General features: G+C 42.4%; 1 protein-coding gene across 1 annotated transcript; it reads right to left on the reverse strand.

Annotated features, from left to right (window-relative positions):
- Positions 1–11,136: 11,136 nt before the first annotated feature.
- Positions 11,137–37,714, reverse strand: LY86 (lymphocyte antigen 86). The gene is made up of 5 exons (XM_038126796.1): positions 37,340–37,714; positions 23,532–23,618; positions 22,003–22,131; positions 14,864–14,916; positions 11,137–11,880 (listed from the first exon to the last, which is right to left on the reverse strand). The coding sequence occupies exons 1-5, from the start codon at positions 37,458–37,460 to the stop codon at positions 11,785–11,787; spliced, it is 486 nt and encodes a 161-aa protein (XP_037982724.1). The 5' UTR covers positions 37,461–37,714; the 3' UTR covers positions 11,137–11,784.
- Positions 37,715–70,909: the final 33,195 nt, after the last annotated feature.

Genomic DNA, 70,909 nt, shown 5'->3' on the forward strand with positions numbered 1-70,909 from the left:
CCCTTCTTTGTTATTTTTTTCCCCAGTAGCATCATCTTGCTGGGGGATGGCAGGGATGGTCGTGCTGGCCTGAAGGAGAAGCTCAGCTGCAGACAGGCGTTGTGAGGATGTACGAGCCAGTGATCTGAGTGTGATTCTCAGAGAAACAAAATCTGGTGACTCTTGTGTTGGCAGCTGAAGCTGTTAACGAAGGGGCTGTGTATCTGCTGCAGGAGCTGAGCAGGTCTATTAATGCCTGATATTATCAGGCTTGCTAGCACACCAGCCTGTTACTGGAGGTGGCTTGGGAGCAGTATATGCTGTGCTCAGTTATCCCCTCTGCAGGGCAGTAATTTCTGGCACAGAAAGGGTCAATGGCCCACAACTGTCAGTGTCCTTGAGTCCTGCAGCAGGAATAGCCAGGGCCACTGTCAAAGTCTGAAGAGGCTTTTAAACAGAGTTTAAATGAATTTCAAAAGGTGACATGAGAATGTGAGCAAATACATTGCTTGTTTGATCTCTCCTGTGTCCATCATTGTGGGGGTGAGAAAAAAAGGAATTCGTGCATTCTTTGCAAGGAATGGAGGAAACACCCCATTCAGCTACCAAATCTGCTTGTAATGGAAACTTACCACTCCCTGCATTTTTGGCTGGCTGCAGAGGTCAGAAGGGGTAACAGTAGTACTGTTAGTGTTGCTCTAGTTCTGAGACAACTTTGTCTTGTCAATGTAGGCTGAAATCATCTCTTACTATGGACACAAATGATACTTAAGCCACTAACACTTTAGTGATAAATATCTCCGCATGTGGTAAAGTCCTAGAAAAGTGGCTTTGATAAAAATCAAGATGACTGTCTAACTGGAAACTTCCTATTTGCAAGGCACTTGGACTGTGTTGGTGTATGACACTAGATTTGCTCTGACAAGTTAGGTCCCAGTGGGGCAATTTCTAAGGCTTCTGGCTTGGTCCTTGTCGCCTGTTTAGAGACCCCTTCAAAGCAGGCAGTGGGCTACTCTTAAATGGCATCCTGGCAGTGCTCTTGCAGCTGAGGCACTACAGCCCCACCTGTGTTTCATGATAGTCTTTTCTGTATCAGGAGGCCAGGTGTGAGCTCTCTCAGTAGGAGAGGAGAGGCTGCCAGGCCCTCAGGAAAGCTGGCAATTGGCTTACTTTCCAGAAAAATCAGTGCTTGTGGGTAGTTTCCATAATGAATCCCAGGAGCTCCTGGAAAATTATTTTCTCTGGTACCACTAGCTCAGCATCATCCTTCTGATGGCCTTAGTGGAAAGCAGGGTAGACACAGGATTGTCTGAGTGCCTACAAAAAAGGCAGTGTTTCTGGGAAGTGTTGAGCTGTCTGCACTTACACAGGTTGGCCCTTCCATCTGTGTGTGACGTTTGATGTTCAGGAAAGGTGACGTGTGTGGTACTCATGTGGTGAGAAGAACCTGTGGCCTGTCTAGCCAGCAACTGGGGCACTGCTGTCCCGGAGTACCTGGCTCACAAAGCCCTATTTGCTGGTAGTTTCTGCAGTTGTGGTAGAAAAGGGCCAAGTTTCAGGGAAGAAAAAAGTGGCCATGAGAACTTTTAACTCACTAAAAAAAGACACAGACACTGCAATCTTTGCTATGACTCATCTGGGCTGTTGAAAAGGCAGGCTGAACAGTTGAGGACCTCCTTACTCAAGGGAGCAGCACTCATTTGTGAACTCTCTGAAGCCCTGAAAGTAGAAATGGTGTAGGTGAGCAGTTCCCATGCTGAGCCTCCGACCACTGATTTCCCTCCAACCACGGCCAGATGCAGCTTAGGGAGAGCCAGCAGGTCACGGCTGGCTAGTTACTTCCCACCTGTTGCTTCCACGGCTGCTAAACAAGTTTGAGAAGTAAAAATCCAGCATATATGTTCTCATTCTCATCTTTCTCTTAAAAACACATGATGAAATAGTTGCAGAAATAATAATAATTCCTGGATGATGGGGCTTTGCACTGTAGTGAGTGTTGCTGATGGGGAGGGGTGTCTATGAAGAAAGCTGGTGTCTGCTTCATCAAAGTGTGAGGAGATAATTTCATGAAGTTTTGACAAAGTTTTGCCCGTTTGGAGCTTTATTACAGATTCACAGAGAGTCAAAGCACTTCTGTGAACTGCAGCAGCTTGTTCAGTCACCTCCCTTCAGTGAACAAGCCATGCTCCCGCGGGGCCTTGCTGGGACATGAAAGTGCCGACGTGCATTCTGGAAAACCTCGCTGCCTCCTCCCTGGGGATTAGGGACTTGTTGAGTCCTATGAGGAAAGACTGTCCCCCGAGCTCAGCAAATCGCGGTACGAACTGCTGAGGCGGGTAGGTCAGCGCTGTTTCAGCGTCCAGCAGCCCGGGCACTGGGCAGAGGAGCCTGGCTGTCCCCGGCCAGCGCTGCTGTTTGCTCAGGGAGCGGGAGCGGAGCGATAACGCGTCCCTCGAGATAAAGCGCTTTTGTTGTTTGCCTGCTGGGTCAGGGCTCGGTAGGTGTTCTGCATTGCTGGGCGTTAAGGGTGTAGGCCGCTTAAAAGAAATTTAAAAAGGGACTTTGAATGGGCTGGGTCAAGGTGTCAGAGGGTTAAACCAGAACAGTTCCGGCACTTGCTAGAGGGAGAAAGTTGTATAACATCACCTTACACCGAGTAAACCTCTTCCTCTCAGCCGGCCAGAACTTAATGCGAGAGGGAAACAATCGTGAAATCACAAAAATCACAAAGCCATCGTCTGGTTTTTTGTTTTTGGTTTTTTTTTTTTCCCCCAGCCGAGTTTTCGCTGTGGTGTATCGCCATCCTCGAGGCAGGAAAATAGATTACTGGGGTGGGGGGAGGTAGGAGCGGAGGAAAAAACCCGACAGAGATCCAGTGTAGTGGGAAAGCTCAGCAGTTTAACAGTGCCACCTCCTGGCTGGCCCTGGCAGAGAGGGGTGTCCCAGCTGCTCACTGACGTGTCCCACACCTACTCGCTACCAGCAGCAGCCCTGGAGCCCCACACACGGATTTCTCGCCAAGCTCTCTGCGGGGCTGCAGAGGAGAAAAACAGCTGCAGCTTTAGGCCTGGTCAGTGCAGCAGCCCAGAACGGTCTTTGGTGTGCAGAGGCTGGCCCAAACAGGATTTTTCCACTTCATGCAAGCACTTACATTTTTTTGTTTGTTTGGGGTTTTTTTTTTGTTGCATTGGATAAAAAGAAGCCCCGATCTCGCCTCCTTCCCCAGGGATGAGGGGGCTCAGAACATAAAATGTTTTGACTCACCGTGGGGTGGAGACAACAGGAGAGATCCTCTTTGGTAAGGTCACATCAATTGTCCAGATGCTGATGTTTAAGTTTCATATTATTAAAGGAAAAAAAAAAAAAGGTACTTTGAAATGAAATCATCTTTTCTATAGCACTCTTGTAAAGATTTCTCCAGAGAACAGAACCAGATTTTCCTGGTTTTCTTGGAACCAGATTTTCCTGGTTTAAGGGGGTAGCCACTGTCCCATCCTCTTGGCGTCTGGTCTATTAGCACCAATTAGCACAGGACCTGGGCTGCTGCACAAGGCAGCATGGACAGGGCAGGCAGCCCTTTTGGGACTGCACTGGGTCCTGCTACAAATACCTCCTGAGCCAGGATGATGTCAGGATGGCATCTCAGTTCCTCCTTGAGATGGGGAGGGCATGAGCTGGAGAGCTAGGACTTGCCTGGGACCGAGGAACTGTAGCTTGGGGTACCCCTAAGCTGCCCTTAGGCATGCCAGTAGAACTGGGTCTCAGCTTTTTCCCTAGAGGACTGGATTCACAAAATTATTTTTGCTGTTGCACTTGAGTTTCTATGAAGCTGAGCAGGATTCAGGACTGCCCCGCATGTGAGCAGCAGTCCCACAGCAGTTTAGCCATCTCTTAACCTTCCACTTTGTTTCCCCACTCATGTCTTCTATGGCCCTTGCAGAGCCAGCACAAGAAGAAAGCCCAAGGCAGAGGTGAGCAGCTTTCTGCTGGTGTATTTTGTGAGCAGGTGTGCAGCAGAGCAGAATGAACCTCGTGTGGGTGCAAGGGAGGGAAAGGGCGTGCACAGCTGAGGAGGCATGGGCATGAGCACAGCTCCAGGGGCCTCAGTGCTCTGCTCAGCTGTGGATGCTGTTTGTGATCGCTCCCAGTGCAGCTGGGGCAGGCCTTCATCAACAGTGTGGACTTCCTGAGGCACATCAGCTGCTTCAGCATGGTCTCAAGAGCACCTTGAGATGTACAGGACCTTATAAGTATAGGCAGCTTTTCCCACTCTAAAGAAACAATTTAGCTTTGCAGACATTCCAGTAACAGCATGGGTGTAGGGTTTTTTTTTCTCTACATGGTACAAAATGTAATCACTTATGCAATACGGCAGACTGGCTTTCTAATCTTCCCTCTGATGTATCACTTTGGAAAGTTCTCTGGATTTATATCTGAATTTCACAGTGTTCCCCATCCTCCTCTCTTTCATCTCATCCTATGGTGTTTCCTGTCAGTGTAGTAACTATTGAAGAAGGAGAGGAGGCAGGAACATCTTGAAATTGCTGTGGTGGAAAAAATTGGTAGTGTGGTAGTGCCTCCTGAGCAGCACTGCAGTGAGGCGCTGCAGAAGCCTTAGCAGTGATTTTGATGTGAGCAATGCTGTGCTCTGGCACCTCGATCCTTCAGCCCAGCTGAAGGTTTTGCGGTATGAACCAGGCCAGAGAATTTTCTGAGCCTAAAATAAGTAAATAAGACTACAGCACAAGTCCAGTATTCTTGACATAACGAGGAGTTCCTTCAGCCAATTTTGTTGCTGAAGTCCCCATATTGTAAAGGTACAACTTTATAATTTTGGACTTTCTGTCAAATAGCTTGTGGTGAGTTTTTGTTGTGCCAGTCCTCTCTGCTGTGTGGTCCCAGTCTGTGTCTGGAAGGTTCCTCCATTTAATCCATTCTTTAGCCACTGCTCTTTCCAGACAAAAGTGCTTTGCTTGATCTGGCTGCACCCCAAATTCAAGCAGAAAGTCTTCAAAATTTAATACTTATCTGTTAGCTCTGTCTCACCTGTGTCATCCTAAAGGGATGGTAAACCCCAGAAAACTAGCAGAGAAACTAGCTCTCAATACTGAGGCTGATATCGGTTATATGAAGGTTTGCACAGAGAGTTTATTTCAGTCAAGCCAACACAGAAAAATTTCCCTGAATTGTTATCACAGTTGGACTAAGACTGATCTTTTAAAATTTCTTTTTCCCCTGTAGAATACTCTGATGTGGTTAAATCCAGAGATACCCAAGAGTCTACTTGAGTATTTTTTTTTAGCTTGGCTGTACTTGGGGTTTTTGTTCATATTGTTGTTGTTTTGTTGTTGTTTTTTTTTTTTTCTCATTGGCCAGTGGGAGCAGTTTGTTATTGTAGACAATACTATGGAAGAGGACTGTGTGAGCAAGCAGCAGTGACTTGGAGGTGAAAGAATCCTGCAGTATTATTTGCTTCCCACCTTCTGCAATTGCAGTACCAAAGCTCATTGCAGTAGTGGCTCTAGGCCTGTTTGCTTGTACTCATCATCCACAATGTACCAATGCTCTTCTGAACTCTAATGCTTCTTGTTATGTGTTTACCCTTGGAGATGCTGACAAAAGAGTTAGGAATGGAAAAATATTGTGTGTTCCTGATCTGGGTCTGTAGCTCCCTAGGAATCCAGGGAGGCCTTGAATTTGATGTTGCTTTCCTGTTTTTAGGGAGCAGACCAAGCTATGAATAATAAATACAAGCTCTGGGGCAAAACCATTTTCCATTCATAAAATTCAACATTAAAGGGTGAACAGTAATTTCTAAGTCTGCTGCAAAGCAATAGGAATTCCATGTTGGGACTAGAGAGCTGCTGACAGCTTCTTCAGCTTTTGTTGTGCCACAGTTCATAAATTGGTTCATCTTTGATTTTTATATAGGTAGAACAAAGGTGTCTCCAGCTAAGTGATGCAGGTTAGTGTAGTTTTCAATCTGAGGAGTTTAAATTTGGAAAAATAAAGACAAAGCAAGTCCCTTTCTTCTGCTGGCTTCTCTCTTGGCTTTCAGAATGAGAAATAGCTGGGGCATAACTTGAATAAATCAAGAATGAGGAGATGAAAGTTATGGTATTCTGTTTGGGGCCAAAACTTACTGCATAGACACTGAAGCTTCTGCTTCAGTGATGACGGTGTGAGAAATCAAATCATAGGATGCCAATAAGTTTCTGTGGTCTGGATCCTGCATTTATTTGTACTTCAGCATCTGAGGGGTCTTGTTAGAGCCCAGGCAGAACATTGTGGGGAGGGAGGGGTAAATCACTGTCAGTGGTGCAGTGATTGAGGAGGATTTGAGTGCTCTTATAAAAAGCATTCAGTAGGGAAATTTGATTGTGACTTGCTCTCCTCCCAGCCTGGAGCAGGCTGTTGTTCTCTGAACTGATGACTGTCAGGTAGTAGAAGGAGGTGAAGGTTTGCAAGGGGCAAGAGAGCATCCTGGATCAAAGTGTTTGTTTTTTCAAGGTAAAGCTGTATTAAATTGGGGAGAAGCAGACCAGCAACAGTGAAGAATATAATCTGTGCATTTTATCACTCTGCTAACCCCAGCTGTAAAATTTACCATAGGAAGGCTAATAAAATGGGAGCCACACAAGCAAACAGGGCACGGGATTATCAGCAAACATTTATTTTGGCTCTGGTGAAGCCACTCCCCTGATCAAAGTGGTTGGAATTTGAACCTCTTTTAAGTTGTTCCCTGCTTGGACTGGGAGTGCCCTGATCTTGCATTGATGGCGTCAGTATCGTCTGCACAGCTGTATAGAAAAAAAGTATCAGGAGGGAGAGGGAAATTGTGTGAGGCTGCTTTACTGCAGTGTGAGACAACAGTAGCTTATATTTTAGCTTTGCCAGCAACTGCCTAGTTTAGGAAAACAACCCGAGGCTTATTGTATAACTAGATCGTATAGGTATTCTCACAGGGCCAACAGGGAATGCTTTACCATTTGCAGGCTCATGTCTGGCAGACTGAGTAGCTGTGTAATCCTTATCAACAAAATAGCCCGCTGGCAGAAATCACCTTGAGCCCCAGGCTCTTCCCTTCCGGAGCCTCTTCTCTGACTGATCTCTTTGGTCAGGGTTCCCCCTTTCTCCTCCAACAAGAGCTGCTTGAATCCCTCTTGGCAATGAGTCTCTTGGCTGAAACAAACATCTCCTCTCTGATCCTTTCAGGATCCATGGTTGATGTCTGGTGGGGGGGGGGGGGCTCACTTGCTGAACGTGGTGTTCGTGTTCAGTCTTGCTGGCTGGGGAAATACATGAAGAATTTCTGGGAGGAGGTACATGGGTGAGAAACAGAGTAGTCTCATGAGAAGAACAGAGGGAGGAGAAGGTTTGTAAGTCCTCAGGGATGGGATCTTTCTATGCAAACATCTTGCATCTCACTTTGTGCTAAGGGCAGAACAAAGGCGGCTTTACTTCTGACATTCTTTCCATGTTTTTTTTTTTTTTCCGTCCTTACTTGTTTTGTCCATTCTGTATTTCTTTTATTTATTTTATACTCTGTTGGGGAGATTGTTGTAGACATCTGTGTGCTAGAGTTCAGATTAATTGTAAGGGCAACTCATAATGTGTTTGCACTAGAGAGGCAAGAGTGAAGCTGGGCTTGAATGTAGTTCTTACGATACAAGCAGCTCTCCTTCCTGGGTCAGGGCAGTGCTGAAGCACCAGAGAGAGTTCCTGCCTCCAAGGGGAGATTGGGCGGAGCAGCAAGGGAAGAAAGCAGGCAGCAGGAAGTTAACGCTGTGGGTGTTAGACTGCAAAGGATTGCTTCATAATATATTTTTTACAATTGTTATTTTTAAATAACTCCACTTTATCCAGCTAATGCTAGGCTAGAGTACTTGTTTTTGAGGCCTCCTGGTAGTGTGGGTGTTGAGGGGAAACAGAAGTAATCTGTAAGGCTGACAGAGCAATTCAAGCAAGACTTCCCCCTTGCCCTCCCAGGTAAAATGTGTGACTTTCTGCCCTCATATCTGCCACAGTCTGCATTCTTGCACTGCATGAATGTGAGCTCTGGGAAGGCTTTCCTGTTCTCGACTGCTTGATCCCTGTAGCATATGCTCCATTCTACCTCTGCACAGAAATGAGGGTCTCAGCAGTTAGAGCCCTGTAAGGGGTCTGGGTGAGAGCTGGCTTTGTGGGTGGACCTTCACGCTGAGCTAGGGATGTGCTGGTATGAGGAAGTGGCAGGAGATCTGTTCGTGTCTGGCAGTTTGGGACTTTGCCTGCTGGGACACAGAAGTCCCTGTGACTGGGGTGCGCATGACTTGGTGGAAACATTGTAGTGGCTGTTTTATCTCAGCTTTAGCTGATCAGTGAGTATATTTGTAGCACACTGATCACTGTGTTTGCCTGAACCCGGTGGGAGCTCCTGGGGAGCAGACTCCCATCCCATCTGTCTCACTGCAGCATTTATCAGTCCTGGGAAGGTTACTTCAGAATGATCCATGAAAGAGATTGGAGTTTGTGCTCTAGGTGGATTCTTCATCATGGTCCATTACATAAGAGCTGAGGGTAAAGATAAGATGCTTTACCTTCCCTAGTGTCTTTTGGGACAAAAACTTGATTTCAGTTGGAAAAACATCATTTAGATGTTCCTGCTCCCCCTATTCTCTTTTTTTTCATGCTGCAGAACACCATCAAAATAACAAAATGCAGCCACACTGAGATTATTTTAGGGCAGCACTGGAGAGCGTAGGAGATCATATATGAGAAATTTAAGCAATGGATTTTTATGAAAAGAGTAGCATCTTTCAATGTAACAGAACTAACAGCATAAAGACACTTCCAATTCAGGCAGTCTTGTCAGCAAGGGCTGAGATTCTGACCCAGAATCTGACCAAGGGGTTCACTTGTGTGTCATACCCCTCACTTCAAGGAGATCCGTGTGGAAATGTGCAGATCTTTGTTTTAGCAAAACCCCACACCTTCTTGCTCAGGCTGCACATCCCTGGAGGATATTGCTCTCACCTGTGCACAGCTGAGCTGTATTCAGAGCCTGGTTCTTGCTACAGAGCCCTTACTAAGCTTTTTGAGGCTCCTTCAGAAAGATAACTGCAGTAGCTGCCAGATGTACTGGAATTCAGGTGTGAGAGCGTGAATACACCACAGATCTTCTGGGACAGCAAGGGATTATTTTGCTGTGCTGGATCAGTGAAGATGAATTACGGTTTTGTTGCTTGACCATGCCAAAATGGTGTCTGATTAGAAACAGGAATTCAAGGAAGAAATCAAGGCAATTCTTAGGCTGAAGGAGTAAAGGCCTTTTTAAATTTAGAGGACAGCAGAGATCTTGAACTTCCAACCCCTGAAAGATCTTTAGACAACAAATCTCCCTGTCTCTGTGGTATGACAAACATACCTTTCTCCTGCTATGGAGAAAGCTCCAGGTTAAGTGGTGGAATGTGAGTTTAAGATGTAGTGTTGGTTTTTCAGTTTAATTCCCATAGAAAAAAGGCAGGCAGTTCTTGTGATAGGAAGCTAAATGCTGTTCAGCTGGTGCTGGGAGTGAGCCTCTGCAATGTTCATGTGTGAGGTGGGCAGTAAAGGATCAGAAGATCTCAAGGGCCAGAAGTTAGAGGCTTTAGAGATTGAATTCCTACTTTTTAGGAATTCCTATCTTTTAGTCAGCTGAGACCTCTTACAGCAGATTCTTCTACAGGTGCTCTGGGGGAGCCTCTGTACTGTGTGGAGGCAAAAGCTCACTTGTTTGCTGTTGCGGGCCTGGGGGCTCCTTCAGATGTGCCCAAGGCTATAAGGAGCCCATTGAATTTGGCTAAGAGGATCTTGGCTATTATAGGATCAGTTTCAAATACAAATGCTTGAACTAGCACTGTGTCTGTTTTTAATCTGCTGAGTCTTACATCAGATAACAGACCAAGAAGCTGGGTGGCAGGAATTTGGGTTTTAGTCATGGTTTTGTTGTGTGATTGCAGTGAAACCAAGCTGAGCAAGTGGACTCTTTCATGGATGCTGCTGCTGAATGGAATTTTGTTAACTTCTCCTCAAGGTATGGCTCTTCTGATATCTCATGGGAATCAAGGGGATCGGATGAAGTTGAAGATCTGCTGGCATGAGGAGAATAAAAAAGTTCCTGTGTCTGTATAGTGATACTATTTTATTGTTTACGTGGACCTAAAATGCAGCAATGATGGTGTCTTGGATGAATTGTTTCCAAAACAGCATAATTTGAAACTTGATTTGCGTTGTGGCAGTCAAAGCTTTGATGAACACCTTGGCCTTCTCTCTTTCCTCTTTTCTTTTTTCGCCTCTCCAAACCCAGGGTGTAATAGAAATGGGCTGAAAGAGCAGTGTATTTAATGTGCTCTATCCCATCTTGTATGCTTGCTGGTTTACGTTCAGCTGTGGTAAGCCTCCCTGTGTGAGCAGGTCTCAGACTTGCTCTCTGCTGCTGGGATAGCAGGTGAGAGTTTTGCTGCACAAGAAGAAAACAAGAGACTCTCCCTTGCTGCTAGCTCTTGGCTGCTCTGAGGTGTTGGTCATCTGTGCACCAGATTGGATTCTTTGGCTGCTCAGGAATTTGTTTGAGCTGCAGAATGTGGGTGTGCAGGATGGAGGCCATAGTCAGAGCTCCTGGGTGGCCAGATGTGAGCCACAGCTGCCCTAGCTGTACATGCTGAACCTCTCCAACATGAATCATGCAGCCCAATGCTTGTGACCAGCCTTTGTAAACTTGTGCTCCGCTCCAGGAGCCTCCTGTGTCTCTGATTCCTGCCTATACCTTTTCAAATCACAAGTGAAGCCTACTCCATAGCAGGATCCCAAACAGGTCTCTACACTCTCCAAGCCAAGATCCTAATCCCATGTGCTGCCCTGTGCTTGGTTATCTATCTACCCATCATCTATGTCAGCTACAAAAGCTCCTGGAATGAAATGGTTTGGGAATGTACTGCACTTGGAATATAATTTGTGTTACTTCTCCTGGGGCTTTTCAAAGCAAGGAACAGTTTTTCCCTCTGTGAATATAAAGTATGTGTAAACATGACTGATACTTCATATTTATAATGTACTCTTTGAATTTGTTTCCCTCATCCTTTTCCCCCCTTAAACTTTGGAGAGATCTGAGAATCACGACAAAAAATGAGAAAAACAGTCTTTCATTATGAATTTATTGAGAAGCAAGAAGAGCACATAGCCTAAGTACAGAATGATTCACACAACACTTAAAAGACAGTACAGAACAAAAAAATCCAGGTAGACTCCAGAAGACTAGAATATGAATCCAATGGCATGACATAGATCACTGGAAAAAAGGCATATTCATCCTATTTCCTTTTGTTCTGTGGCTATAACAAAGCTGTGCTAGTGGAATCTCCAGACAGGCTCCAGAGAAGATTTAAGATGTTGAGTTCTGTAACTGCATAATATGTGGTATATGTGAAAGTCATCTTCTAGCCTGTGTTAGAAATGGATACCTCCATAACTTATTGCAAAAAGTGTTTAGGCTCTCGCCTGTTCTGCCTCATGCTATTTTCATCCTAAGATGATAGTGTTGGTATTGGATACTTTCTTTTTACAGCTGTATATATTAGAAGAAAAAAGTAGGCTACAGTGTGCATTTAGAGATAAAATTACCACTAGAGGATCTAGTAACTTCTTGAAAATAGCAAATTATAAAGAGGAACAGCATGAGAATCACCATGTGAGGATTATTTTCTTCAGAATCATTGTAGCATGCAAGCAGCCTACTTCACTTGAATAGTTTTGGTAGTCTGTAGCTTTCATGAAATCGGTTTGTTGCTAATAATAGTCTAAATAATTTTTCACAGTAAAATCGGCACAAGCGACGATGACGTGATCTTGATTAGTCAGCTTTGCTGAAAGAGTGTAATCTCCCTGTATGAGAAAAATGCAAAGCAAGAGATTAGCCCATCAGTAATATATAACTGCTTAAGTTTCTGACTCCTCTTTTTAGAAACAGAACAATTCTTTTCCCATCAAGTTCCTCCAAAACCTTCCTGCTCCAAATGTTTCAGAGGTAGTAAAGGATGTGCCCATATTTTCTGCCAAAATACTCTCCTCAGGGATATCAATGCTGACAGCACAAATTGAAAATTAAACAGTGCAAGGGGAATGTAATGTTTTGCTGCATTAAAAATTCCCTTCAAATCTGCAAATTCTGTAAATCTGTAAATTCTCATGGTTCTTATAAGCAAGCACAGTATGGCCTGTGCTGTTTAGTAACTGGAAAAAGAGGTGCTCAGTTCTCTGGCGCTTCTCTTGCATAGGTCTTGTTGTTCAGTCTTAGTGATATGAATTTTTATAACAGAGCGCACTGGGGGAAGTGTGTTTATAGATGACTCAATCTATAATGAATTCCTATATAATAAAACAAGAAGTAGTCTTATTTCCAATTGGGTAGTTGAAAATATGAATTCAGGCCTTGGGGAGAACTTATATCATTACAGTGCAAAACAAATCTGAACCCTAAAGAAGGCATGGCTATCTTGTATAGGTCAAAATGGCTCTCTCCAGACACTTGGAGAAGCACTGTGTGGGGAGGTGACCAAGGTGGCTTTAACAGATTCGGAAGAAGAGCTGAACTAGATTTGTTCATTGTGTATTGCTGGCACTGCAGTAATTATTTCTATTTTCTTTTTCTTTTTATTTTTTTTCTGGAGCATGGAGGGGAGCAAAACATGGGGTAGGAGAGGTTGGCAGCAGTGACCTCCTTGCTTTGAACAACAGAATGCTCTTGCCCTGTTTAGAGCCTTTCTGGTTGTGGAGTAGAAGGAGGCACGGCTAAAATGAGTCAAGCTTCTCGGCACTGGCCTTTCACAATGGGATTTTTAAAGCAATACCTGGCCTGTGTCCTCACAGAGAGGTTCAAGTTAAGAGTAAAATGTAAATTTAGAGAGAGGCCCAATGGCAACATGCTCTTGAGAATAGAGCCTAGCTGTAATTCCTGTGCAGAGTGTGCAAACATCCCTCAGGCTTCTCGGATGAGGCTGTTCTTTGCAATGAGCAGAAGATGATTGCTGTATGGAATCATTCCTTTTTGTCAGCATGGGAGGATGGTATTATTTGCCTGATTGATTAATTAATAAAAGAGGCTTCCTATTCCTTTTCTCACAAGCACGTTAACTCTCTAAAAGCTTATAGTTTAATTCATGGAAGAGACTTCATAATAACTCATTTCCATTGCTTATTAGTGATTAGATTTCTTTTTTCTCCTTTTGAATAATTTTTTGCTTGTGATGAATAATGTTACTAAAAGAGGCTTGTGATCAGTCTTGGAGTTTCTGGCTCCAGAAACTAGCTGAAAATTCAGCTAATTTAACCAGAATTGGAGTTTTACTGGTCTGTGTGCATGTTTCTATGGCTTCTTCTTGGTTTAAAGACCTATTCATCTGTTTGTCTTGAGGCTTTACTATGTAAGTATGTTAGTAGAGCTGCTCCTGGAGCAGGATGATGATTGATGTGAGCTCAGGCACTCCTGTGTGAGACATGAAAAGGCAGTGCTCAACACAGCCTCTGTAGGTATATATAGCCTTTAGGGAAGCAGGCTGGTTAGGGTTGGATAATAGCCTGCATGATGGGGGTCCAGCTCCCTGTGTGAAAGCTTTGGGAAAATGAAGGTCCTGGTTGCTGCTATCACCAAAGGAAGATTGAGACATATGAGATGGTAGCACTTACAGAGGCTCGATCTTCCCAGAAGCCAGCTGTCCTTGTTATCACCTCTGCAGGTCTTGGCAAGCTCGCTTCTTTGGGACTCATGTCTTTGTTCTGTATCCCTGTTCTGATCCTGTTTTCTTTTCCTGCCTGGAGCAATCCAATGCTGAGCAGATCCCAGACCTCATCTTTGAGCCTGTGACATACATTTTATGTCTGCTGCTGAAGAACTGAGAGCTCATGCTGTGCCTCTCCAAGTAAATCTAAGGGGTATTTGACTGACCACCTGAACTCTGTGCTTTTTCAGTGGTGACTGTGATCCTTTCTTTGCTACCTTCTCAACAAGATGCCTTGATAATCAAAGACTTTGACTTCTTCCCTTCAATCCAGTCTCTTTGTTGTATGTCTCTAAAAAAATCCTTTGTTATATACTGATCAAATATATCTTCATGCTGTGCCCAGTTAAGAGACTGTTGCATTCAGCATTTGAATCTCTCTTTTTTTGCAGTGTGATTTGGTTGAGCTTCTAGGAGACTTAGCTGTGTGTGGAGAAGGCTGCCAGTAAAAAACATCTGTTATGGATGACCAGGAAATTCAGAACACTGCCTAGAGTGCTGCCTGTTTTCTCACCTTCCTAAGAAATTATTTTCCTATTTTAAGGCTCCATAAATTCAGATAAAGTATTCTTGGCCTAATAACTTGTACCTTCAGTTGCCACCTGGAAGATTTTGGTCTCTCTGCCTGAGACCATGTATGTACAGTGGAACTCGTTCAATTGCAATAGCTGTCTAAAATGCCTTTATAGCCAGAGAGGATGAATGAGCTTTTCCAAATTGTTCACTAAGGACTGAGCAAAATTGCAGCCTTGGTCTCTTGGGAGTCCCCTGAACTGCTTCTTTTCTTGCTATTTTAAGAGTAAGAGAGGGGGAGCCTACTAAAGAACTCTATGGCTGTCTGACTTAATGCTGGTACAGACATCTGCTATCCTGAAAAAAAACTTTGTTGCTGGAGAGTAGTGCCTCTGTAACTCTTTATAAGCAAAGGCACTTAATTTCATATCGAAAAGGATTATTAATATAAAACACTATCAGATCCAGTGTGCCAGCTGGGGAAGCCTGAAATCTGCTGGGGTGACTGCTGGTAGTCCTCTGACCTTACCTCATCCGGGAAGCCCTTCTGCTTGAGAACACAGCTGCAACGAACTTACCTGAGGGATTTCTTTGATTCCCAATGTGACTGGTCCCTCATAATAGAGATGTTCTGGAAAGCAACAATGGTGATGGATGGTTAGACATGCAGCACAGGAAGGAAAAAGTCAGCTGATCATAGATGCTTTTTTGGTAATGGCATTTCAAAGCCTCCAGTGACAAGTATTGTGGAACTGCAAAATGCTCCATACACAACACAACAATGCTCCTGCAACAGCCCTCTTGAGAGAAATATCAGGATGTCTACTGCCTTATGGGGAAAGCAAGGCAGAGCTTGGGCTCAAGGAGCGTCTGCAGCCCACGTGAATGAAAAAGGGGGCACGTCTTTGCACAACCAGGTGAGAGTACCTATGTCATCACACATCCTGAAAATGAAAGGGGAGGTGGGGACTGCCAGACTCGAGTCCTTTGGCACGAGCTATTGAACACCTGCAGCTGCAGCAGTTGAACTGTACTGTTTTGGTAACTTTTAGAAAAACCAATCTGAGCTGAGTATTTGTGTAGGTGTGGACTTTTGACTGCTTACTGAACATGATTTTAAAGTAAAAAGAACATGTCTGTCTCTCTGCTGAGGGAGTGTACAATAAGAAGTTACATGAGGTATTAAAGTCATTACAACTGTGTTGGTGACTGGAATAGAGCCTGGGAGTTCCACCTTCCAATCCTCATCTCCCTAATCATAAGAGGTATGCCTGCTCTTGGCTGTTGAAGAAAGGGCAGCTTTGGCATTAATGGAGAGAATTAGCAAGCTGTTCTGCAGTTCCTCCTACTTCTTCATAGCTTACTGGGCCAAACTGTGTAGACTTGTCTGAAAATAAAACTTGTAGATGTTTCAGTATTTCAGAATTTCTTGCACAACTTGCCCCACACAAGTCATGAAAAAGTCTAAGAACTGTTTAAGGATTCTTTTTTGTAGGTGTCATGAAATATTCCTTACTTTGACAGTGACAGAGTGTTTCATCATGTTTATATGAATATGTGCTGGCATTTTGATGCTTGTCACTTCTAGAGAGTTAGTTAGTCTAGTCTTACTGTTGGTTTAAACTGTTTCTTGTAAAAGGTTGGATAAAAGCTTTGTAACATCTTTAGATTGTATGGTCCATCTCACCATGCATGGACTTGGAAAGCAGTCCATGAAAGTTTTTCCCACAAATGACATGAAATTTCTTGTAACAAAATTATATGAAACAATCATGACAATAAGATAAACTAGGAAAAGGAGACACCTGAGATATCACCAGTGTTCTACACCTTTGCATTAGTGAGAAGTTTATTTAATGTAATGCCCTGATGGTCCTGGGAGGTGGAGAAGATGCAAAACAACTCAGTGTTGCCCTGAAAAACCTAATCCCAAAACAGAGAACAGAATAAGTATGTCTTGGCTTGTCAATCTCAAACTGATCAGCTACGCTACAGCAATTGTACTGTACTCATTCCCCTCTGCATCCCTGGCTAATTCATGTGGACAGCAAGAAGTCTTGTTGTTTTCAGAGAGCAGTCATCATTGCCACTTGCTTCTGTGCACGAAGCAAGAGCCCAGGAGTCTGACACATCTCCACTGCAGTGAGCGGTGACTCAAAAATTTTAAAAATACAGTACAGCCCACCTCTTGGTTCACAGCTTTAATAGACTCTAAATGGGAATTAAAGGCGCTGGAGACTGCATGATGATGAGTGACTCCCCTGGGACTTGAGTTGTGTGTGTCAATGTGATCTAAGGCATATTGGGAGCTGCCCCCTCAGGGTGGTGTGGGCCATGCACTGGTGGGGCTTGTGCTTTGCCTGTTCTTTTGTTCAGTAGAGAGCTTTGTAGGACTGCCTTTTCTTCAGTCAACTCACAGCCTAGCAAATCTTGGATGACAGCACAGGAGAGGGAAGAGGAAACTGGGCTGTGAATAATCACCCAAAGTCCTTCTGCATGGGGGCATGGAAGCTTCTCTTGGATCACGTGACTTGTTAGGACCTCATCTAGGCTCTCAGAAAGCCATCCAGAATCTAAAAACATAGATGCAGCATTCAGGCTCTGCAAAGCCTGTATTTTAAAATGAAGTAGGTGTCATCAGGCCATAAATTTGCTTCTGAAATGATGGCAATGCTAATCTCTCATCTAGTGTAGGTAGAAGCTATTTTTCCCCACACACTTCACTGTGATAAAGTAACTAGATGAATGCAGTCTCAGGGCTCTGCCTCAGCCCACTCTGAGAAGTTTTCCTTGATTGCTCTGATATGTTGTAGCTATGCCTTTGCTCTGTTATCAAAGAAATCACTGTCATGGGCTGTATTATCTTTTAGGGGGCCTTCAAATGTGAAGCAGCAGATACTACTTGTCCAGTTTGAGGTCCGCATTTACTGCTTTATGCTTCGGCTTTACCCTTATTTAGCTCTTTTTAACCAGGGGTCTTGCAGTGGTTCACAGCTGAATCAAATGGAGCTACTGGAGAAAGTCCAGTGAAAGGCCACTGATAGAATTAAGGGACTAGAACATCTCTCCAATGAGGAGACTGAAGGAGCTGGGACTGTTCAGCCTAGAGAACAAAAACCTCAGGGGACAGCACAGCAGTAGGTACAAATACTTGAAGTGGGGTTGTAAAAGAGGATGGAGCCAGGTTGTCTCTACTGGTGCCTAGTGGCAGGGCAAAGAGGCAGTGGGCACAAACTAAAAATCAGGAGGCTTCCTCTGAACATCAGGAGAGACTTTTTTTTTTTGTTGTGATGGTGAGTGAGCACTGGCACAGGTTGCCCAGAGAGGTTGTAGAGCATCCATCCTTAGATATATCTAAAAACCTTGCCCTGGACATGGTCCTGGGCAGCTGGCTGTCAGATGGCCCTGTTTGAAGTATGTGGAACTGGATTAGATGACCTTCAAATGACCTTCCAACCTCAACAGTTCTGTGGTCCTGTAACCAGTCCTTTAGAAAACTCCTGTAACTTTCCTTGCTTCAAGGAAGGGAGGGGGAAATTATGCAGCTTTGAAAGTATGTCCTTATAGAAAAGCAAGGGCAGCTTTCATTTTCAGCTAGTTGAGACCTGTCTGGAAATACTATGGATTCATAAATCTGCTGAATTTTATCATTCATATTCACTTTGGACCATGGAAACCTCCTCAGCGGATCAGGCTTTTTAAAGACTATTAATTGTTCCAGTTGCATGGGGATTTCTACTATAATTCCAAAAGTGTAAACATCCTCCAAGGCTTAGGATTGAAGGACTGCAGTTTATCACAGCATCCTTAATATGCATTTTTTCTCCATATATTCATACATTTTTACATTCCTCCATTGAAAGAGGATGAACACATCTGCTGCAGTAAGTATAACTGTCACAAACACTCAGCCTATCTTATTGAAAGAATTCTATGGTCTTCCTAGAGAAAAGCCCAAATGTGGTTGCAAAAAATACTCACACATTTGGAAGCGCATAAACCATGAGTGCATTTTTCCAATTAAATATTCCCCTTTTTCTTTTTTTTTTTTTGTCTGCTGGTAATTTATGGTACCTGTCAAGCATGCTGACAGCAGTGATTTGCTTTCAGCCCTTTTTCTTATAGATTTATCTGAAAGTGATTTCTGTAAAACTGCCTAGAAAATATTTCTGTTATATCACTGAATCAAGGTGATACTAGTGTATTTTTGTAGCAGCTTTTCACTGTTGTTTCTACCAAAAGGGACTTAGTCCTTTTCATTGCTAGTGAGCATGCCTTTAGTAGCTTCCAGTCTGAGACAGAGCTTTCAAATGTGTAAGAACTTCCTGAGGATTACTTCAAATTACTAGTTATCATTTGTCATGAAGATGCCTCTCCTTCCTGACTAAACACCTATAATGAAATTCTCACTCCTCTTTCTCAAATCTTCCTTTCACTGAAAATCTTTATGCATTCTCACACTCTTATACTATATAAAGGCCCTGTACATCTGCACCCACCTCTTCCTTTTTCTATGTTTTAAATATTTTAGAACTTCAGTGCTCCATGTTGGAGTTCTTCTAGGACACAATCTTGTGCCGATGCAACTGACACACAGCTTCTGTGGGTGCTATGGATAAAGGAACGATGTGAATAACTGCCAGCTACAGATATCTAGTTGAGTGGGGAAAAACATATGTAAATACATGGCCAGGTGAGAAAAAGTCACTCTTTTTACTGGTGAGGAAAAGGTGAGGTGAAGGGGCTAAGCAAGATGGCATTGTATGTCAGCCCAAAAACCTAGCTTTGTGGTATAGCTGCTTTCTCAGAAACAGCTACCAACATTCTTTATGTGATAGCCAGTCTTTTAATTCATGTTATATTCTCTACTTTTATTCACAAATGCTGTTTTAGAAACTTGCTTACTGTAACACCTACTGAATGGGACAATAATGTAAAAGAATGGAGGTCTGAAGCCAGGTGGGGGTTTCTCTATGGTCTAGGGTGTGTGCACAAGGAATTGTGCAAGTGCTGTGATGGTGCCTATGTCAGTTGAGCCCAAAAGAAAATTTGCAGAGGTGGCAGCTGTCTTTTTGTCAGGTAGCTTTGCTTAAGCCTGCAAGCTGTGGTTGGCACATTGCTTAATATTACCCTGGTAGATCTTGCACTCTGATTTTAGTGATTGCATTGGGAAATCTGTTAAATCTTACGTAACTGTTTTCTTTGGAGGAAATGGGGAATGACCAGCACGTTTTACTAAAAAAAGAGGAAGGCCTGAGTTCACGTTATGCCACAAAGAATTTAGCAATCTTGTTGCTATTGTTCCTAAACAGGCAATGGCAAATTTCCTTGCAAACTTTGAGCTACCAAGTTCGCAACAGGTATATAGCTCAAAGAAAAGAAAAAGATCTTGGAATCCTATTTATGAGTCTGAGTGAGCAGTGCCAGACATGGCCTTTGGTTAACAAAAATAGTAAATACTAGATGATTATGATGAACATGAAATCTCCAGCTATTTTAAGTCTTTCCAGCACAGAGAGTATTTCCAGTTATGAAAAAACGGTAGCATTATAGGAGAGCAAATATAAATAAAGAAAAAAGTAAACTTCCCTCAAATAACTAAGACTTTGCCACATCCGGCTCTTAAAAGTCTCTTTTTCTTGTAACTTCTGCTCTGCTTTTCCCCACAAGTAAGTGGATCAACAAAACCTGTAGAAGGATGATGTTCTGTCTAATTTTAGGAGAGGGAGGGGCAGGCAATTTTTGGCCTCCTTGTGAAAGGCAAGCAAATTCTGTATGAAACTACATTTAAACTCAGGTCAGGTCTGGCCAGATGTTGGAAATGTTGCCCATACAACAGGGAAAAAGGGACTCTCCATGAAAAGCTTCAGTTCAAAGGACTCTCTGCTCTCCTATGTCTTAGTAGTCAGCATACTTGGCCATTCAGAAGTTGTCCTTCTTGCACAGGCATTAGGTCAGATTTACAGCTGTGCTAAGATGGTAAATTATGCCTGAACTGCCTGAAATTTGTCTTCAGCTCAATTCTCTGCCCTAAAATATGGGGTAGATTTGAGTGTCAACTAATATACTAAAATACCTCATTTTCAGTTTGAACCTGTCTGAAAAAGTTCACTTCTTTCCCACTGTGACTTAATTACTAAATAAAACCAGCTACTGGTTGAGAGGGTGTGTATTAAAAAGTGCATGGCAGACGTCTTTGCACTGAAGTCAGGGTACTTCTAAATTAAGATATATAGTATTATTTAAACAACCAACTATGTGTTCATGTCATAATGTACTTCAATTAACAGAAACAATCGCCTGTCAGTTTAAGATTAAGAGACTTGGAAACCCCAGGAGGTTTTGGCTTTGTAGCTTAATGAATGAATAGCAGTTTGTGCTCAGCTCAGGACTGACTCTACTTCTCCTTAATGTATTCACTAAAGGATGTTATTAAGTACTTCATCAGAACAAGATAGTTTTTCAGTAGGTCTGTGGGTGGGTTTTCTCCTCTTATAATTCAATACACAATTGAAGAAACTTCTGAATTTAATTTTTTTGTCTATCTGGCTTACAGGATTTACATAATTGGTTGCTCATGCAGCATTTCTCTATTATTCTTTGTGATAGTTTTGTGCAGTGTGAAATGTCTTAGTAATTTTCCAGGAACTGTCTTAGCAGTAGTGCTGTGCATGGTCTTTAAACTCACGGCCCTTGCACATGAGTTATTGCAGTGTTGTCAGCTTGAAGATGTAAGTGATTCAAGGAAAACAGAGCTTCTGTAACTATCTGGTTCTCTGACAATTCAAACTTCTCTGTGGCTCTACTTGGTTTTTTTTTTTGTTTGTTTTGTTTTTTTTTTTTTTTTTTTTTGGTTTTTTTTTTTTTATAAAATCAGCCTAAATATATGATCATGATGTGAGGGGGATTTAAAAATTAATGGATACATGCCTACTGCAGTCCAGAAGCATGACCAGAGCTCTTCCAGACGGCACAGCTAACTTGGCACTACCTAGCCTGGGTTGTGGCAGAAGGAGCCTTGAGGTGCCCAGGCTCACCTGGGCCCAGAGATGCCTGGGGGAGTTTTCTGGGGGCAAACAATAGCACTCTAAACCAACTAGAGCAAGTCTTCATCAGCTGGCAGTGTGACTGGCATGAGCTGAATTCCTCTGACTGCTGCATAGGCACATGTAGAACTGTAAGAAGATGCAAACCATAGATAGTAGCAAATAGTACCTTGTTCCAAATATCCTTAGTTGAGCATATTTCCTCATAAAGTGGTTAAAGAATTGCCTTTAAGGACAGGAGGTGTGACTTGCTTAATAGTGAAGAACATGTTCAGAATGGTTGTTTGTTTGCTCAGCCATTTCTTTTACAGAGCTAGCCTTTATTTTTGTCATACTTCTTGCTCACATGACAAGCACATGCCTCTAAATAGGGCTTATGAACCTCCCTGCTGGTAGATGGGGGTCACATAACCACAGTTATTTTTGATGGACTTGAAATCCCATGGGCACGCAATATTCTGTGATTAAGAGTAAAGCAAACAAACAGGTTGGGGGGAAAAGCAGGCCCTTAAATTAAAATGTCTCTGTCCTACTGCGTTCCTGTCACCCATTAACATGCTGGTGAAGTAAACAGAACATTACGATGTATTGGTGCAGTGAACAGCACAGCGGGTGCATCCTGCTTGGAGTATTCAGTAGCCATCAAACACTTAGAGTGCCACCTAAATTACCTCCTTTCTTCTTGCCACAGAAAATAAGCTTAGAATGACCCGGCCCGCAAAGTGTCTCTGAGTAGGTTAAGACAGTCTTTCCATTTATGATCATGTCCAGCTTGATATGGAGTTCCTTGATGCTGTGTCCTACACACAAAGCAGAAAGAGAGCTCAGAGAAAGCACAAGGATAAACAGGTTTAGTATTTTATTTTTAAAAAGATTCTGGTTTTTGATCCCTGCTGTTTGAGCCATCACGGAGGACTCCTGATACATAGAAATCTGTGCTTCAGGAACAGGTCTCGAGACTCTTCAAGGTATGTGACAAGGGACATAATAGCAGTTCTCTTGGTTGTTAATTAAACTACGCCCATGACCATTTCCTGACTCTGAGGTCAAATGATGTAGCAAATCTCATGTCCTTAACAGCTAAACTTTTCTTGTGTTCTTAGCCGAGGGATCATATCCAATGGACCCCTGGGAGCAACCTGTGATCTGTAACTGCTGCCTGGGAAAACAGTAACTGGCCTAAGCCAAACCTGTGCACAGAAGCTTGGCAGTGCTAGGAGGTTGCCTGCTTGTGCCTGGCTTGCTGACACAGGCAGATCCAGTGAGGCTACTGGATTTAGATGGAGGTCCTGTACTCTGACTTGTGGGAAAAGTATTTGCAAATGTCTATAGTGTGATTTTTTCAGGCTTGTTTACCTTTGCAGCCACCTGAAAGCTGATGCTCCCTGGACAAATAGCCCACATGTCCCACAGGAAGGGAGAGCTTTTGCATGCAAGGAAGCATTCCCAGGTGCTAAAAGACACTTGGCACACAAATTTATTTTTAACACCAAGAGCATACAGCAGCACTTTCATATTTATGCTCTGGTATTGCAGGATCTAGATGAGCTCAGGGCTCAGGTCTGCAAGAGGTGGCTTTCCTGTGAAAGAATCACAAAGCAAGCTATGGTTAATATTAAATTGTGCACCCAGTTTTTACCTTTTATTGCTGATCAGTCAGGTGCTGAAGGGTGTAATTTCAACAAGTGCAGGTGGCAAACCGATGGTGTGACTGTTGCCTCAGACCAGCACTTTCCCAGAACGCTTCTCTGTACACCCAGGAGGGACAGAGGGGTGTCCCCACGTTGCTCTGTGGGAGTTCATTCAGACCCCTACCTGCAAGGGTCACAGCCTTGGAAATTTGGTGAGGTACTAACACAAGAATGTGTGTGAGAGTCAACAAGACTCTCCCCAGAAGACTTAGCTATGAGGATGATGAGCTCTGTAGCAATCCCCCCTTGGCTCTCCATGTGTACAAATGAAGAGTAGGAGCAGAACAGGGGCTGAAAGCTGGTATCACCTCTTTAGGGTGACATATGTAGTCTGAGGCTGAGTTCATAACAGAACTGATATTTTTGTAACCCTGCACTGGTTTTGAAATTTCTAAGAAATGAAGCCCATTCATATTTTATAGGATATCGTCACCCTTGCTTACTTCTTAATATCAGCACTCACATATGAATTACCTGTGTACAGCATGAGAAAATAGCAATTCACTTACCTAGGACCATTGCAGCTCTGATGTTAAAGGTGTGGGTTGCAATATCAGAACAATGGTCAATGCTGAGAGCAAAATCTTGCTGGGGATCTGTTTGAAGACACAAAGCAGTGGGTTACATGTTGTATCTTTAATGAGATACTTTATTGAGACTGTATATATAATATATAAAATACAGAAATGTTATAAAAAACAAATTGCATATTTCTTAAAAGTTCTCCAATAAGTGCTTAGAGCTCCTATACCCTGCTTTCAATAGCTACTTCTGTCCTTCCTGCCCTTTCAGTCTGAAGTGCACTTAGGTGATAACCTGTGTGAGGCTAGAATCTTCTGTGTAGGAAAATTAACCAAGCTCAAAGAAGAAAAGTTCCCCACAATGGTGGGTGGCCAATACTTATTCAATGGTGAAGTCTCAGCACAACTGCTCTTCCCAGACTCTGCACATTGCCATTCCTTCCTCAGCACTGAGGAGCAATTGGTTATGAAGATGTTTATCAATTAATTTGCATCACAAGATGGGCTTGGTGAAGCTGATTAGGAAACCAAATTCTGGAGTGGGATGAAAAGTCCAAAACTGAAAATAAAATTGCGTTAAGATACTGCTGATATACTGCAGCACTTTTTTTTCTGGGTCCGTCATCTTGTGATATTTCTAAGCCAGCAAATATTCTACATTTCTCCTTTTCTGGAAGAGTTCAGCAGAGCTGTGGGGCCAAAAGGGAGCCCTTTGACTGATAATTATCATGAACATGATTCTTTCCAATTCCTGCAGTATACCTTTCTCTGCAAAAAGCTCTACAACTCTTGTAAAAGCATAATTTTTTTCCTACCACTTCTGCCTTCTTCCTTGCTAGCTTCCATGAGACTTGATGCTGTGCCTGAAGGCTTGCCGACATGTCACTCTCTGGTGACAGGCAGCAGCAACCACTGACAGCTCAGCTGCCACAACCAATAGAACGTGCAGTTGTTTTCCAAAGCTGTGGCAGGAGGGGAAAGATTTGGCCAATTTGGAAAAATACTTTGAGCCTCAAACTTGCTTTAGGCATAGTTTTGTCCCTCATTATGGCTTTCCAGCCAGCCTGTACATCCAACATAGTTCTCTGTGGAAAAACGAGAAGCAACTGTGGCATGTGCAGGAGCAGCCATAGGCTCCTTGGTTTACCCAGATCTGGTAGTGATAAATATAGACTTGGGAACTGAGTTCTGTTTCTACGTTATTGTTGCTTGAATTAATCTTCTCACTGAGTTGAAAATAACAGGTTGGGAGAATTTTCCTTTGATGCTGTGGTGAAACCTGAGTCACAAGTGTCCTCTGTGAGGCTGAGCCAGCATCCCTATAGTCTAACCCAGTTTTTGTGGTAGTGCCCCACAGCTGTAGAAGCTGGCAATCAGCAAGCTTGTGTGACCAAAACCTGATTGCTTAGACAGGATCACAGAATGAATGAAAGTGGTGAGAGGACCTGGAGGGCTCTAACTAAGACAGGCTTTGTGAGCCCACGGATTATCAGTGTGGTCTAACAGCCAAGCCCTAAATTTTGGTAAATTAAAATGACTATTCAAAGGAGGGAGATAAAAATAACTGATATTTCCAAAGCTCTGTGTCCCTGTGCTCGGTTTTGTCCTCCACACCACTAAAGCAGTCTCTGCAGTTGCATAATCTGCTTGGGACAAAAAGTTAGTGCCTGCAGTTGTTTATCAAGTGTGGCCACAGTCAGAGGGTTGTCTTTCCCCTTTTTTCTTATTCCTGTCAGTTCCAGCTTTGTTTTTGCAGCTTCAGAAGCTGTTGGAATCAGTTAGGAGAGCAGTTTCCTGCTCCAGCTGGAAAGCATGTCAAACTTCTCTTTTCTCCAGGGCCGTTACTCCTGCTTCCCCTCTGGTTTCTACTGTCTCTCAGGGCTTGGTTTCCGCATTCCTCTGGACTTCTGCTAGAGCCCCTCTTGTTTCTGTTTTGAGTGTAGTGTGATGATAAGGTTCAGGAAGCAGCTGCTCAGATTCAGAGCAATTTGGGCATTGATGCCTACAAATAGTGCTGGTTGTCGAGTTACTAAAATTGTTGGCTCTGCAATTTCAAGAGGGAGTTATAGTCAAACATGGCAGTAGAACATACATAATGCCCTTCTCTTTTCAAAGAGACTAGGCTGTACTGTAATGAACAAATTAAATTGTGGCGTTAGGGCTAGAATTTGAACTTAAAATTTCTCATCAGTAACAGAGTGGAAAGGGTATGGTCATGAAACCAAGTTTTTTTGGAAAGCTTGGGTTTCTTACAATGACCCTCATCTCAGGGTTATTTTAGTCTGGATGTCTGTTTATTTCTATGGGTTGAGCTCCTTTGACAGATGACACATTTCATAGTGCATTGTAGCCCTGGGTGTCTTGTACTGCACTGCTAGTGATGCAGCCTAGGATCCCGAGGTGCTGTCTGGGCCTCAGAGAAGAAGACAGTGTGGAGGCACTCACATGAGGAATTACAGAAGATTTTGTGGATTGGAGCACTTAGGTTTTGTGTTGTTACTCTGTTGCTGACAAATGTAAAATTTTCCGCTGCCAGAAGAAACTCAATTAATTTTCTGACCATCCCTGTGGAAACTCCCGCTCAGATTTAGCAATCCAACTTTGCAATCTTAGATACTGTGGCATATATGGGGACCTCCTGCTGAAATCAATTGAAACAATGGCTGTGTTGCTAAAGCTACGGTGCCATGGAGTCTGGATTCCCAAACATGTCGGGAGAAACGTTGCTACTATAACAAAATTAATAAAACTAGTGGGGTTTAGCCGTATGATAAGTGGAGGAATCTGTAAATTCAGCTGGGCTTTAGGCACTAAGGGATTGTGCCATACCCCTCTTTCCTTAAATCGTGAGGAGTGCCTCCTGTGGCCAAAGAAACTCAAGACAATTGCATTTTTTGTTTTTCATCTCAGATGTACAACTGTGAGTCACTGTGTGTCTCCTATGGAGGTTTAATACTTATTCTTCCGTGTTTGCCTCAATCTGAAGTGAGCTGGTTAGACTGAAAAAAATACATGTTATGTCTTTCACATGTGCAGAGCAATAACATTTACTGTTAGATCTCTAAAATACGTGGGGCTGCCCTTCAGCCTTCCACTTCCCTGCAACATTTCATGGTGCACAGTACTGTATGTTCCCAGACTTCCCTCCACCTACTCCTTTCAATCTGCTCCCTCTCCCATAATTAAATCTAGAAACTCTTTAACTGGTTGCAGAATTTTGCTTTTCCAATTCAGCTTTGATAAATCACCAACACTCATAATGTTGTTGGAAATTTTGCAAACACATTGAGGTTTATCAGTGAAAATCTGCTTACTGAGGGGGAAAAGGGCATTTTTTGTGTATCTAGTGAGAAGGACTTAGGCTGCAACATATTTACAGCTAGCATGAAAGGTGTCTGGAAGCAGAATTTTGACTCAAGTTTCTCTCTAGGCAGTACTAAATTTTGGGCAACTGCTCTGCGAAAGTCTTTGGCTTTGTAAACCATCCATGCACTCCAAGACCTTCCAGACCTGTTATTTGAACCTGATGCTGCGGCTGATGCTGAGCTCCCAACTGTATCTAGCACTGAATGGCCAGCTTTCACTGAAGACTGCCTTCTGTAGTAGCTTTGTGAGAGGTGAATTTGGGATGTAGCTGGCATCTTGTTACCAATCACCCCTGACGTGGCTTAGTGCCAGCTGAGCCCATACATCCCACCACCATTTCACCCTTACCCAAGTACCCTGGTGGAGATTTGTTCCTATATTGATTTGGGATGAGGTTTTCCACGTGCGCTGGCACCACAGTGCAAGATTTCGGCCTGACTTACTATTCAAGGTGCTCACAGTGATGGGTTTGGCTGGGTTTTTCTTAGAAGACTGAGCAGGTTTGTGTAGTACAGCCTAGAAGCTCAGATGAGTTTTTGAACTTTTCTTCCTAGAGTTTTTTCCCCCTGCTTTTGTTCTTGGCAGAAGGTGCATAGGTAGATTAGCTCAGACATATTTACAGCAGTGTTACCTCAGTGACAAGGAAAACAGATGGGAACTTCCTTTTGTGCCCTGGTTACTGCAGTGGAGGGCCCAGTGGCTCCTGCCCCTGCTGAACATGGGTGTGCACAAAGGCACAGGGCTGCGAGCTGGGGCTGCCTTTACAGCCTCCTGGGAGGGGATCTCCAGAGCACAGGAGGAAGTGGACAGCTGGGAATGATAATGTGCTAACCCACTGTGGCAATGTCCCTCAGAGACTGAGCTGCTAGTTGAATAACTGGGCATTACAGAAACTGCATGGCCAGATGGGAAGCACCTGTTCTAGGAATTTTGTTGCACTGGTGTACAACAGCCTCTGTCTTTTATTCTTCCCTCTCCCTTCCCCCCCCCCCCCCCCGCCGCCCCCTTCCCCCCGCCCCCATGTTCCAATGTTTTTGACTATCCTGTACTGGCTTTGCTCTCTTCTGAATCTGCTCTAAAATCACATTGTTTCCATATGACCATGAAAATCAGTGGTATAAGAGAATAGCAGCAGCAAGCAGATGAGCTTTGCTTGTAAAAGTCCACATCTGTAAGCCTTGGAGTGGTAAGAAGACCCTCCAAACTGGTAAGCTTTGGGTGCTTCAAATAGTACTTTTAGGAGCAGATAAGCCACAGAATGGAATAAAATAGCACAACTGCACTTAGCTAGGGTCAGGTAAGGACAAGCTGGTACTAGAGGAGATGGAAATTAGCACAAGGAAGAAACATTCAGCAATTACCCAATACTCCTCACCTTCAAAGCTCTTAATAAAATTAAATCATTAGTCTTTACAACATTCAAGGTGATGAAAGGAGAGAGAAAGAATGAGGAACTGCTTGGGATTTCAGGCTTTATGTATTCATTCAACAATTTCCCTTTAATGTCTATTTAAATAAATTAACCTGAATGCTCAAGGTTATATTTGACACTGGAATCTACTTATAGGCTACTGAGAAAGAAGCATCAGGTGAATTAGCAGCTCTCCAGTTATGTATCTGTATTTCCCTGAGCACCTTCAGTTTAATGAACTTCCCTTTGTGTCTGCCTTTACTGCATGCCACTGTCACATCCAGATGTGTCTGGGAGGGGCAGAGTGACCCTCTGTTCAGAGGAGAGCAGAATAAATTGTGAGACTCACATTGGCTGGGTCTACTTTATCATCAGAATGATTCATCCCAAGACATTTGCCTTAGCTATGACCAGCTCTAGACTCCTCCTAATTCAGACTGGAACTCTGGCCTAGTTCAGTTCAGCAACTCTGGCCTCATTTGCAGAAGTCACTGTAAATTTTATCACCTGAACTTTTCTGGCTTGCTTAGGCAACATAGAGGAGAAGGAATAGAGAAGATCAGAGTTCGTGTATCCTTAATGTCCTGGGGTTACAGTCTGTGGGAGTTCCCCTTTGCAAACAGTGCTATCAACTTGTGGTTTCTGAGGTTGCTTAAACCCAAACCTCCAAAGCTTTTGGAGATATCCAATGGAGTGAATAACTCTGCTTCCTTTTTGATAAAACTTACATGGCTGTAGAAGGAAGTCTGAAGATTTGTTTTCAGTATAGTCTATAAACTAAAAAAGCCCAGGACACTGGCAAAAGAAACTTAAAATGTACTGTAAAAAATGAAAAAAAAGGTTTATACAAGTTAAATAATTTCCAGTCCTCTCCCAAGAATACTGAACACTGGTTATGCATAGAGCTGTTATATATTTCTTGGTTAGATTGAGGAACAGGCATTGCTAGCTGATGCCTGTGACCTTAGTTTTGGAGCAAGGTGGTTTCAGTGTTCTACAAAGTTAGTTTAAATAAAAGACAAAGATTTTGTCTTTTGGTATTTCAAACAAAACTCATTGTGAAGTATAACTGATGTCCAAATGTGCAAATATTAAGAAACAGCAGCTTAGAAGGCTTCTCCAAATGTCAGGAAGAGAAGAGAGGAAGAGATTTTCTGGCACCAGGCTGATGTGATGAGGTGGAGGAAAGCCCCTGTGAAGACAGAAGGTGTTGAGGGGCTCTCTGCAGGTGCAGGGCTGTGTTTGGGGATGGGGGTGTCATGCATCAAGCAGCCTTGTCAAAGACATGCCCTGAGTCTCCCTGCCTTTTCCTGCTTGAAGCACCTTTCCTGACAGCAGGCTTGTTAGAGCTGTTGGCTGAGGCTTGAGGGGAGGCTCAGCATCTGCAGGCTTCTTCCTTGCTTTTGCCAGAGGTGGTATTTGGAAAGGGGGGGTTTCTGTGCTTTGTGTGGTGTGACAAAGCTTTATCCAAGCCTGTTTAAGAGGACAAAACTGAAAGATGCAGGATTTGAGAGATAACACATATAGATCTGTACTTGAAAATCCTGATTTGTCCTAGTTAGCTTGAGAGAGAAAGACAGACAGGGCAGGCTCCAACTACAGCAGTGTAACAAGAAAATACTGCATTAATCTGGGCCCAGCAGGGACTGTATTAGAGAGAAAGTCTTTGTTCTTTCGTTGGTAAGAAAACACCATGCACTGGATGAATAAGATGCTTACAGTAACTGCCTGTATTCCTAATCAGAGCTGTCTCTTCCCTCTTCAACATGTTTTTTTTTTTTTTTTTTTTTAATAATTTTTTTCATAGTGCCCTACTTGAGACTGAGATCTCTGGACATCAGTGCTTGCCAGAATGACTGGGGATTCACAACACACTTTCAGAGTTGTGTCAGAAATAGAACCAAACATTGCTGGAATCTGTCCTGCTGTCAGACACATGCCATGCTCTGGGATAGCAGCTATACTGCTGATTATACAGAACAGTAATCAGCAGCATATAAATGGGCTAAATGTTCCCATTTCCCCATGATGGGTTTAAATCCACTACAGGAGCACGGCAGTAAGCTACAGCTGGAATTGCATGCTCCCTCTGCTGAGGAAACTAGCTGGGTTCCCACCTGCCTGATCACCGCTGGATCATTTGACAGGAGCCATCCATCTTCAGGTGATGGGGAAACTGAAGCATTGAATTAATTTGTGGTAGTTTTCAAAATGCTAGCTTTTGGCAACTAGAAGCTCTCCTGAGTCTAAAAGCAGCATCTGGAACAGACCCCAAAGGGTTTTGACTTGGTATGTGGTGAATCTGTAAAGGGCGTTTGAACATCTTGTCCCTGATGGTCACTGTTTCTCCCTAGTTTTAGGTTGCCTTCTTAAAGTTGGTTCAGTGACACCAACACACAATAATACTGATGTAGTTTTTTTCATTTTGAGGTGTTAATTTTTCTTAGAATACTTTGGATGTTTTTCCCAATGGATATTAAATTGCTGTGAGCATCTGATCTCCTGCCTCTATTTTCTTTGCTAAACTGTAAGCATAGTAGGGTCCAGATATATTTTGAGGCCTTGATGACAGCTTTAGATGAGATGATGTGGCAATGTCAAGAAAATGTAGCAATGCTTTATTGCTTAGAGGCTTACAGAGAAAGCTTTGCATAGGAGCACTTACCATCAACTGTGGTTTGTTTTTGCTCCTGACTTTATGCAGCCTTTTGATAATTTCTGCTTTATTGTCATACAGGACCTAATCTCAAATTTTTATCAAATTGTTAAAATGGCTGTGACTCACCTGTTTAGTGTATTAGAGTGCTCCCTCCCTAGGCTCAGATTCAGTATCCAATAGCAAATGACAGTATTTCCTTGCTTACAGTATTTCTTGACTGTAATGTAATATACCATTTTTAGGTATGTCTCTCCTATATGTTTCCAAAGGATAGAGCATAATTTTCTATGGCTTGCCTTCTGAACTGTTACCACTCATCCTTATATTTACCTTAGTGAGTCAGTGGCTACAGCAACTAAAGATGTGGCAAAAGTGAGTAGGTAAAAAGCATGCCAACCAGTTTAGATTTATCAGCTGGAGATAACCAGGAGAGGCTGTCTCTACTTAACATAAACAACCCTCTTTTGCAGTCCATGGTGCAGGACCTTAATTGATTTGGTGAAGAATTTGGCTCTGTGAGGAAACCACTGAGAACTAAATTAGATGGGAGAATTTAAAGCCTGGTGGGAGAAATTCAGCTGAGGTTAATTCTCTCCACTACTAGTCTCACTGAAAGCATTAATATTGATTTTACTGAAAGATTTAAAGTCTAGGTACTGAGTCTAATGTTTTTGCCAGAGTACCTTGAAGGTATGAAATTGTCTCCGACTCCTCTATGTCATTTACATTTTAAAACTTACTAATTACTCTCCCCCTCTTTGAAAGAAGGGTAAAATTATGTTCAAAATCACCTCAAGAGTTCACATAGAAAAAAGAAACTTTAAATCCTCTAATGAGATGGGGAGAATGTAATAGATGGGATAGTTTTAATTCATGGAGGGACCAAAATTTTAAAAGAAGATTTGCATGCACACTCATAACTATGCTACCTTGATTCTGATGATAGTTTCATTTTGTTAGGATCTGGTGCCAGAAATATACATGCACACATCTGGTCTTCCCCTTCGAATAAGTAAGTTATACCAGATGAGTTCAACAGCAAAGCTATGACAGTAAGATGGCTTGGACAGAGTAAACAAACGAAAAATTGTTTTCAAGTGGAATTCTTAAGTTCTTTGATTGTTTGCCCATTAGCAATCTATGCAACAAAAGATCAGAGGGGAGTTTGTGTCGTGTGGCTTTAAATAATTTAGAAGCAGAAGCAATTGCTGGAGACTGTTTGAGGGAAATAAATAAATAAGTCCAAGAGAAGCATCTGGCTCAATCTGTCTGCCAAAAATCCAAAGAATAATGGAAAAAGAACCTCTTTTTACCAAGTGTCTGGAAGAATTTTTGCCCTGAAGAGGCATGAGTGAGAACTTTTTTTGCAGACCTTTCTTTCCCAACTGAAGCTATCAGATTACTTGCATCCTTTAAGTAAATAATGTAAGTATGTGGTCAGGGAGGGAAAAGGACTAGTTACATTGGTTGACATAGAGGACAGAAGGTGACATGCTGTAAAATTAGTGCAAATTTAACAGTACTGTTTACAAGTTGGTATTGCTGAATGAGCAGGTGTATTTTTAAAAATTGTATTATTTTACCTGATGTTACAGTTGTATTTTTAAAGAAGGAACAAGTGGAATTTAAGAAAAATAGTGTCTTTGATCTCTCAGTATGTAGGAGAAAGTATAATGAGTGTATGAGGGGCACCCTAGTAAGCCTGAAACTCTTCAGAAAGGACAGACAAATCATCAGGAAATTGTGAGCTAATTTGTCTCTGTCTCCACTTGTTTTATTTTAAGCACTGAAAAGTACCCTCAATACAGAGTTTAACAGGAGCATGTCTGTAGTGCACTATCTGACCAGAGTGGGTTCTACTCCCTGTTGAGTTCAAGGGGCCATTTTAACAGAGATCCAAATCTGAGCTCACACATTTAAAGAAAAGCCATACAAATGAGAGTTCCTCTATCTACGAATGCAATTCAATGCAAGTGTGTACTGAAGTGGGCAGTGCTACTCTCTCCTATTGTGCCACTGGAGGCCAGGAAAAAGGATTATAGAAATGACACCGCTTCAAGTGTGACATAGAATTATGCAAGCAAATATGGAACTCATTGGACATAAGTTCAGCGGGACCTTCTCTGTATTGGAAGAGGCATTGTCATGTAAAAATAATCTCCTAGATAACCAGATAGCCCTGGTTCTTTGTCTAGCGGAAGACATGAATTATAGCAAACGTTTGCCCATATCCCTACATATGTTTTGTTATTTTAAAATTTGTAGATATACAGATATAAAACTTATGAAGGGTGCAGCCAATTTCATATTTAATTCAGAAGGTTGAAATGAATACTGATTGTTTGCTCCTTCTCCTGAAATTTTAATGGCTATTAACCTTGCTTCAGATGAAAAACAGAAGAAAAAGAAAACAAAATCTGATATGAATTGGGAAAAAATGTTTGTATTTAAAAATGTTTGTCTGTACTTAAAAAATGTTTGTCTCTAACAGTGGTCTAAGCAGTTTTTTATATAGTTTTGGGAATATTTCTGAAGATGTCATTTTTGAATACTAGTACTTTGACTCTTCTGAAGAGCTCCCTGAAATTCCCCATTATTTATTCCATTGCACAGAAAACAGAGTTCTTAATGGTTGATGGTGTCCATATCTTTTTTAGAACCTTTTGTCTTATCAGTGTTTGTTTCTGCACTGTAAAGAAACCTACAGTTTCAGGCAGTGGGCAGCTCTAAGATCTCCCAGGTGCTAATCTAAATAATTTAATTAAATAATCACCAAGCTTGCTGGTTGAAACAAAAGCAGACATTCTAGAGCACTAAAGTGTTAATACAGGCCCACCTAACATTTCAAGAAAGAGCTGCAAAAATAGTTGGAAAATATTTTTCGTGTGTCTGCAGGAGCAATCACCTGCTTTCCCTTATGAAAGGGGTCCCATTTGAACACTACATACTAAGAATGTTTTCATGGCTAATTAAGACAATTAGGCTTTACATGAGTGATCTAGACGCAGGTGCTGGTAGCCGTGTTAGGGAGTTATGTTCTGTTGTCTCGGACTGCATTGCACTTTGCACTTCCAAGTGGATGCCTGTTACTCAAATAACACTGGAATCTGCCCAGGGCACTTTGTTACCATTGCCTACCTGCCCTTCCCTTCCCAGACAATTGCCTTTTATAATGTAGCTAGAAAGATCAAAAGCATTATTACAGTGAAATTAAAAGGGGTAGAAATTGGCCATTATGTAGCAGGTACTTTTCATGTCTGTGCATAGACTTGCCAATTACTGTTCTCTTTTCTCAGTCAGAGATGTTAACCTGTGCTGCTTTTATCTCAGGATCTCTGCCCAGTTTTCTAAAGTGATTTGCAGTCATTTGAGATCTTCCTTCATTTTTGTCACTTGTTTCTGGGAGGAAGAGTGGCCCTAGTAGGAAATGTCTTGCTATTTATAGGCTGTCTCGGTGTTATGTCTCCTGTGGTTACATAGAGGAGGCAGCACACTGTCTATTTACTCTACTTTTAGACCACCTGCCTCTCAGCTTGATTTTCTTACCATGGACTTGCTGCTGAGATTTTTTGTCTGATTTCTTTTTGACAGTTGCATTATACTGATCACTAGGATCTTGTCTAGCCCCTACTTCTGATGCATGACTTGGAGTCCTGGTTGCAGAACATTTAGTCTGATGTGGCTGAGTGGGAATGGGGATGCTTTCTATAGGATCCAGAGCATGGGCTGAGGCTGGGGGCCTGATGCATGCTTGTATCTTAGGTGCTATAGGAGCAGGATGCTGCTAGAACAACTGCTTGTGACCAGCAGTTGCAACTTACTCCTGGGTACAGGAGATGGCTTCACTTTCTCAGTTATCTGCCTGAACTTCTCTGTTGAATTAATCACAGTTACATTAGCCCACATTTTTGAATTTAGTCAGATTTTTACTGCATTATAGGAGAGGATGTGATAAACAGCAAAGCAAAAATGGGTACTTGGCTCCTCTTAAAATGCTCCAACTGAGTTCTAATAATTTATTGAGAGAGGATATTAAGCTCCAGAAACAAGTTGTGAAGTACTTGGTAAAAATTCTTTTAACATCCTTATATTTTACTTGATACAATCCTAATTCCCTGTTAGCATCCTAGAGTCTATAGTAACAGCATTAGAGGTGAAATCCTCACCCTCTTGAAGCCAACAGGCAATCCTTTACCCAAGATTTTGTACTTGTTATTTCACTATGGCTCCTGTTATCCCCCAAATGAGACATCCTCTGATATCTTCAGTGGAGCAGGAAATACCAAAGGAATTTCTCAGACTGGAGGGACATATGGGGCAGTATTCCTCTGAAATAGCTGAAGAGTGTGGGAAGTTGCCTAATATCAACTCTGCGGTTGCTGCCATTACATATTTTTAATGGGAAGGTTTGATGGGAAAGGGTCTCGTCAAACACTAACAAGTCTGTGTCCTCGTGGGTGAGAACAATTGTCAGGACACATGAAAAATGGAGTTGTGTTCTGCCCATCTAGCTATGGTTTACAGTGAAATGAAGCAGGGACAAAGCTTCCCTTCTCCTGGAAGGGTGATCAGCACCTTGTGCACCACTGCGAGCTTGCCAGTGAGCTCAGTAAGCACAGGGTCTTCTCTGAAACAGATGGGGACTAGTGTACTTGGATTGATCCTCCTGACCTGTAGATTTTGGGGCTTGACCCCAAGCACCTCAAATTCTTCTTCTTTATGCAAACTGCTGGACTATGAACTGCATCAGCAGCAATGCAGATGGTGTATCCTGGGCTGATGCTACACATGTGGTAGCCTCTGGAAAAAGGCAAGGCAGGACATTGTGATGGCAGTTGTGAGTTGCCTCAACTTTAATCTAACAGAGCAGTAAGGGAGAAAGGAACCTGACTTTAAACAAGGAATCTCATTTTATACTTGCATTGTTTCCACATATATGTAATCTTTTCATCTCCCATGGCTGTGCCTAGGAGAACAGAAGACCACTCCAAGTGGTGGGACCTGACCTTTATGATCTCTGGCTCGTGCTTCTCAATTCCCCCTGAATGAATGTACCTCTTATCTCTCTGTTCATGGCAAACCAAAGGAAGTGACACAAACAAATGACTCTAAACAAATGCATATTGTTAGCTAGGCCAGTGATGTGCACAGTAAGAAGCAACATTTAACTGGCACATGCCAGCAGACAAATTCATCATCTTTGAATGCACTCAGACTGTAGCCTGTCCCTCTGTGTCAAGGCATCTCATACTGACTGAGACCTGTTGAGGGAACAGAATTCACTTATGCAATAAATTTTTACTAAAATGAAGGCAATACCAAAGTCTGTATTCAATATCTAATTAAATATTTTCTTAATGCATTATACCCATTTATAGAACATGAAGCCTGACTTTAGTCCCCTGGGAGCAGGCCAGTAAAGAATAGCATTGCAAATATTTATTTACTTCTCTTGTCCCTAACTGGCTTTATTTTAATGGGTGTGCAAAAACGCATGAAAGCTACAGGCGAGGAAAAGCCCCCGGGAAAACCCTTTGTAACTGGATGAATTGGAAAAACAAACTCTAGGGTGCTCATTTGCCATGAATCACTTTTCAAATCACGTGCGGAAAATGAATGAGGCGTCTGTGAACCTAATTCCCTTTGTCCCAGTTGTAAAGCAGATCAGCACAATAGGCGAGGAACACGGCCAGCAAAGCAAGAGGTGGAAAGCAGGCACCATTCAGTGAATTCATTTTCAGTCAATTCCAGTGTCGCTTGCTCCTTTTCTTCTCTACAGATTTAAAGAACAAACAAAACCCTGTGATCCCTGGGAAATGCCTCTGGTAAGGGCTGCTGCTGAAGTCTCACTAAGCACAGTGGCAATGGCACAGAACATGAATCCTTCCCACTGTCACACTGGGTCCCTTGTCATTCCTAGTGGGAGGACAGAAAGCACATCACCTAAGCCTCATCGCACATTAGGAAAGCAGCAGATCAGTGCATTGAAGAGCCTGTTTCATCCCAGAGGTAAAAAAGTTAAGGACCTAGGGTCTTACTACATTTTTTTTAACCTAACTTCAAGATAAAGATCTTAGTCATCTCTTTCATGCTAAACTGGGTTTTTCACAGCGGTTTATTATTCTGAATTGTTACATTATTTCCTCTTTATTATCTTCTAAATACAGTTAGGTTTGTGTGTGTGTGAACCAAAACCAGCTGTACTTGAAACACAAAAGATATTTTAGATGTGAAACCCAGTGCAGCTTTGGGAGTGTAACCCTTCTATTCATTGCCTGGCTTTATAAGCATCACTCACTGCATATAAGAACAACTCTGTTGAGCAGCTAAAAGGAAAATGGAAATGTAAAAAAATCTCACCGCAGCTTTTGTAATATATTTCCAGGTTGTCCTCTTTGCAGACTGTGTGCGTAGGCCACTGTGTGCTGGCATTGATGTAAAGCAGGACTAAGATGAAAAGAAGAGCATTTGATGTCTTCATGATGGTGGTGGTAGTTTGCAGGATCGCTTCTGTCTCTTGCTAACACTCTGGAGGGAGGTGTTCCTTCCTTTCTCCAAGGGACACGGGACTTACAACATTCGTGCCTGCAAAAGGGTTAAGTGAGCCAGTGCAGCCTCAGCTTCCCACAATGCGGTATAAACAAGAGGCTAATCAGAATTGGAGGGTGTTATTTCCGTGTACTTCGACTTCTTCTTTCTGCTTGGTGTTATAACTAATGACAAATGAGCTAATCACACCTACTCACTGCCCAGCATAGTCCTGCCTTGGTGCCTGCTGGAACAATGCAGCAATGTGTTTATTTCTGCTCTTGCTGCCAGTTTCTTCTCTTGAAGTCAAAGCATTTGGGACAAACTTCAAACAGGCTTATTTTGCAGCCTTCTGGCTGAAAAAAGTTGCAATCCAAATTGCCCCATCTTAATCACACAAAGTCAGCCCAAATTTTGGAAGATGAACAGTTTGGTCTCTATGTTTTTCCTAGTAACAAATCTGTCGTCTGGAGGGAAAGGAGGTGTGTCTGATAAAGCTGACACCACATAAGCAAGTCTCTTGAAACTTTTGGGAATGAATTCTTTCTGCTTGACTATGCTAAATCCTTCATTTACATTCATTTTGTTCAGTGGTTTTTGGGAATATACAATTTAGCAGTGTACCCAGTCGGATAAACCTAGACTTAATTTTTTTTCCTCCTGTCTTCCTGGTTACTTAATGGCCCTCTAGTGAAAATGTGCATTTGTTATTTGCACTAGCTCTTTTAAAGCTGTGCCTTTTGCAGAAATTAGTGGCTGTTGCAGATGGCAGGGAAGGAGTCAGGGAAGGAGGGAAAGTTCCTTCATCTCCAGTAAAATTCTCTGATTCAGTTTTAAGATCCAGGACTGGAATAGAATTTCAAACTGCAGTTGCCAGAAAGGTCTTTTTCTGGACAGAGCACTAACTGGAAAAATGCTACAAGCTGAATTCAACCCTAAAGCAATAGTCTTCTCTGAGCTCAAGACAAGGAGAAATTGGCTCTGTAGTATAACAGAGTTGGGTAAAAGAGCACTTTGGCCATCTCAGTCTTTCTTGCTCTGAAGGCTGCAAGTATCATTTGCTCTGCCACTGAGTAAAGCTGAACAGGGGAAAACTTGTGTTGTTTTCTAAACAGGAAAGCACCTAACAAGATAATTATGAAATAATGCTAAATGGTAGGGCTATTCTTCAGGCAAAATCCTGGCCTCAATGAAAGTAATAAAAGTAACCCCACAGATTAAAGAGGCAGCCAAGATTTCAACCATGATGTATTAAATTTAAAAGCCAATTCAGTGCAATCCTAGAGACCTTGCTTTAAATAATGAGGCTCAAGCTTGCTTCATATTTTTGGATGCTATTATAATGGTAAATTTTATGTCCAGGGCGAGAGTGAGAATCCAGGCATGGATTCCTGTCCTTAGGCATGGAACATATATGAGTCACATAATGAAATCTGAATTACAGATTTGATTTCACTGGACTAAGGTTGTACCCTGGAGATAGTTGACAAAAGCACGAGCGATTGAAAAGGGCATAGTAGGGAGAGACAATGTCTAGGATTACTGTAATACATTTAAACTAAAATCACATAAAATAAAAGTCTCTTGCCACAAAAGTCTATAAAGATAGTGAAAATTGTATATAACAATATATTACAAAACACAAAGTACTTCAGATCAGGACCTTGAGAATGTAACTTCCAGATTTAATTTTTTTTTTTTTTTTAGGAAACACCTCATCATGGTCTTTCACTTAAAATGTTAGGCTAATGCTCAATAGCAACGAACAAAGCAAATGAAAAGATAGGATAAATGCTTCAAAGAGAGACCTACTGGGGATCATTCAATAAACAAACCACATCAGGATCAGGACCTCTCCTGAGATAAAAATCACCGAAAGTTGCAAAAGTACATGGGAGAAAGCAAATGGGCTTGGCCTGCTTTTATTCTTCTTTGCATGCCTGGTTGTCCACACTACTGGGAACAAGTTAAGGGGTTAAATGGAACTTTGATCTGGACTAGAATGATTTCCTGGACAATGGGCTTTTCTTTGCCACCCTTCCTCTGCCCGCCCATCCTGTTGGAGCAGCGTTGCCATTGGTTGTGGCTTTCGAAGTCTGACTCCAAGCAGTCCTCTTAGCAAAAGGCAGCCTCTTTGCATCTAAAGGTCTTTGCTTTGCCTTGTGGAGATTTTGGTCTAAGAACAAGTAGACAGCCTGGGAACATGAAACAGCCCTGGACTTGTGGGATACAAGTCTTCCTGCTTCACTGGAACTAGGATGCCTGGAGCAGATCTAGCAGAAACCAAATACAACTTTGTAGCTGAGCTTAGGAGCTCTGATATACACAGGCACTGTTTCCTCGTCTGGTGCATAGACTCTCTCTTGCTCTTTTAAGACAGCTTTTTCATCCTTGTTTTTTGGCAGTGCTCCTGACACTGACTCAAAATGACAAGTCACAAGATTTTTTTTTTTTTGTGAGTGTGAGATTGGAATGTGTGTCTCAAGCAGGTTTTGGGTAGCCAATGTTCTGATGGGAAACAGCCATGATATAGCTAATGTTTTGGAAAGCCATGCTGTCACTTCCACTTTGTCCCACCATGTTGTTCTTTCTCAGTGGGAAGGGAATTTTCCTTGGAGTGGAATTTTACTTCAGGTTTTACAGCGTGTACTGCAGACACTGTTTCACCATTTAATTCCCTGTGTAATCCTTGTATCTCCTAGAAAGAGCTTTATTACTGACTCCATATGTTCTGAGAACTACTTTCCCTTCAAACAGCCGAAGCCTGTGGGAGGAGAAACTACATCTAAAAGAAATGGTATCAGTTCTGGCAGAGGGAATTCTGTTTTGGCACATCGCTTATCTGGCCAAAAAGCGTGTTTCTTTATCTGCCTGATTGAAGGTTTTGACCATGGAGATAAACAGCTCAAAAATGTCTGCAAAGGAAATTGAGGAGCGGTGGCTTCATATACCTAGAGGACTCTTGACCTTGATCAGATGTTTTTGACATATTAAAGAGTAAAAATAATCTCTTGTTCCCTATCAAGAAGATTATTTTATCTGTAATGTAATTGGGAAGAGTAAAGAGATACAAGGCCCACTGGTAAGCAGATAATGTTACATTAATGTCTGTAACTTCTTAGGTTGTCTAAAAAAAGATTGCTGATATAGCAAATTGCTACCACCACCCCACCTCCAAATGAATGGTTTGTGCTCATACAGCATCCTTGCCCTTGAATTGTTTAATTACTCTCTGGGCTCCCCGCAGAGGCTTAGCTAGTCATGGGGCTTGGTGGTCTAGAGGGGCCTCTTGCTTGTGCTCATGCAGCTGCACCTACACTGTGACTTTTGCCAAGATAGTTATAGGTATGTTGTTTTTCCTGTCCTCTCAGCCAAGAACTTGTGTTTGCAAAAGTTTTTCAAATGTAGACCTGGATAGTGCTTCGCCTCAGCAATGGGGTTTCCTCCTAAGAACGTGTTTTATTTAAGGATTTTTTTTCTCTATTGAGCAAGCCCAGTATCAGGTGAGTCCTAACCAAAGTTTAAGCTCTTCCTTTTAAGCCAAAATCTTTTTTTCTTTCCTTTGGCATCTTTGCATGCCTGTATCATACAATGAAATGTTGCCAGAGGATAAACTACATGTTAAAAGCTTCACTGATTTATCTTCCTTTCTTTTGCAATTCACTCTGAACAGAAGCTTTCTGCCTCATATTTCTCAGCATGGATCTCATCCTAGTCAAAAACAATGAGTGAAAATTTCTCAGCAAAGAGACAAGACTTTCCAAAGGTGATACCTTTTCTCTCAATAAAAGTAAAATTTTCCTACTGTGCCTGTAATTGTGTATTTATTATTTTAGTTCAAAAAGAACAGGACCTAGAAATGCAGTACAAGCTGATGTGCAACCTTCTCACTCCCTTTCCAGCTGTGCCTGAGTTTTGTTTTCAGTGATTTCCAGTGCTGGGGATGTTTGAGGTGCTATGCCCTCAGCAGCATGCCTGATGCGGCTCATGCACCTTGTAAGCCCTGCCAGGAGCAGAGACCAGTGGAGCCTAAGGCCCTCAGGGCTTCTTCCTTCTGTAGGGCATGAAAGTTTCTGGGATCCACCAGCCCTCAGCTGCCAACCCAGTATCTGGGGTGGGAACTCAGCTACTCTGGTTACCCCTTGTCTTTTCAAGGGCTCCAAGACCAAACCAAGGGGCCGAGAGTGTTGCAAAGCGACAAAATTTGATGCAAGCAGGACTTGCAGATGGGGCTGATGTTTTGTGATTTTTGTAACCATTGTAAAGCTGAGCTTTGCTGAGTCCTGGCATGCTCTCAGCACAAGCCCTTAGTGGCTGCCTAGGGCTGAACTGCTTTTCAGAACTGTCTGCTCTTCATGGAACACTGGTGCTATTTGGAATATATAGCATAACTCTACATCATTTTATACAGGTCAGGTTTTCATTTCACTTTATTGTACTTTATACTACTTTACTTTATATTACTTTATACTATTTTTCACTTTATACTACTACTACCATATAGTAGCAGACTACTCTGGCAGCTACTTTTTAATTTTAACATCTCATTTGAAAATTAAATCTTTAAGGAAAAGGGAGTAGTCAGTAGTATGGAGAAAAGGAAACAACTTTCTTCTCTTTATAATTGTTATTAAATATTCAGAAAACTAAGTTTGCACGTTACAACTTTTCAGGACTCCATCTGGAGTCTACAGCCTGTGTGACAGGCTGAAGTTTCCTGGCTCATCTGCTGCCAAATGGAGAGGGTGTGTGCTTGCACCAACATACACACTTTAGGCTGTGCAGCTGTAATAAAGGTGTGCAGTGTAAAGCCTTTCCCTCTTGTTAAAAACTAGTCTTTCCTGGAGTAAACTGGTGGGCAGTCATGGAAAAATGGTAAAATTAGGCTGCTGTCAAGAAGCAGCTATGTTCCTCATTTTCAGAGGAGGGACACAGAAATTATTAGCGGGATGGAATACCTCTCCTGCGAGGAAAGGCTGACAGAGTTGTGATTGTTCAGCCTGGAGAAGAAAAAGTTTCAGGGACATCTTATTGCAGCCTTTCAATAGTTAAAGAGGGCTTACAAGAAATATGGGGGCAGGGTTTTGTTGTGGTGTGTAACTGTTTTGTATATTAATTAAGTTCACGTTTAGTATGTTCTGTACACCTCCGGTTACTTGGTTCTGCCCTGGTTCTCCCTTTCCGCCTATGACATGTCAATCCCCCTGTCTCTGCCCCTGTTGTTGTGTGTTCTTGTTTAGTCACTCCCCTGATCCCTCCTCAGCCCGCTGTCCATCACTCAGTGGCCCTGCCCCTTATTCTGGAAGCCTCTGCCATAGCCATCAAGTGATTGGTTCAGAGGTCAGGGTCCCTCCCCCAATTCAAACCCATTGGTCCTTTCCAATGTCATTCCTTTGTCTTTCTACGCCCCCCTGCTTTCCCATTGACCATGGATTTGGCTACCCCCTCCCCCCGTTTTCGTCCTTCTTATAAACCCTTGCATACCATGTTTCAGCGCTTTGCCTAGTCAGTTTCCTTGGAGCTTAGTAAGTGTGGACTGTGCCCCCAGACAGAGACAACTCTCTTTCTCTCTTGCCATTGCTGCCACTTGCCACTCCAGCTAGGTGCCCTCCAGGAGAGTGCCCCCCACCCCCGGTGCTGGCTGTGTCAGGCTCGCCACCACAAGCCTGCTCCTCCGGCGAGGAGCAGAAGGACGCAGCAGCAGGGTTTTTAATTATGTCTGTAGGAACAAGATAAGAGTTATTGCTTTGAAATTATAAGAGTAAATTTAGATTAAGTATAAGGAAGAAGTTTTTTATGATGAGATTGGTTAAACACAGGAGCAGGTTGCACAAAGAGCCTGGAAACATTCAAGGCCAGGTTAGATCTGGCTCTGAGCAACCTGATCCTGTTGAAGATGTACCTGCCTATTGCAATAGGTTGGACTGTATGACTTTAAACTTTCCCCAAACCATTCTGTGATCCTAGAGCAGGAAGGTGAATTTTATATACTATCCCTCTGCCATTTGTTTGCATGCAAGGAGAAAATGTTGGATAAGTTTGCTCTGGTGCTGTCTGGAGCGGACAGCCGTACTTGTGATGTGCCTAAGGTGAACATCTGTCCATGAAAAGTGAGATTGACTGAGAGTTTGGGATGTTATTCCTGGAGTAGCGTTGTCCTGTTTGTCGACTTGTCCTCAGTGTGCACCTTTGCAAGGGAATAGAACAAGGAAAGCAGACTTAGTAGCACAGAGCAGAGACAATGTCACATGCATACATTTATTTGGGGTTTACATTGCATGTTCATGATGTAAATGTATGTGGTCTAAAGCTGAAAAGGAATTCTGGCCTTGGAGTCATGTGGGCTCCAAAATCATAGTCAGGATAAAAGTGGCAAAACAAGCTTTGGTGCAAAGGAAAAAAAATATTCATTTACTTCTGCCTCTCCTCTCTTCAGTTCCACCAACCAGTCTCAGTAGCTGTGCAGCATTATTGCTGCAGAGTTAGGTCTTGAGGTGGGTGGGAATTTTCTAGTGGATACTGTTCTCCTTAAAAAATACCACTTCACTGAATTCCAAGCTTCTTATGAAAGAGCTGTTACAATATTGTGGAAATGTGCCTTATCAGTAGAGGAATTTTCCCAGCACCAGGACCAAGCACTGCAATTAGAAGAAAACTCCACTTCTAGAGTAGCCTGTATAGGTTGAGGGACTTTGTTCCTTCTTGAGAGCTGGAGCTCAAAATGTGGGGACTTCTCCTGGGCTAAGAGCTCTGACCTGCCTTGGAGGTGACATCCTGTTCAGATGAAGCTCAGAATGAGAGAAGCTTTAAAACCTCAACTTCAAAGGAGTGAGAAAAGGTGTTTCACACTGCTGTATTCTCCCTTCTGTGAACTGCCTCTCAGTGCATGGCTTTGGTGAGGCACCTTCAATTAGGTATGGAAACAGCCTTTGGTTCAGCATGAACTTTGCAGGTATCATTATGTCTGAAGTCAATGTCTCATGTGTTACCTCATGACAGTGCTCGTGAGTGGGTCTTCAGCCAGGCAATGGGTTTAAATTGGTGTTGAATCAGGATCACAGTGGATCAATGGCCTCTGTCAAAAGCCAGTGGCCCTCCTGTACAGACTGAATTTGTTTGCCAACACTGAGGCGCTGGAGTGTAATTTTGGATCAATGCAGATCAGTGCATGTTAGGCAGTAAGGAACAGCACACCACGACAGTTACATTGAGTCATGTGGTATCCGTCCATTTTTGCAACTCTGGTGGAAATGTTTCTCCATTCCTAGTGGAAGTGTTTCTCCATCTTGGCTAATGCAGTTTCCTCTGTGTTCATGGGGAAGTGACTCTGTAGAATAAGCTCAGTTTCCTGCCTAGGAAATGCTCAGCAATGTCCAGACACTCCTTTCATAATACACCCTGGGACCTTGTGACAGAGCAGACTCGGCCAAGGACTAGTTAATGTTTGATCTAAGGAGCAGAGTTCCTGGCTCTACAGACAAATTCTGTTTGCAGGTGACTCAACAGGGCAGGAAGTGATATCTATGGGTATCAAGTATCTACAGCCAATGCACACAGTGCAGTGGTATGGAATTTTGTAGTCACACAAGTATTCTGTTGGGGAGCTTGGCTACTCAGCAGGTTTTTGGATTAAACAGTCATCTGCAAGTAGGGATAAATGTCCAAAATAGCTGCCCTTGTGCTTCTGGATCACCTGGCACTGATAGTCTTCCTTCCCTAACATGATCTAATTGATTTCCACTGAGGCCTGATGTGAAATCTTTAAAAATGGTCTCATAATCATGTGCTGAGAGATACATAAAGAAGTGCCAATTCAGAGAGAGAACTGTAAAAAGGAGAGCAATTGAAAAGTGGAATTCTCATACCAGCAACAGACGTTGTGAACAAGCAGCTCAGCCCTTCTAGGGAAGAAAACAAGGCTTAAATTACACAATAATTTGGGATTTCATTGATGTACTGTGCCATTTTTTCCCTTGTGGTACCTGAGTGTTCCATAACCTGTGTTTCTCTTCTCCTTTCTGACTGATGTGTGGAGATGTTGGATTTGTTTGGACACTAAAAAAGGAGGCAGAGGAACTACAGCTGAAGAAAGACTAAACTGGATTCTCATGGATTTAAGGAATGAATTTCAGACTGGTCAGCCTACTGCCAGAAAGTTGTGAGTCTGATGCAAATGAATTTCAAAGCTTCTGCTGACATCTCCCAGCTACATTCTTCCAGAAATGTGCTAAGGGAGTTTGCAGTTGCTCTCAGCAAAGCTATTCCTGAGTTTATCCTGCTGTTCTCTGACTGTAGAAACACAGGTTTTCTGAGTGTCCCCATGCCATCTGCACTATGTCAACAGGGAGGCTGCTTTCTCATTGACTTGTGCTGTTTCAAATGCTGCTTCATTGGAAGACATTACTCCCTCCACGTTGAGCATTTTTGTAACTGTGCATGGAGAGCTTGGCTGCTGCGACTGCATCTAAGGTGGACAGAAAGGAGTGGGGGAGTGGAAGAGAGAGAAGGAGAAGGACATGCTACATCCATCCCTTCCTTGGGCCCTCAGGAAGCAGAGGTGATACAGGGGTGGCTTCAGCTGAGGTGCAGGATTCAGACTTGCCGAAGTCTGAGTTCTCCGTCTCCCAAGAGTGCCAGTGCAGTGAGCTATTCTCCATCCTGCTACCTCAGCCAGGCACTCCAGCAGGCACAGGTTGGTGCGGATTGCATCTGATGTGAGGGTGGGATAGAACTGAGTGCAATCTGTGACGGGAATTTGCCAACAAGGCAGCAATTATAGATACGGGATTATATGTGTTATGGACCATTGCCACTTCTGTAATGTTTCTAGAGAGAATGACAGGAGCCATTTTAGGATGAGGCTGCAACTCCATGCCCTGTGTCAGGGATCCTTCTGTAGCTGTACAAGAAGATTAAGAAGTCCAGAAGAAGACAGCTGTAATCTGTGCATTACTCCTGGTTCCTGCTGAGACAAAACGATGAGAAAAGCAGCTTCTCTCAATGGTGCCAAGCAGTAGGACAGAGGCAATGGGCAGAAACTGATATAGAGGAAGTTTCACCTGAACATGAGTAAGAACTTCTTTGCTTTTTGAGTGACTTGGGACTAGAACAGATTGCCCAGAAAAGCTGAGGTCTCTTTCTCTGTAGACACTCAAAAGTCATCTGGACAGAATCCTGAGTAATGTGCTGTAGGGAGTCATGCTTGACCAGGAAGGTTGGACTAGATGACCTCCAGTGGTGCCTTCCAGCCTTATCTTCTGTGACTGTGATATTTGGTCCAGGTCCTGGTCTGATATCCCATTAAAATTGCAACACCGCTATTGTGCCTCTTTAGGGAGTCAACATTATTTTCTTTAATGAGAGTTTCTTAGGGATGGGGCGAGTAATATATTAAGGTAGGCTGCTTTTTCTCAATGGATATTCAGAGATCATCATCTGGGAGAGTTTCCAGCTCATTCTAGCTTTTGTTTCCTTAATAAAAGTCAGTATGGATCAGAGCCATACAGTATTTCTAGTATGCAGATTGCCAGATATCTAAAATTAATATATGGACCTCCTTGTCCTATGAGATCAGTGAACCTATGGATAGCTTTCTTCAGAAAAGCCTATCTGCCTTTGCCTGATAGCTTTGCCTTCCAAATAGGCAAATATAGGCTTTCTGAGTTAGCAGGGACACGACAGTTTGGACTAGCTAAGCCAGATTTGGATGCTGCCGAGATGAAAAAGTGGGATTTTTTTTTTTTTAGAGTTTCCTCTGGCAGAGAAAAGTTTCACTAGCATTCTTGGTCAAAGCCTGTCTGAATCTCTTTCCTAGCAGAAAACGTGCTCATCTTTCCTCCCACTTCTGTCACAGTCTCTTCCAGAGGATTATGGTGGTGGAAGGAGCAATTGCATTGATTTTGAGGACTCGGTTTGCTGTGTGCACCCCAGCCTGCACTCCATGCTGTCTGGAAAGAATGACGCGAGGAAATAGGATCTCAGAGCCTGGGGAGAAGCTTTGCAGACCACCTGGCTTTCAAATTCCTGGCACTGCTCAAACTTGTCTCTGTAGGAAATCCATGTTCTAAGTCAAGCTCAGGTCACATGAGAAAATGAATTTGGCAGGAATATTATGATTCCCTACTGATCTGCCAACAAATCCACCCCAAGCATCTTGCTCCATGGCTCTCAAGAATAGAGCAGCACAACTGACAGCCCAGTGTAGAAAAGAGGTACTTATAGAAGTGCCTGGAGGTGGCTTGTGCAGGCTCTCCCATGGTCCAATGCTGCTGCAAGCCGACTTCCCCTTGCACTGCATTCTTCTTTTACAGAAAAATAGAAGGCAAGGGCTGAGGAAGAGCCTGAAAGCAAAGAGAATTAAGGTGGCAGGGAAAAAGACATTCCTTTGTCTTAGTTCTGTGTTCCTGCTGTCCTAGGAAGAACTCAGTTCTCCTGGGTGCTATTTAGCCACTCGAAAAGTGTACAAATGTAGGGACAATTCATACTTCTGTGCCCACCTGACCTCCTCTGACATCATTAGTAGCAACTGGTGAGATGTTGCCATTGCATTTAAGTGCTGTCTTGTGCATTGTTTTCCCCAAAATATCTCAGCTTCAGAGCAAGGTGCATGAAGAAAATGAAATTCAAAATTACTTTGGCACAATTATAGTAGAAATAAGCAGCTATTGAGCTTAATGCAGATGCCATGATGGGAAATATAATCTCATTTCCTCTTCTTTTTTTGTCTTTTGTGATAGGTGCTCTATTATCAACTTTATATGGGATGTTCAAAAATTTTATTGCATTGAGCATATTTGGGAATTGGGAGGTCTCTTTATTACAGACGGCAGAGGTTTTTGATATGGGCTGTCAACAACTTGCAATGCTTTGACATCCCTTCAAGGTGACTGGATGATGTGTTTTGTACAGAAGTGCCCCTAGAGGCAGTATAACTGGAAACACTGGATTGTCTCTTCAGGCCGCAAGTTTTTGAAAATTAGAGGCCTGAAATTAGATATGTAAATCAGTCCTTCTGTATGCATAAGCACAAACATAACAATGGAAGGTCCTGATTTTCAGAGCTGTTGCGGTAAGGTCTGACCGTGGGCACTCAAGGCTGAAACTGTGAACTGAGGTGTTTCCTAGAGGAACTGAGTAACCACACCTTTGAATAATTTTCCTTTAGGTTTGTGAATGTGACTGTGTGTGTGTTTATGTGCCTATTGAAGCAAATAAATATACAAACAACTAAACATATTCTTCATATGCATTAATATTTAAATTACCTTAGTTCTGCTAGGAGATAATTAGAAATTTCTAATTATTCACTGAAGTGGAGAACAACCTGAAGAAAAATCTTTTAAAATCCAAGTATGAGCAAAGCAACTGAGACTGATGACATAGGTTCCTCCGCTGGTAATCGTGGAAATAGAATAGATATGGCTGCAGTCACTGCAGCACTGTGGGTGCAAGAGCATTTTGCTTTCCTTCATATTGTCTTATCCAGTGCTCTTCTCTATTTAAGGGGATAGGTAAAAGTGACAAGCAGGAGCCTGAGAGTAGAGTTTGTGAAATGGCTGAGGTCTGGATTCTAGAAGCTGGATCTGTTGTCTTTATGTGTGTTGGGGTGTTCTCTGCTCTGTGACTCTCAGGGCTGCTCTGGTTAGTTAGTGGGAAGGCTTCTGCTCCCACTTTGCACTGACCAAGTATGTGAGCAGCAGGAGAAGGCAGCAAACAGGCTGAAGGAGCCAAGTTATTTCAAAGGCAGTCTCTGGTGAAAGGGCACCTGCCTGAGGCTGAACGAAGCATCCCCCTCCTTCCATGTGCAGGTGGGGGGAGATGGATGCCAGCAGTGCCCCAAAGGGGATTGCACACCAAGAACCTTTTCAAGGTGAAAAGAACCTTTTCAAGGTGAAAACATCACCTTTTCAAGGTGAAAACATCAATTTGCCAGTGCCCTCAAAAATTGAAGAGGCTAAGAGAGGGAATTAAGCCTTGTACCATGCTCAGATGGATTCTCTGGATGCCTGGTGGCCTGCTAAGGAGTCAATTAAACCATGTAGTTAGAGCTGAGGTACACACAGCTGCCAGCAATGGAAAAGACAGGACATAAAAGACTTGCATGCCAGGGGAAAGGAAGCAGATCAAAAGTTTTCCCTTAACACTTTTTCTGGATGTGTCTTGCTGCCATTGGAGCTTTCTCTAACAATTTTGGATTTGGATTTTGCCAGGAGGGGCTGTGGGCCCTCCCTGCTGGGAGGGTTGGAAGAGGAGAGTGGAGGGATGGCCAGGTCTGCCTGGAGATATCCTGGGTGCTTCCACAGATCTATTTCCTGGAGAGCCACCTGATGGTGCTGTTTGTTCAAGTTCCCGGCCGCCGAGGCCCCACCGAGCCTGCAGAGCTGTGTGTGGACCTGCATGTAGATCTGCCTTATCACAGTGCATTTTATTAATAAATAAATGATTAAAAAAGGGCTACATTGCCCACCTGGCTCTGGCAGTGGGACCTCGCCTCTCTGTGAGGCCCTGGGGCAACAACAGATGGGTTTTTAAGGTCAATTTCGAGAAAGTACCTTGGAAAAGGTCTGGGGGAGGCCAGGCCTGGGTGTCTCTGTGTTTTGTAAAGGCTGACGGTGGCTTGCTAGGTTTTCCTAATTTATTTTGCATTCTCCTCACAGTTTCCATTGTGGAGCTTTCCCGTACAAGGATTAACCATCACAAGCGGTGCAGTGCAGCTCTGGCAACCTCCCTGGAAAACACGCATCCTGAATAATGATGACTGCTGAAAGCAGGACAGAAAATCCACCCTTCTGCTGCTTAAACCAGCATTGGCTACCAGCACCCCAGAAAAAGAGCAGTGCTGGGTGGCACCCCCATGCCCACAGCCTGCCCCCTTGCAAACCTGGCTTGCTCTTTATAGGGTCTCCCATCAAAGCATGCAGGAAGGGCAAGAAATGCTATCTGTAGGGATGCTCCTGCCTAGCATCACGTATCTATTTTGGGGGGAGCAGGCTTCCCAGTTCCTCTGGAGGGTATATGCTTGTGTTTTCCACTTTAGGGACCAAGACCTGCAGTTAAGGATTAGCAGTGCTAGAGGTGATGAACAATCAGGGCCAGCATCTGGGGGAACAAGCAGCTCAACCTCCTGCCTTGCCTGGTTCACTTTCTGCTTGTGACAGAGGGTAGGAAGTAATGTTTAGCCCAGGTTGCCCTGCTCACTCCTGCCACAGGCAGTATCACCAGTGGGTCTTGCTGAAGTGAACAGGCTGGCTTCTCATTTGTTTCTCACTGTCAGGATGATGAGTCCAACTAGATTTCTTTCTGTTTGTGTTTGCTGCTTGTTTGTGCTGACAAAACACATGCATAGTTTGTAGTTCCCTCATTTCAGCTGGTTGCTGTTCCATTTTAATGTGAGGCACTTCGTTGGAGGTCATTTACTCAGTATGTTGCTGGGCCATTTACAAATATGAACTGATGAATATTTCATCATTGTTCACCAGGAATTCTGTTGAAGTGTAGAGCTTCATGGCAGTGAGTCAGTATGTGATGCATTCAACCTGAAATCATTTCTTTGCGGCATCTCTCATCAGGCATGCTAACTGCTGACGTTTGGAAGAGGGAGGAATACATGTATGTATTAATACAATACTCATTACCTCACCTTGATTCTACTTAAATACCCACATTAATCAGTGTTGCTTGGGGAAGGGGTGCTTTTGATAAAATAGCAAGAGCAGCCATCTAATCCCATTCACTGTGAGTGCAATCCCCAGTCTTCCTTTCCTTCCCGCAGTGCCACACCTCCGGGAGGGAGGCTCTGCTGGAATCAGAGACTCCCTCTTTAGAATAGGCACTTGCAGCAGAAGAGGTGGTGAGACCAGTTTATCTTGCTGCAAAACCTTCTAATGGAAGCAGGGCACGGTGTGCAGGGGACACATGCCCGTGTTAATGCCTGCTTGAGACTGCAAAGAGCCTGGAGCAATCGTTCTGCAGAGGGATAACCAAGCTATTTGTCTCAGAGACCAATGATGATTCAGGCACCAGCATCATTAGGTGTTTTATTGCTGAACAAACTGAAAAAATCAGAGTCTGGAATAGAGTACTAAGGTTGACAGTGGTGTGTGTAAAGGTAGTTTACCCTGCAGCTGAGGGGAAGGATGTTGCTCTGTTGATGGTGGAGTGGCAGTGGAGTGTCCCAGCTGCATAATGCAGATGTGCTGACACAGATGCCTCCCTCCTCACCTGCTGACTGAGGGAAAGCCAGTGGGAAGGCATCTTCTGTAATGGTGGTGTTTACACCAGTGTAAAACAGTATTGCACTCCTGGATTTTCTGGATTGTGTGGCTTTCATGGTGATTGAAGTCTCACACTGATAACCAGGGCTATGGAGCACTGTGTTTCACTAGTGAAAAAACAATCCAGCCAACAGGGCCCTGTAACCATCCATGCTTCTTCAGCCCTCTCCTTTGGTGCTGTTGGTGGCGAGTCTGAAGGAGCCTGAAGGAAAAAAGGTTATTGTGACCATGTCAGATACAGTGGGGGGAAAGGAGGCCGGGTGTACCTGAAAGCCGTCTCCATCCCTGTACACTCAGAAACCTCTCTCTGGTGCCTAGACCCCAGGGATGGGCTGCAAAATCTGCCTGCTCTTTATTTAATGCAGGATGGTTTTCTGCTGCTTCTGAGCTAGAGTGAAGGAGAGAAGTTGCGAATACACAAAATTTGGTAGCTGTGTGGGAAGTAGGGGGTCATCTTGACATATGCAGAGGAGAAAAGCTGGTAGTTTGGAACCAAGCTCCACAATTCCTCTGAGTGAAAAATGAGATAGACTCCTCGTCTTTTCACTCTTTCATCTCAGCTTGTCAATCTTAATATATAAATATTGATGTTAATATGTCAATATTGCAGTTTGCCTGGCACAGTGTGTGCCTATGCAACAGGCCACCTGATGCTGCACTGCAGCAGCCAGGTCCTACAAACCTGAATGCTCTGCTTTGTGTGAAGCTCTTGCCATACTCTGTGCAGAACAGAGGTAGGAAATTTTTGTGACTGAGTTTTGTGCTAGTGACACTGTCTAGACTCTGCTATTCTGCTATGTACTCTTGGTATATAAACTAGCCTACAGCACCAAACTACTTGGAACTAGTTTTAATTTTAATGATCTGTAGGCCTTTTGCTTTAGGGTTTTGTTTTGTTGTGGTTTTGTTTTTCTTTTTTTTTTTTCTTTTTAAGATTTTGTGAAGTCTGTAGAGACTGGAAGTCTATAGAGCATGGACTGTAGCCCACCACTGTGCTATTCATATCTGCTTGTGTATGTATAGAAGTACAGTATGCCTTCTATTATTGCGTGTTTTGGAAGAGCCCCCAGAAAGGTCCAGTTCTCCTAGGTACAATGTCACAGCTGTCCTTTGGTTCCTTCCCCTTAAAAGGGCCCAAACACAGTGAAGGCATTTGCTGAAAAAATAGAGTTAGGTGAGATGTACTTTTTGTGACTGCAAACTTTAATCACCATTCTGCCAGACGCTTCACTAATATGTCTGGGAAAATAAATCTTTAAACCCTTTAAACCCCTCTGTGCTTCATCTCTACTTTTTATGAGTATGTTTTGGAAGGCTTTTGCTTGTGTTTTATTCTCTTTAAACTTGACTTATCTCTTCATGTTTTTTCAGGCTCATACCCTACAATACAAAGTGCTCAGTGAAAGCCAGCTTGTAAAAGGAGGATAAAGTCTGGAAGTTAGATGTATGGGAACTTGATGCCAATATTCATGATATGCAATGAAAGCAGGCAGTGTGGAAAGGAATGTGAGGGTGTCCTAGACTCCATCATAGTGTTTATTGGGCTTCCTTGTAGATTTAAAAAAAAATATACTTGGATTTTTAATTTGACAAAATGTAATGACAGACTGAAACTGATTCTGTAGTCAGTTTTTCCAAAACAGCTCAATTAACCTGTCGATCTTTAAAATACAATTAATAACTTTTTTGTAGAGTGAGACTTCTTTTCTGTGGGGGTGCAGGCATGTGTGGGTGGTTACTGAGCATACATGGTACTCTAATCTCTTCTCACTGTCTCTCTTCCATTCTCTATTTTTGAGGCACACAGATATTATGGGCCAGAATTTGCCACTCCTGTCAACCCAGAAATAAACAAGACTAGTCATAGGGCAAAACATGACTTGCTACAAATGCAAGTGACAGTAATTGTATCTGAATGGTCATTTTTAGTAATACTTGGTTAATTTCCAAAGTGGAGAGCAAATTAATGAACTTGTATTAGGATCTAGGGGATCAAAGGAGAATGTTTGCTGTTCTTGAGCAACTTGGTGAAGGGAGGACAATTACAATGGAAATTGCTATTTAAGACAGTGTCTAAATTTTGGTTCAGGGTAGGTTTTTTCACAGCATAGCTGACATTTCCCAGTATTTCACACTATGATTTTACAGTACTTCAGCCATGAGTTAAGTAAGTTCAGACTTTTCATGAAAGAATAAATATAGCAGATTTCACTTTTTTTACTTAAAAAGTAGATGCTACACCTCTCTGTGTCACCCATTAGTCACTTTTGTAACCAGACATGGTTACTGTATGTCCTGCCAGCTGATGTCTTTGATTGATGTCCATCTCTTAAGGAAGCTTGGACTGTGAGAACCATCAAATATAGTTTAGATTTTGGTGTAGCAGAGGAAGGACAAGAGGCAACAGACACAAGTAACAGTGTGAGAAATTACAGCTGGATGTAAGGAAGAAAATTTTCACAGGTAAGATGGCCAAACACTGGAAGAAGTTGTTCAGAAACACTGTAATATCTCATCTTTGGAAGTAGGACTAGAAGACCTCCAGGAGTTCTTTTGTGCTTGTTATTCTGTGGTTCCATGATGTTGTGCAAGTGTTTGAGCAAGTGCCTTACACAATCCTTACTGCTTTGTAAGGCACCAGAATGACTCCCAAGAAAGTGTTTTTTTATCCCTTTCAGAAACAAAACTCCCTCAAGACTCTCCATACCGTGATCAATTTTCCACAGCTTTGCAAACTGCCACCCCTCACCCCATGCACAATTAACTTCGGTTTTGCCTTTATCTTCCTGTGTGTGAAAATGGCTTTTAGACCCATCTCCAGCTGAAAACATCTGCTTTAATGAAGAAACTGAAATATACATGAAAACACACAAAAAACTTAGGCTTACTTCAGCCAAAGAGCTTTCCAGGTATCTCCCTGTGCTTCTCAACAGATTCCCATGGAAAGCTTCTCCCTCTGGCAAGTGTTGCTAAAGGGAATTTGTCAGAGAGGGTTCTTCTCTTTTCACCAGCTGATGTAATTGATGATCTCTCTCCTATTTTTCCCCGCTAAAATTTCAGGCCACCAGGCCTAAAAAGAGTGCAAATAAGCACTGTATCAACATTCAAAATGAAACAGAGAAATTGGCTTAGGTTTCAAGAGGTTGAAATGAGGATCAATGCTTTGGATCAGCCAAATGTTATTTATTCCATACCAACAACTCTGAGTAAGACACAAGGCAAACAGCCATTTTTTTCTATAAGTTAAGTTTTTTTAAAAAATGACATCTCTTACTCTATGTGAGAAAAAAATTGCAGAAGACTGTTTATCCACAAGTTTTCTATGTTTTTCCAGCATTATAGGACAGTTCTGGTTGGAATTGAACTTGGGAAATCTGTAGTCCCACCTCTTACTGAAAGCAGGATAGGCAGTGAGGTTAGACCAGGTTACTTGGGATTTTACTCAGTCAGGTCCTTAAATCCTCAAGGACAAAACCTTCACAACCCCCTTGGGCACTCTTACAAAGAGGTCAGTAGTTCCAAATCTTCTGGAAAATCACCGGTAAGCTGAAGCCCTAGCTCAAAGGAGTATGTTGCATTGTCAGCAGAGAACAACCTGACTATGGCCTGAATAACTCATTAAGATGTCCTCCAGCCTTCCCTCAGTAAAGTGGATCTGGTAGCACTGGAGGTGCCAGCAAGACTGTATCCTAGTTCGAGTTGCAGCTGAGCTTCAATGCCATCACTAGTGCTGGCACCCTCCTTGTCTTCAGCTCTGGAGCTCATCCAGTTCTGGACAAAGTCACACCGTCCTTAAAATCCAGTGCTGAACTCTGGAAGAAATACAGGGTTTTTTGTTAATTTGGTGTGAATGAGAAAAGCAACTACTGAAGGGTACTCCTTTATTACTATTAGTGAAGACAGTTCAGGATTTCTGATTGAGAACTGATGCAAATATATTGCTTTTGATTCTTCTTTACAGAAGCAGCTGCAACCTGGGTAAATGGCAGTGCATGCCCGCTGAGTGGAAAGATGGCACAGGTTACTGGGTATGACCAAGGAATACCTGGTTGAGAGATTATGGCTGGAACTGTGGGAAGACATACAACTGCAAGGTGTAGGTGCTCAGCAAAATTCCTGAGCACTTGCAAAGTCCCTTCTGCCAGATGTTGTGGTCTCAATATTCAGGCCATTTTCATGGTTCCCATGAGTGATCTATGTGGGTAAGATAGAAAAGTTTCTTGCTTCATTGTCCCCGTTTCCTTTTCCATGGACTTGAAGTTGGTGAAGCACCTTTTCTAGGTCAGTTTCAACAGGACAGATGAATTTCTGGCATTTATCTTGATACCCAATGCCAGGAGAAAAAAAAATCAATATTTAATAATTCCTGCTTAATAGACTTCCTGTGTCCCTGCTCAGAATATCCAAAGTCACCAAGAGCTTCACAAAGGCATGGGAGCAGTGCTCTGAATGCCATCACGTGCTGCCTGTTGTTAGGTTCATAGGCTGCTTTCAAGGACTTCCCATGGCAGTGTGTATAGTAATCTTAAACTGCTAGACTCAAATGGCTTCTTTTTTAACTAAGCAAGGACAAGAAACAGCTTGTTTGAAGAGATGCATGTTTCCTTTTGATAATGATGCCCTCCATCAGCCTATTCATGGTAGAAGCAGTGCTTAATTAACAGCTTTCCTATGGTCACTTGTCCCCCTCTGGTCTGGCTCAGAGCTCAGTCATGGTGGCTTTCTCACATTTGTACACTACCACAGAGGCCACTCTGTTTGGCCTGCTAGAGAAGGATGGCAAGATATGGCTTGTATTTCGGGATCAGTACGAAAAGAAACATGTAAGACATGAGCTTACTTCACTCCAAGGGAGTGAAGGAGTGAAAATCATCTGAACTGTGCAAGTAACACAAGCTTCAAACTTAAGGAGGTTAGGGTAAGCAGAAGCCCAAATTTTACTCATAGTTAATTGAATATACACGTCCAGATTTTTTTTCAGGATATTGTACCCAAATAGACACATTTCCTTCACACTTTAGTCACAGGACAATTCAGATAAGTTGAGACTTGTTTCCACAAAGCAGAAAGTGCTTTTCAGCAGTCTTTTAATTTTGTAGTGTATACTAGATATTCTGTGGGGGGGGTGGGGTTTGTTTGTTTGTTTGTTTGTTTGTTTTTTCTGGTTTTCCCCTTTCAAACTGTGCTGCTATATATCCTTTACAGCTCAACATGGTGTTTGGTATAGGGACTGAATCCTTATGAGAGGAACCAATTCGCACTCTTTGGGTAGCTCCCTGTAAGATTCATGCAACTTAGTGCATACGTGGTCATATTTTACCTCCTAAAGTTCTAATCAACTTTCCTGCTTTTTCCTTTCTGTCTTGTGCTTCAGGTTTCAGGGATGTTTGCTATTTGTATCTGTCCTGGCCCTACTTTTAACCAAAAAAGCAATAGGAAATTAGGTTGTCTTTTGCAACTGATCTGCTAGCAAAGCTGCGCTTGATAATGAACAGGTAAACTCTCTAGTTCTACCCAGTGGCCATATGCTTCTGTTAATGGTTTCATGTGCAGAGAGCTGTGTTTTAGAACCAGCAGTTTCCAGGGCAAGCAGCTTTTCCCTTGTTGACACTGCAAGTAACAACCGCAAAAGTTTGGAGACCTCGTCTTTGCTTATAAATACTCCAAATGAATCTTTCTTGGCCCCTTATAAGGTCTTGTAACCTAAAATATGGGGTAAAATCTAACCACTGAGGATTCATGAAGCTTGGGTAAGGACAATTTATTGACCTCTGTGTTCTTGCTCATTTACAAAGAGAGCCAGCTGGAGGGAAGGCATTCATACTTTATTACTCTTCCTTGAACAATGACATTTTTATTCCCTAAGAATTGTTTTTATTTTTAATTTGGAGGCAAAACACAATTTCCCTTAATTTGACACATAACAGAAGATTGGCCTGACATGCTTTGAGTTTCTTTTCTAATAAATACAAATTTCACTGTCCAATCTTACTTTCTAGTAACTGCAAGATTAAAGTTGAACAACAGGCTGTTCAAGAGGAATAAAAGTAATTTCTGAAGTGTCGTAATTGCATTTTTTCCTACAATAAAATAGATATTTTTGACTGCTCCCTCACAAATCAGCCTAATTTCAGTTGATGCTCTGCTATTACAAGTACCTCAACAAAATGATAGAAACTGATACGATGGTATCAGATATAATTAAATATGGACATTTAAGAGTTTGTGTCCAAACCATACACTATTGCAAAACTACCAGTTCTGGCAAGAGCAAACGCCAGCAATGCTACTCTGCCACCAAATGTGTATGGGTTCATTGGCTGCCTCAGGCTTGCTAGAATATATAGTGGCTGAATTTTGCCTGCTTTCCCTTGATAGAAAGCACTTATTTTGGTCTTAACTCTCTCTCCAGCTGTCAGATCCCTGAAACTTATAAAAATATAATTATCAGTGATAGTCCCGCCCTTCTTTCAAATCTGGTTAAAATTAGCTAAGGAGAAAATTCACTAAAGGGTGCTGGCAGACAGAAATCAGGCCAAAAATACATCAGCCATCATGTCAGTTGTGTGTTTCATGGGTAGCTGCTAATTTAGTACTGCATTTCTCCCACAGCAGCCCTTGAAGATAGCTACTCTGGTGTCCAGGAGTTGAGATTCCTTGGTGCCTGTTTCAGTGAAGAGCTACTTGGAAATGTTTGGGTCTGTCCCCTCCAAGCACCACTGAGTGCTGAGTGTTGCTGCATGCTGTCAGAGGGGGCTTGGCACCCTGAGGATTTTTTTGTTCCCCGGGGATTTAGGGGCACACCAGACATCTGAACACAAGACAGTGGGGCTGCCCCTATGGGCTTGTGTGTGGCTAAGGGCTGTAGGTAAAAGCAGCAACAAGGCTGTAACAGCAGGGGACTGCTCTCTGGAAAAGACCTTGGCCCTCAGTGAGTACCAACCTCTGCACAACTTGGTGTTGTTAAGGGCAGAAGGAGCTTTAACTGTAGAGCAAAGTTAAAGCTATAAGTCTTCCTGTTCCAGGGGCATATTTGACTGGCCAAGACACAAGTCCCACTGTTGTTTTGAGCCTGTGCAGAGTAAGGGCCCTACTGCTGCAGAAGATCCATATTCCTGGATTTAACTTTGTGCCTGAGAGCATCTCTATTGAAATTTGTAAGCAGGTTCACCCAGGCACATTTAAGCTATGTGGGTTGTCTTGGCTGTGGTCTTTCTGCAAGGTATGTTTAATATGCTAAGTTTGCAAGGGTAGCAGAAGCACTATTCTACTTGTGTAAGGGACACAGTAGTGTGACACTTGGCTTTTCAAGGTGCCCTGCAGTGGTGAAGGCTAAAAAAAGTATTTCTCCATTGCACAGTGCAATTTGGTGAAGAGATTTCAGAGAGAGCCCTAAACTATTTAGATGTAAGTACAGTAAGCAATATAACTGCATTAGCACAGAGCTCAGCTAGGTAAATTAGCATTGTGCAGCATAGACATATCCTAAATTTCTGGTATGGTTTCCTCAGTGACGCTTTTTCAAAACATCGCTTGAAAATAAATCACAATTTTTTTTCACCCCTCCAAAATACTGTGCTACGAAAGCCTGCATACATTCCCTTTTTTTTTTTAATCTTACAATCTTATCTTTCAAAATAAAGTCTAGTCTGAATACCTAATTTTATTTAATAATTTTTTTACTTTTATTGGTGGTGTCCTCTCATTCATCTGAGCCTGGATCCTCTGTAACCAAAAGCTGTTTCAGCTGGGGCACAGAAGATACTGCCTCTGTATGTATTATGAAACCTATCATTTCAGTTCCCTCATGACCTCATGATAGAAGGCTAGACATGATCAGAAAAGGAATAGAGATCTAACATTATTATGTTCCCTACATAAATCTATGCAGTTCTGATCACACTATCTCAAATAAGATGCAGTAGGACTGGAAAATGCTCAGGAAAGGGCAAGGATTATAGAAGTTGTGGATTATATAGTATGAGAGTATGTCACATTCCCCAGTCTATGGGGGAGATGGTGGAGGGCTGCCATGGAGGTCTGCTGTGAACAGCACGGAGAAAGTGAGTAAGGAACTGCTGTGGGCTGCTACAATGTTAGAATATGTGGTGCAATTCCCTGAAGGAATAAGTTTGGAAGTCTTCAAGGATGAAGTCTCCTCTCAGTGACTGATAAGCATGGAACTCACTGCCACGGTGTATGGGCAAGTCCAAGCAGTTAAAAAGAGTTAAAATAAGGACACGGGTTGCTTTGATGCTTGTTCATCAGTGATTAAGGGAAATCAAGAAAGTAAGGCTAGGTTATTCAAAGCAGGAATAGCAGATTATTATCTTTTGTGCTTGTAGGAGTGGTTGTGGCATCACTGGATGACCCACGAGGATATTGTAGGTACTAAGATATCTCTACCAGTGGCTGCAAATTCTACACTGTGCAAATTCCTAAGATAAGCTTTGAAGATCAAGGGAGAAAAACCCAAAACTCTACTGGCTGAAGTGTATTTTGTCGCAGAGGAAGAGTACCATCATAACTCTACCTGTTTGAAGAGACTGAGAAAATGAAAGCTGCCATAGTGTGTCAGAGGTTGATGCCTATCCTGACTGACATATTCCCCTGCATTCTTTAAGTCAGGTGCTTTGGGAATTCCTGAGATAAAAGTTACACAAGTGTTGCTCTATTTAGTCAAGTACAGTGGCTCTTTTAGAGCCCTGTAAATTGAAAAGGCTGGGAAAAAATGAGATACAGCCAAGACAGTAAGAGCATATATGAGGCCTCAGTCCTGCAGCTATTTAAATAGCCTGTATACAGTTCACTTTTAAGCAACATACTAAGGAGAAGGTGGTTTTGCAAGGAGACTCTTGGATCAGTAGAGAATAAACTACATTTATTATTTGCTGAAGTCTTATATAGCTAACTTTTCTTAACAGGTTGTAGCTTTCTGTCACATTTGTTTAATGTCTGCAAGGTGGTCTCTTCCTTGTGGCTCCATCATCCCAAGAATTTGATGAATGAATGGACCATTGGCATTTTTCCATCCTCCAAAGTGATATGATAAAAAAATTTAGGCTTATACGGACTTTCAAATTGGTTTGATGCTTGGGGGGGAGTAAATACCAAGTTTCTGCATTGAGATTACCTCTGCCCATCTGAAGATTTATTCTAGGTCAGCAGCATTACCTGCTGGAAACTGAACTGCAGGAAGAATAACACAGGTCTAAATATGCTGGGTCTAGAGTTGACTTCAGATATCATGATTGGTCTCTGATCTTGGTTATGTGAGATAAGTCAAAAATAGTGATATTTTTGCTAGAAGAGTTTGTTCTGTCTCTGCCTTCATACCTGGCAGAGAGGCAGTAATTCCAAGGCACAAATCAGAAACTCCCACACACAGCCCTTGATTGCTTCTTTTTCAACTCACCATGCAATTGCCATATGTGAATCTACCAAGTGACACTTCCTAATCTAAAGCACTATCACTTTCCTAAAAGTACAAGCTTAAATAAACTGCATGATCGGGCAAATTAAATCAATACCAAGTCTAGAAAGTGAAGAAGGATGGACTTCTAAATAGGACAAATATTCTCTGTTGATACTGGTGGCAACATGTCCAGAAGTTTGATGTCTCAAAAACCTTCGTTCCTGTGTGCCCATGAAATAAAACCTAGTGAATGCAGGGTGTACTGAAACTCTGCTACAGTGGTCAAGTTGTCCCCATCCTTTTTTGTGTTCCTCCTCTGCCTGTTCTTCTACTGAAATCATCAAGAAATACATCAGGGAAACACAACAGATAATCACACCTCACTCTTCATTAGTTTATCTTTTCCAGTATTTGAAGACCTGTCTTTTGCAAATATTCTGAGCATCCCAGAAGTATGCATAAAACCCCTAGAGGTTGTTTGCAGAGAGCAGAGGGTAAAAAAGTGAGGCAATCTGGGAAATGTCTGTCTTGTCTCCTCTACGTTGAAACAAAAGTGCTTCCTTAGAAAAAATCCAGAGCCAGCACATGCAGGCACTGTAGGAGTAAGATGGATTTGAGTCTGGATATCCAAAGCACTGACAAGTAAATTACAAAGGGCAGAATCTTCATTACTGGTGATTTAGGAGGCACAAAGAGATGCAACTTGATTTGTGGATCCCAAGTGGAGTTTTCAAGGCTGACAATTAATAATAGGAAATAGACTTGTAAACTGAACGAACCTGACACAGGGTCATGAGAGAAAATTACATTTGGAAGCTATAGTGCCATTTTTTCTAGTTACTTGTAAGAACAGTGAATAATGTGGAATTTTGTTTGCAGATAGTTTTTCATTTTTCTCCTTCTGTGCTTTTATCCTGCCATCCCCATCCCAAAAATTCAAGTCTTTCTTTTGGGATTTAAGTATATAACTACTTAGTCTTGTAATTTGAAGTAACAAGACAGTTTGGTGATATTTTACAAGACAAAAGCCATTCATTCCACCTCTCATAACTACACAACTCTTAAAATCCTCATATGACTAATCTCTAATTCCCAGCAGTCTACTGCAAATAAAATCATACTTTGAACTGTGCTACTTTAGTATACCAAATAAAGCTCCCACACGACTTCCAGATCAGCTCAGAGTTTGGTTAGCCTAAAACCATGGTGATGTTTATACAGATCACAGACTGTATTAAATAAAACTCTCCCTATAAACGTTTGTGGGAGATTATATTAAGCTCAACAGTCTATGAAATCTCCTTAAAATTCAGGGTGCTTGGCCTCCTGTGAAATGGTATTCAGGAAAATTAAGTCACAAAAGTGTATCCTTAGTCCTCTGCAACTGAAGGACTATTCTGACAAAAAGATTCCTTTGCCTATGCTGATTTTCAGCCCTATCCTTTCAAACTTGCATGCAAAGGGCCCTTTGGGAAACAGCTTGCTTGGACACAGATTCCCAGGCCCAGAATATCTCTTTTCCTCATATTCCTTTCCAACTGGCTGCTCACAGGTGACGTCAGGGGCTGTATGGTATTTGCACTCTTCCACTGTTTCTCCATTAGCTTTCAAAGTAATGGGATAATTTTTGAGTTGGAAACAAATGAAAAGATGGCAAGATTCAAACCTGTGCATTTATAAAAAAACCAAACAAAGCAGTCTATTTGGCATTAACTATTTAACTATTGTTAATGCCATTCAATCCCCAGGCGGGCTAGAAGCTACTTCTGGCCTTCCAGGGAATGCAAATCATTGAAACGTAGCTCTTTTGCCCAGCACAGGAGCTGTCTTCTCTGGGGGAGAGAAAAATGTGGCTGCTGTCTGTTTTCAGAGGGGCAAGTAGCACCTGGGGTGAGACCTGTGGCAGGGCTGGGGTCCTCTAGGCCCTTGGGTGCAGAGAGGTTTGGGGATGGATTCAGGCTTTCAGACATGGAGGTGTTTGAGGTCCTGGCTGAGGAAAGCAGATCAAGCCGTAGGAGATTGATATGTGATAAATGAAGATTTCACTATATGGCTACATCTGGAAGTCTGACCTTTCCTTTACCTGACTTTCAAAGAAGGGCAGGGGTAGAGTGGTGGTATATTCTAGATGTGTAATATACCCTGAGTTTTCAAAAATGGCTTATATCTTTGCTAGCAGATGTGTTTCATTTCAGCTGTAGATTCAATACTTTGTAAAAGAACTTCAGCGTTACCAATTACAGTGCCGAGGAAGCTTCCAACATGCAGTCAGATGACACAACCATAGGCCTTGCCTGTTTTTCTTCACTTAGCAAATACTGTGACTTGGAGGATGACCTATGCCACTGTGGATTTTCATAGTATTTTTATTGTGAAACACACAAAAGGAGATTTCAGAAGTGCTGTGTGATTGCCGTCAGCAATTTGTTCCTAGTACCCGATGTGGGAAAGAGAAATGCAAATGAAACATTTGTCTCCTTGGAAAAAAGGCTCTGAACTGCTTGAATTGGAGGGACAGGCAGAGGCTGCTTTGCAGATCAGAGCTGTCCTCTACTCATGCAGCGGAGAGCAGAATCTGCCTTTGCACTCCTTGACTGTTGGTACAAATTCGCTGTGCCTGCTCACCAGCTGGTGACATGAGGTGGTGACTCCTGCCCCTCCCCAGGTGAGAGACCCTGAATAAAATGAATCAGTGACTGTAAGTTTGGCATCTTTCAGCAAAGAAGCTAAAGCACTGGTTCTAAGTCTGACTGCCCCCTGCTGTGGTCCCTTTGCATCAGGTTGGCACAGAGGGGACACACAGCACTGCCCACTGTGCCACAGCTGCTCCAACCTGCAGCAGCGTGCTGCTTCAGGGTTATTGGTCCACCAGCTGTCACAATCCCTGCATGGATGCAGACTTTTAAAAGGAGCTGAAAAATGTCAGAGATTTTATTTGTGTGACCTGCCCCCACTGTGCAGACCAGAGTTGATGCACAGGACAGGAATGTGGTTAAGATTATGGAAATAAGCACAGAGACACACACACGAGAACTTCTGCTTTGTTTCATTATGACAGAGGATTCATTTTTAGGACATATGTTCATTTCTGATGGCTATGCACATGCCTGCACGCAGTGGGCTTCCACTTCCTTCCGACACAAAAAGGCCCCCTGATCTCCCCTGGGTAAGAGTACAGTTTTCATTCCCTCCTCTACTCTGGGCTGCTGTTTTGTTGTAGCATCCTGCCTAGTTACAGTGCCCAGCTGGAATCACCCTGATTTTAGAGCTGTCTTGCCACCACTGCTCTGTAGATGAGCAAGGCAGGCAGCAGTACAACAGCCCATTACACCTGGAGAACAGCACCTCTTGTCCCATCATATGTAAAATTCTTATGAATAATTTTTGCCATGACACCATTCTCCCACAAACAGATCCCATCTTCATGGCAACTGCAGTAAAATGCTGAGAAAATTGAGATGCACCCACAGAAAGAAAGCAAAAACTTTGAAGGCTGGAGGGACATCAGCATTTTGATTCTAGTCCTCTGTGTCTTTTCAGGTTTTTAATTTGCTTTTTTCATTCACATATTTTTCTGAGATTATTTGTGCTGCCAGTGAAAATCTAACTTGATCTTTTACTTGGGAGTAAATGCAGCCTATTTTGAGTGACTCTGGTCTAATATTTCTAGTTAGAAAGGAGGAAAAAGAAAACTTCCCTTTGTTTTATAAAACAAGTTCGACTCTCCCCTGCCTTTTGGCTTTCTAGTTTAGAACAGGAATAGTTTAGAACAGGAATAAATGACTTGTCATAAATTTATTTTTGGAAGAATACTACCCTGAGGTTTCCCCAGGTCTGAAGTTAGTTTTTTGTAGTAGAGTTTTACTACGTATGCATCTGCTGTGTTTTGTGAGACATCAAGACTTAAGTCTGTGTGTACATTTCCACCTAGGCTCAAAGAAGATAATCAAAATTTTGTCCCTCACTTAGCAGCTGCTGACTCTTGCTTTTAGTTTCATTGCAGTTGAAATTTAGGGACTATGTGTATTGTTTATTTACCTCATGCCACTGCTGCAAAAGGTGCAGCTCATCCCCTGCACCTCCATGGGTTGCTCATGTGAAGTCAGTTCTGCTCTTACCTGCTGGTTTCCCTACTCCTGAGAGCAGCAATCTCTCATCCCATTGCTACTTCTTGTCCCTCCAATAAACAAGGACTGCCTTTGCCCAGTCCAGACTATTTGCTCTAGATTGTGTACAAAGTTTGTGAAGCTAACAAATAAAAAATTGTTTTGATTATATAGCATGGACTTCTAGAATAATATTATTTCACATGACCTTCAGGTGTCTGTTTTTAAAAAGTAAGATGATGTTGGTGATCACATAGAAAATTTTAAGAAGCAAAAATCATCAACATCAAAAATCTGAAGAATTCACAATTGTTTAAAAAACCTGCTTTGTTTCTTCAGCAGTCTGATGAGAAACTGAGTAATTAATTTTGAGTGCTGAGAGCTAGGGAGTACTGGTGGGAAGGCTGGGTATGTGCTTCAATAAACCAGACATGGCTGAGTTTAATACTGATAAAAGGATCTTGAAATGTTAAGGAAAGCTGCTGCACATTTGCGTTTTACTGCAGAAACCCCTGCCATTGCACTTTTGAGAAGCTTTTCAGGTAATGAAGTACATCTCCATGGTATCTAGCCAAACATGTAAAATACTGTATCAAAGAGGCAAGTAAAGATAGATAAAGACTGGGAAGTTGTAGTCTTGTATCAACATTTCCTAGACCAGCTAAAAGGTAGGTGGGAAATTTTTGTCCTTTTGTTCTGGCCTGTGACTAGGCATATGCCTAAACATGTGTCAGTTTCTGGTATTTTTGAGCATTGCTTTTAAAAATTATTTTTACAGTTTGTATGTGCTTTTACCTGATTCTTTGCGAACACATGTGGCCTCAAAGAGATGTAAACTAAATGTAAACTAATGTAAACGAAAGCACCTTCAAGTTTTCATCATTTTTTCCTTTGAAACAATGTAAAATACCATAAGAAAATTCCATCCTGCAAAGTCCTCTTTAACTCATGTGCTGTGTTTTAACTCATTTGGTGAAGAACTACTGTGAAGGATCTGATCCCACCAAAGTGTGTTTTCCAGCAATGTTCATGCAAAGGATCCCAAGCAGAGCTGTGTGTGCCTGATTTTCTGTGCCAAGATTAACAGTGGAATAACAGCCACTGCGCAGTAAAAGATTATTTTTGCATTTTTCCCACATTATCCCACATGACTGAAATATAGAAAGTCATACTTTTGAACATGTTGAGAGCCAATAGAGGTTGTAACTGAGATGTTTGAAGGAACTGCTATTAGAAGCAGTAACCTACCTGGGTGTGAATGCCGTGCATGAGGTACACAGGTGTGCACAAAGTAGTTTATCCAAAATTTTAGGATACATTTTGTGGTATTGATGTTCTATGGAGAACACATTCTTCAGATTGATACATTTAATACTATTTTCATCTTGCTCTCTGGACTAAGGTTTCAACTGAGGCCCTCCAAAATCTTCCAGCATGCAAGGACTTGGTTAAGCACAGAGCAGAGAGACATGGAAACCTTGGAGGGAGATTCAGTATAGTAAGTGTGGCAGAATAAAAGCAGGAAAAAGGAAGGTTTTTTTTTGAGATTGGGTGCTCCTGAGGAGTGCTGAGCATTATATAGATGTTATCTCCTACCTAAGTTCCCAGGCAGAAGGCTGAGCATGTGGTACTTTTTGCAATCTGTTCCTCTGCTCCAGAATGGTCTTGGCAGAGATGCCATATGCACAGCATTGTATTAAAAGTAGGTTTGATTATTTCCCATGGTAATAGTAGTGCAGTAGATGTGGCAGTAGGAAGATAAACATTAAAATGAGTGCAAATGGAAGCTCATTTCAGTGGTTGTTCACATTCCACTGCTTCTGCTGCTGCAAGAAAGGTGGCTGGGAGATAACACCGACAGTGCAGCAGCCTGACAGCTACCTGTCTTCATTAACTTAGACTGCAATAAAGCACAGCCTTTTTGAAACAAAGTTCAAGTAGCCAGAGCCTCTCTGAGGAAATTAATTTCCTCTGGAAGCTAGTTTCACGTAACTCATCACCTACTTCACTGAGCATTAGTCAGCCCTGTCGCTGGTGACAAAAGTGCTTGACAGAGCTGCTGGAATGTGGGTCATGTGGTGGATAAAACATAGCCTGCTTCCCCAGACTGCTTTTAGTGTGGACCTCCTGAGACTGCAGTAAATAATAAATACCTGCAGGCCACCGTGGGCACTTTGAGTGCTGCTGCATAGCTCGTCTTTGGTCCAGGAGAGGAGGAAATCATACAATGATGTAGTAGGTACACAGAAAGAAACTTATGCCTATCCATCTCTGTTTCTGACCTGCTATAGTGATGATTTTTTTCCTGAGTATGGGGAGCCATATACTATTGGATGATGCAATTTCTACCCTCATAGGCCTGTTTCCCAGATGGGAGGGATGAAGACTTCACTGCTATGGTGGTAGCAGCTGTTTGTGGTTGATGCCTCACCAATGGCACTGGTAAGAGGAGACCTGAGGCACTGCTCCTGGGCAAACACCCAGCTGTGCCTGGTTACAGGGGGAGATTTTTGGCTGTGAGAGCAGTGTTCACTGACACAACAGCCATTTCATGTCTCTCCCATAGGAAAAGGCTGTGGGCCACATGGAATTTAATGTCTTTTAGAAGTCTTTATGAGAAGTGCAAAGCTGTGCTGTTTCAGGCTTTTTAAAAGTCATGTCTTTTATTTGAAAAGGAACCTGCAAAGAACTAAAAAAGAATGAGGTTTGTGATCTGTTTTTGTGCTGTATAATGATCTATTTATTTCTCTTTGCTTTCCCCCTCCCCTTCCTTTTCTCTTTTTTATTCCTCCCTTGAAAGGTTAGGAGCTTTCCTAGCTACTGTTCGACAGCTTGTTATCCAGACTGTAAACACTGAATTTCAGTACTTCCCATCACTGGAAGAATCAAGGCACTGAATCATTAACAAGGCAACTCTTTGTGCCAAATGTTTGTTTGTGATTAATGGTAAACAGATATTTTTAAAAAGAAAAAAGAGGAAAGAAAAGGATTAAAATATCCTCTTTACCAAAATACTCACCCTGCAATTTTCTTCCACAAAAATGTTTGGACAACTCTATTCATACACAATTCTCTTTTTCTGTCAGAGTACTCCAAAGAATTTTTACCCTTCCTTCGTCACCACTCTGCTTGGATGCCTTCATAGTGATGGTAGGAAACATCTGTGATGCCAAAGGTGAAGTTCCATGTCTTGTCTGAGTCTTACAAACAACATATCTATTGAGTGGGAGAGATTATCTTCTTCCTTGTTTTTCCTACTCCTGCTTTTGGCTGTGCTCATGGTGAATCTGCAGCTCCTAAAACTTTTTATTGAAGCAACTTTGTCTCTATCTTTGAAGAAAAAAAGATTGCTTTTTTTCTGAGATAATTTGCTGCTGAATTTCTGGATTGTATCAATTCCCAGGAGCGCCTAAGCATCTCAACTGGTGCTAGGTACACAAGACAGTGTGTCTAGGAGTGATGTAGTGACTTTAGGATTCCCATGTTTCAGCAGTGGCAGAGAAATGTTGGATGGGCTCAGTCATCCTGTGCTGGTTCTCCACCAAGATGGAGTCACTCGTCATTTGAACTACAATAACTCACCATATGTGACCTCTCAGCCTGCCTCCAGAATGAAAGGTGGATGTGCTCACATAGAAATATTCTCCTGAATGTTCAGCTGGGATGAGTGTTCCCACTGTCTCTCAAGCCACATTTCACCAGAATGAGGGCAGCTACTCTCTAGCAGCAGTGTATTTCATTGCTGTGGACTGTATTCCTCAGGGGATTTTCAGGGTAAAAAGAGGTGTGGATTTTGTCCTTCCAGAAGTTTCTTTAGTGGTTGGTCCATGGTTAGCCTTGAGGTGATGCTAATCAGAGGAAAATCTGAAGAAGAGATCTGCCCACATTGGAAGTGGAAAGTTGGATTAGGATATGCAAATGACAAAGGACTGAAGAGTTATGAAATACAATGCCAATGGATCAGCTCCTGTTAGTTTTGCCAGGCTGTTACCATTTTATCTCCTTGGCCTAGCAGTCACATCTGTGTGTCTCCCAGTTCCCTAGGTACAGGCAAGCAAGGAAACTGAGGTATCTCCTAGGAAACAACACCTTTGTTAGGGTTCTCAGTTGGTGCTACACAAAAAGAAAAAAAAAAAGCAGAAAGGACTTTAATAGGAAAATAGAGAGGTGCAACAGTCTGAGCAGTGTGAACATTACATTGTTAGATGGGCACTCTTGCCTTTAATAGGTTATCTTTTTCCATTAGAGGACTGTTTAAATTTTTAAGTGCTGCACAAGCTCATAAGGGCTTTTACTGCGTGGGTTCCCATTTTCATGTGGGTTTTGAATGTGTGGGAAAAGCTGATGCACTGAGATCTATTTCCAGTCTTCCCCTTGGGAACTATTGATGGTCATTTCTTCTTTCTTACATGACTTTTAAGATCCTCAACGCCCACCCCCATCCCTCCCCCTATCCCCCCAAAAAACCCAACAAAACCAAAAAAAACAAAAGCCAGAAATGGTTTCCTGGTTAGTTTCCATTGGCAAATCTTATAGAGGAATACCAGGGCTAAAAATGAGAAGCAGAACATAAATTCCAAGCAGCTTGGATTCAACTAAACCCACAATCCTCAAAATTTATTTTGACATAAGTTTCAAATAAAGTTAAAGATCTTGTAGGGTAAAGGAGAAAAAACAGAAATAAATGATGATTTTTTGATCATGATTTGGATTCTTAAATAGTTGTGCTGATGTACAATATTTCTAGCAATATGACTGGCTTCCAGATGAGGGGGTGGGGGGGAACTATAATAATGGATTATGGGTCTGATGAAAGGTCATTCTTCTTCTGTGACATAGACTTCAAATCAGTCACTGTGTTTCCCTTGCTCTTTCTTCTAATGGAAATGCTGCATAATCAAAAAATGTATTTTCCCTTATGTTTTGCTCATAAAGTAATTTCTAATTTGCTTTAAAATTATAGGTATGAAGAGAAGCTTAGTTGTATAGAGCAAATGCTCCTCACTTTGAAGATCTTGTTTGAAGGGCCAATGGAGAAATGCCCTGAAATTAAAAATACTTCAGAGAAAAAAGGAGGGAATCACACAGACACAAGAAGGAAAGGTAAGCATTTTGTCTATTGGAGAAATTGCCTTCAAGTAAGAGAAATTATTTCCCCAGAGATAATTTGGTCCTAGGAGTCAAATTGTCACTAAACAAAAAGGCAAATAAAGAGCAGCAAATTGATTTTGCTTCCAGTGTCTTTCTTCTAATTATTCCCTAATTAAAAAGAGAAGAAGGATGTGATAAATCCAGCTATTTTTTTAGCTCACTGTTGTACTCATCCCTGAAGAATCTCTCCTCTAGATGCATTTTATTGGTGGGGAGTGGAATGAAAGCCTCTAGGTTAAATTTTCAGAGATGAACATTTACATTCAGTTTAGTTGGAAAGGTACTGGTTACAAATAGTGAATATCTACTGCCTGTCTTTAGGGAAAGTTGTATGCCCAACATCCATGAGAAAAGGATCGCATAGACAAATGTGAGGTGTAAGCACTCAGGTCTGGTTTTGGACTGAGTGATACAGTCAAGCACGCAGAGAAACTCATGGTGGGGAGAGGAAATGAAA

The sequence above is a fragment of the Motacilla alba genome, chromosome 2 (genome assembly GCF_015832195.1).
Source record: "Motacilla alba alba isolate MOTALB_02 chromosome 2, Motacilla_alba_V1.0_pri, whole genome shotgun sequence".
Lineage (NCBI taxonomy): Eukaryota > Metazoa > Chordata > Aves > Passeriformes > Motacillidae > Motacilla > Motacilla alba.

Bases quoted from the DNA above. Each gene is read 5' to 3' on its own strand.
- LY86 (XM_038126796.1), bottom strand. From the start codon at position 37,460: ATGAAGACATCAAATGCTCTTCTTTTCATCTTAGTCCTGCTTTACATC. The intron at 22,132-23,531 runs GTAAGTGAATTG...CTTTGTGTGTAG, and splicing joins CAGAGCTGCAATGGTCCTAG to GACACAGCATCAAGGAACTC. The intron at 11,881-14,863 runs GTAAGTTCGTTG...TTTCTCATACAG, and splicing joins GAATCAAAGAAATCCCTCAG to GGAGATTACACTCTTTCAGC.